This window comes from Pipistrellus hanaki (assembly GCF_964339955.1).
Source record: "Pipistrellus hanaki genome assembly, chromosome: 5".
Lineage (NCBI taxonomy): Eukaryota > Metazoa > Chordata > Mammalia > Chiroptera > Vespertilionidae > Pipistrellus > Pipistrellus hanaki.
In genome coordinates, this window is record NC_140507.1 from 4,250,521 (window position 1) to 4,320,187 (window position 69,667).

General features: G+C 60.3%; 1 protein-coding gene across 1 annotated transcript; it reads right to left on the bottom strand.

The window, feature by feature from the left end:
• Positions 1-5,713: 5,713 nt before the first annotated feature.
• NEURL1B (neuralized E3 ubiquitin protein ligase 1B) lies at positions 5,714-27,954 on the bottom strand. Its single transcript, XM_084884755.1, has 5 exons — positions 27,746-27,954; positions 11,656-12,201; positions 8,247-8,954; positions 6,665-6,790; positions 5,714-6,304 (listed from the first exon to the last, which is right to left on the bottom strand). Exons 1-5 carry the CDS (start codon positions 27,774-27,776, stop codon positions 6,060-6,062), a joined length of 1,656 nt encoding a protein of 551 aa, XP_084740881.1. The 5' UTR covers positions 27,777-27,954; the 3' UTR covers positions 5,714-6,059.
• Between the last annotated feature and the right edge of the window lie 41,713 nt (positions 27,955-69,667).

Sequence of the window (69,667 nt, forward strand, 5' to 3'; positions counted from 1 at the left end):
AGGCTTTGCTACTTTTCTGTTGGTCATCCCAGTGTCCGGGCAGGTTTGTGGGCTGCTGGCTGTTTTCTCTTCCTTCTTTCTTTTTCTTAAAAAAAAAAAAATGTTTTTTCTATTGATTTCAGAGAGAGAAAGAGAGAGAGAGAGAGAGAGAGAGAGAGAGAGAGAGAGAGAGAGAGGAACATCGATGGTGAGAATCGTTGGTTGGCTGCCTCCTGCACGCGCCACCCCCCCTCCCCCACTGAGGATTAAGCCTGCAACCGTGACCTCCTGGTTCATAGTTCGATACTCAACCACTGAGCCACACTGGCTGGGCTCTCTTCATTTCTTCTTACACCCATGAGATGGGAGTCTTTGTAGTTTCATATCTTGGTTTCCCAGCGGATTTTAACATGAAGATGCTCCTGTTATGAATGCTTGGCTGAGTGCAGGCATGTGCCTAGCAAACCCCTAGCATGACCTCAGGGATGCTCACTCCCACCCCTAAGCCCGAGTCTTACTATTCTTGCGTTGCAGATGGGGAAACTGAGGCACAAAGCGCTTACGTGTCTGGCCCCGTGTCGTGCGGAGGCCCAGCTGTGCGCCGGGGCTGTGCCTGTGCCATGGTTTCCACTCCCTTGGGGAGCCGCCGCTGCTGCCTGCCCAGCACTCCTCTTTGCTCCAGCTTCTCCCCGGGACTGTGTCCACCTCAGTGCCCTGGGGCAGCTATCGGATGGAGGTGGGCAGTGTCCTGCCTGACCAATCAGAGCCCCCATCTCCCTGGCCTCCGTGATTGGCTCAGGATGCTGTGGGTGATGCAGGTGTCCGGGCTGGTGCAGGTGGGGACTGCTGAGAGGCTGGCTGTGTGCAGGGACCCGCCTGGGAACCCCGCTCAGCAAGGCGGGCAGCGGAGAGCGGGGAGGCCAGTCCCACTGCAGCACTTCCGGTCTGGGTCCAGCTGTCCTAAGGGTTCTCGGGTTCCGGTTCAGGACTTCTCATTACCTGAGCTTTCTGATCCCCTAAGCCAGTGTTTCCCAAACTTCTCTCACGATGAGAATCACCTGGTGGAGTTGTTAAACTACAGATTCCTGAATCCCAACTAAGAAGTGCTAAACTAGAATTTTTGAGAACATTTAGGTAAAATTGTATACTTAACTAGTGCTCTAAGCTTAGAGCACTAGTTAAGTATACAATTTTACCTATAGATGAGAATCCATCAGGCATTAAGTTTACAATTTTACCTATGTGTTCCCAAAAATTCTAGTTTAGCACTTCTTAGTTGGGATTCAGGAATCTGTAGTTTAACAACTCCACCAGGTGATTCTCATCATGAGAGAAGTTTGGGAACATATAGGTAAAATTGTATACTTAACTAGTGCTCTAACTAGAAAAATTCTTAGTTGGGATGCAGGAATCTGTATTTTAACAATTCCACCAGGTGATTCTCATCGTGAGAGAAGTTTGGGAAACACTGCGGGCCTAAGCCATTGAGAGTTGTGTTTCTGACACTTGTGACCAAGAGTTTTGATGGTTGGACATTAGGGTTGCTCTAGTTTCTTTTCTGTCATTATAAACCAGAGGCCCAGTGCATGGAATTGGTGCACTCAGCGGGGGGATAGGGGTGGGGGGCGCATAGGGAGGTGGGGAGGGAAGGTGTCTCTCAGTCCAGCCTGCGCCCTCTCACAGTCCAGGAGCCCTCGGGGGATGTATCACTGCCGCAGAGGCTTGTGGCTGACCACCAGGGGGCAGTTCCTGCAATGAGCATCTGCCCCCTGGTGGTCAGTGCACATCATAGCGACTGGTCGATTTGCACATTAGCCTTTTATTATATAGGACAATGCTGCCATGAACACCTTTACATTTAGAGCTTACTCTCCAATTGGAACGGTTTCCTGGCGGTATTTTGCAGGAGGTACTTGGCCAAAGGGCCCCGGAGACATGCTGCGAGTTGCTTCCTCGAGGTGAGCAATGATTGGAGCCCGCACCTCACTCCCCGCAGCGCACACCCGTGACTGACAAATGAGTCTGCAGAGGTTTCTTTTGTAACAAGCCAGAGTTGTATTTGTTTTTTAACAGAAAACTTATGTCAATATAAAACAGATAAAAACAGACAAAAAAATCAAAACACACAACACACAAAAGCATAACACACAGGACCAGTGCAAACCCTTCCCACCCCCGCACCCCACGTTTTACAACCTTTCTTACAGTTCCCCAAAGATCAGCCTGCATCGGAGAGGTCACAGTATGGGATCAGAAAAATAAGAGAAGAGACAGCTTTAAAGGTCTGTACACAGGTAGTGGGGGCGGGCGGGCGGGCGGACACTCCACTCCGACACAATGCGGCCTGAGTGACCGTCACAGCGCCTGGGCCGTGGTGTGTGCCGGCCCTGCCCGCTGTGAGTGGCTTTAAAAAGGATAAAAAGTGCACAGACACTTCGTAAGGCACAGACAGATTGTCATACAAGTCATTCCATGAGGGACTTGGAGAGACGAGGAGACACACACCAAGCGACGCCGGGAGGGCCTGTGCCCCGGCCGCTGCCCCCCAGAAACAGGCAGAGATGGGGTCCAGAGGGAGGTCATGGCCCCTCCCAATGGGAACTGGCCGGGGTCTTCCGGGAGCTTGGGGACGATTGCAGGAACCAGACCCCAGGAGCAGAGTCTCTCCCGCATCACCCTGCAGGACCTCAGCGAGGGCCTTCGGCAGCCACGTGCGAGCTGGAGGCGCTGGTCCCGAGGGCAGAGCCGGGCACTCACCCGGGACACCCCGAGGCCGCAGCCGTCAGCAAGCCCATGAAATCTGCCCCATCGTCTCCTCACTCTGCTCTCCTCTGGCCTCACCCAGGGTGCCCTCCCAGCCGCCACCCCCGGCAGGCGGTCAGCAGGGTGCGCTGAGGGCCCCTGCGGGCGTGTGCATGTCTTATCCCCCGGAACTCAGAACCTGGTCCTCCTTCCTCTGCAGGCCTCTCCCAAGAACCCGACACACGGGGTGGAAGCAAAGCTCGGACATGCCTCCTGCTCGGGACCAGGAGCTCGCTCCCCACGCCTGTGTCCCAGGCCCAGGCCCCAGCCCGGGGCCCACACACAGCCCGCCGACCAGAGGCCGGTCCTGGGAGCGGACGGGAGAGGGAGCTTGTTTGGCTTGGAAACGGGCCGATTTCTCTAGGATTCCAAAGAACAGGCGCACGCCCACCGCACAGGGCATCCTCTGGGCCCCAACCCACTCCTGGGGGAGAACAAGGCCTTCCCCTCCCCAAAGCTGCCCCCGTGGGTGCCCTGAGGGAAGGGGCAGAGGCCCCGGGGTGGCCCCACGCTCTCCCCAGCTCAGCGTACAGAGGCAGCGGACAGATGAGCCTAAAAAGGCTGTGGGGGGCACAGGGGCCACAGCCCTGGGCTGGGCCTCCTCCGGGCACAGGGGTCAGACTCCCGGGGGAAGAGAGGGGGCCGGACAGGCGGTCACATGAGTTTAAAGGAAGAAAACCCAGGCAGTCCCCTCCTCTCTGGAGCTCGGGCCAAGCAGCAGATAGCGTGGGCCCCAGCCCTGCTCCGCCTCGCTCACTCGCAGGCCTCAGCTCTTCCCGCAGAGCGGGGACAACCCCCCATCCCATCACCTCTGGTCACAGGGTCCCTGCCCCCATTTCAACGTCTGACTGGGACGAGGGTGCGGCGGGGGCACCTGAGCATCGGAGCGTTCCCCTTAGTGTGTGACAGCCGCCATCTCAGCCCCACTCAGGACCGTACCGAGCCGGCCTCGGGGGTGAAGGTGGGGCCCGCCCTGGCCCAGTGCCGAGGCACAGAGGTCCCCGTCCTCCCGCCTGCCCCTCTCGAGACAAAGCCCGAGGAAAGGCCAGCGGGTCCTGGTGGCGCTGGAGAAACCAGTTTAGAGCGGCAAGAAGTGTCTGGTGTTTAGCAGACAGACACCCCTCTGCTCCTCTTGGATATGGAGGCGATTTATATCACCGTGAGCGTCTCGGACAGGCCCTGGCTCCCCTCCTCCCGGTAACGGGGTCCGGGAGCATGGCTGGTCCACCCCGGGCCCGGCCCCCGTCACTGCTCTCCTGGTGGCGCCTGTACCAGGCTCGGCTGGAACCCAGGGGCGGACAGGAGCTGGCTCCTCAGCCTGCTGAGACCCCCGCGTGTGCCTGTGGCTCAGGCCAGCCAGGAGGCCGGCTGCCTGGAGAACCACAGAGGGGGGGTGGGGGTGGGGGTGTGAGTCCTCTCAGTGTCCCTTACCCAGCACCTGGAGGACAGAAGGCTCCCACCGACCCACGCCAGCGGGGCCTTAAGCCCTGCCTGGGTTCTCCAACTCTGACTGTGGCAAGCACTGGGGTTTCAGCAGCGCCCCCTAACCCCCTACCAAGTTTCTGCTGCAAAATTAACATGTGGGCATGTTTCCCCATTCACTAGGAAAAAGGACCAATCGGGTTCTTGCAGGGGTGAGAGTCGTGTTTCCTCAGCTGAGATCAGAGAACTGGGGCCGCCTCCAGACAGAGGAGCAGGTGGCCAGGCCTGCAGCGGCCCCAGGGCACCCACTGCTCTCAGGACTGGCTGTGCCGGGGTGTGGCCGCCGGGCCCTCAGTCCCCCACACGCGGCGAACACCTGTTCGTGAATACCTGAGTCTGAGCTCCCTCCCCCGCCTGCCTCCCGGATGACAGGTTAGGAACTGTATGAGAGTGACACCTGCTCTCTGCAAGGCGTCTCAGGCCTTTTAGAAGGCGGGGTGGGTCCTCCCCAGAGCTCCTCAGGGGGCAGCTACCGGGGCTGAGAACCAGAGGCTCAGGGCGTGCCTCAGGGCCCGGCACCAGACAAGGCAGAGATGGGCCCAGCCCTGGGGGCAGGAAGGGAGGAGGGAGGAGGGAGGAGGGAGGAGGGCGAGGGCAGGGCAGGGCAGGCCCCAGGAAACGCCCAGCAAACAGCCCGGGAAGGGGGGCAGTGCCAACGTCAGCATCTTCAGTGACGACCTCCATCTCCCCAGGATTCTAAGGTCAATGAGTCCCAGGAATCAGCAGGGGGAGACCGAGAGTCAGAACAAAGGTTGCAAAGCCCCGGTTCCCCCTCCTGCTTGGCCAGCAGGGGGTCCCGGGGATGCCCACGGGCACGGGTGGGAGCCTGGGGAGCTGTCTGTGCCCCGCAGGGGCCCTCCAACTCCAGGCGAGCCCCTGCCTCCAGGCCGCCCCTCCCCAGGGGCAGGCAGCCTCTGACTTGTACTCGGTGAGGCCGGACAGGCCCAAAGCAGCCGGGGCCGGGGCGGGTGGGGAGGGCTTAGGACCAGGCTGCCGGGGGTGGAGGGATGAAAAGGCTTCTGGGGGCGGCCTGCCCAGAGCCCTCCGACAGCTGCAGCGCCCGCACAAGGCCACTGCAGGACCGAGTGAGAAACCAAAGCAGCAAATTGTTCTTTTATGTTCTCCGCCCACCTCACCCCCGAGGACTTGCCGCTGCTTCGGAGCTGTAAACAACGAGCTATTTTTTATGCTCCGAGGAGGTCTGCGTCCCTTTTCCACACTGTCCGAGGCAGTCTGTGCAGGTGCGGGCTTCACGCGTGCAAAACCAGTGGAGGGCACAGCCCCAGAGGCGAGCCACTTCCTGTCCTGCTAGTGTCTGGGCTCCAGTTGCACATCCCTTAGCCTCCCAGGGCCCAGATCTCTGTATAAATACCTATGCACTCTCTCTCATTCTCTCACACATGCCCTCTCCCTGCTCGGTCTCCCCCCTCCCCTCCCCCCCACACGCACGCACACATGCACACACACACCTCAACCCACCCCCAGCACAAAGCATTGCACAGAGGACGCGGCTTCCCGGCCGAGCGGTCACCGGAGGGACGGGCGGTCTGCCAGGCAGTTCCTGAGCTGGCTTCCGGGACGGCCTTCGGGGGCAAAGCACTCCTGAGCCAGAAGCCACCCTCGCCCGGGCTCAGACCCCCGGGGCCTCGTCTCCGTGGCTGTCACGCCTCGCCCACCACGGAGGGGACAGGCGAGATGGCCGCTGCCCTCGGACTCCCCGGTGGCCATGGTGGCTGCCCGCCCAGAGGGGCCGCGGAAAGGTGACCTTGCTCCGGCCAAGGCCCGTGGCGGCCAGGCTACGGCCGGTAGATCTTTATGACGTCCTTGATGGGCCGCCGGCAGATGGGGCAGCAGGCGCGGGCCTGCCTCCGGAGCCGCAGGCCGCAGCTGGTGCACAGGCACATGTGTCCGCACGTGTAGATGACCGTGTCCACCTCGCCGTCGAAGCACACCGTGCACTCGCCGTTCTTGCTGCCCGCCGGCTCCGGCGGGGGGAACCCGGGCGACACCGGGGGGCTCAGCGGGGAGCTGGGGGCTGTCACTGCAGGAGGGAAGGCCAGGCCAGACCTGAGTAAGGTGGTTCTCAGGTGGGTTCCGTTGGGGTAGCCCCAAGAAGGCAAAGCTTCTCTGGCGGAACCCACGGGGGAACCACTTTGGGGGACATCGACGTGGGCTTTTGGTCTGGGTTTTGCCCTTCCTACCCCCAAGCGTGAGGCACCGTTATCCCCCTTTGGGGTGCCACGTCTGGATGTTTCTCTTCCCTCCAGCTACATGCACAGCGGAGGAAGGAGAGGATACGGGGTGGGGGGCTGGGGAGGTTGGGTGACCACCCTGCTTAGCCCAGGGAAGGAGCCAGGCCAGCGCCTGCCCCCGCCCCCGCCCCAGGTCTGCATTGCCTTACCCAGGGAAGACTCGGATGCCGAGGAGGACTGGTTGACGCTGAGGGCCATGTCGGAATCGCTATCGTCCTGGGAGCCGCTGAGGGACCCCGACGGAGACGGGATCACAGGGCTGGACTGCAGGGTGCCTGAGACCAGAGAGACTCCATCAGAGAGGCAGGCTGCTCTGCTCGTCCCTGGCTCTCTGCGGCTTGCACCTCAGCCTCCCGGACTGTCCAACAGGAGAGCACGAGCTGCCGCACAGGGTTCTGATGGAGCCGTGCGTGCGTGCGTGGTGGACAGCCGTGATGTGCCTGCACGGCCATCGTTCCCGTTTATTTCTAGGAAACAGCGCTGGGGTGTTATTTCACACGCTCCAGGCCAGTGAGAACTTCTACCTCTTGGTCTCAGTGGCAGCTTAGGGAAAGCCATGCCACCCAGCCAAGGCCAATGAGGCCTTCCCAAGAGCTTTCCCCCAGACTGCGGGGAAGAAAGGCTCCCTGCGGCCCCGCCCGAGGGAAGCCGACACCGAGGTGGAGAGAGGGTGAAGGCCTACGGAGGACCATTCAACATCAGGACCAAACAGCAGCCGCTGTTGTCACGATCACTGCTTACTAAGCATGCGGGAGGCGACAAGCACCTGCTGAAGGCATGCACCTCTCATCATTTCATCCTCACAGCCCCAGGCTGCGGGGGTCCCTGCCCTCCTACACAGAAGGAAACGGAGGCTCCGATTCCCCCCTCTTCCCGGCTGACCAGCCATAAAACTGTGGCAGCCATTAACTCGCTCTGTGCTTCAGTTTTCTTCTCTGTAGCTGGGATCATGCGATGGGTTTCCTGCCACCTCAGGAGGAGAGACGTGAATGAGGTGGGTCATCGTTTCTGTCAGCATGGGGACTCTGCTTCCTGAACCACGAGAAGGGAGCTGCCTCCGGGAACCTTCCCACACCCCCTCTGCCCCGCAAACACCACACCCTGCAGCTCCGCACTCCGCCTCTGCGCCCGGTTCTCTGCCCGGCCCCATCCTGGAGCCCAGGGCCCGGCCCACCTGGTGGGTGCTCCGTGTCTGGGGCATGAAAACAAGAATCACCTCCACATAGGACGGTTCAAGCCTGCATTCCATTTTCTGTGGATGGCCTTGTTCTTCCTTCCTCTTCTCAGTGTAGCTGTAACTTACTGCTTCTCCTACACTCACTATGCATCGACCATGTGAAAGGTAATAAATCGTGCAACCATAACGATGGGAACAGAGCGCACTGATCACTGACCGGCTGCAAAAAGCCTGCCACACCCTGCCTCACCCTGTTGTTTGGTCCGGATGTTGAAAGGACGTCAGTAGGTCGGTGCACCTGCAACCTGGGCACCCCTGGGGCACTTGCTGGGAAGACATCCCGTCGGGGCCCAAAATGGACACTAGATGGAGGTGGGTGGTGCGGAGTGAGCTCAAGTTTGGGAACCGCGGCCTGGGCTCGGGCTCTGGCTGCAGCTCCGGCTCCGGCTCCAGCTCCAGTTCCAGCACCTGCCCCGCTGCGCCCTCTGGGTGGGGGTGGAGGGGGCAAGGGGAGGGCGTGGGGGGGGGGCGCGCACGCGCAGTCGGGGACTCACCGAGCAGGCGCAGCTGGCCGGCGGCGCCGCCGCGCACCACGAAGAAGGCCCAGAGCGCCTGCGTGGTGTCCACGCACAGCAGGCGGCCGCGCGGGCGGCCGTTGACGCCCAGGTGCACGTCGCCGCCGGGCCGCAGCGTGAAGCTGAGCGCGTCGCCGCCGCTCGGCACGGGCCCGGCGCGCGCCACCACCCAGTACTCCTTGCGGTCGAGCAGCGCGTCGGGGTCGGCGGGCAGCTCGGCGGCGCGCAGGCCGCCCGGGTCGCAGGACGTGATGCCGAAGGCCAGCGCGCCGGGCGGCGGCAGCCCCGGGCGGCCCACCTCCACGAAGAGGCTGTCGCCGGGCCGCAGCGGCCGCTCGCAGAAGACCAGCGTGCGGCCGGCGTCGGGCCGCGGCGCGCAGGCCAGCTTGCGGTCGGCGGACAGGCTCACGTCGGGGCCGCGCGTGGCGTGGAAGCGCAGGTCGGCGTCCAGCAGCGCCGGCGAGGACGCGGGCCGCGGGCGGGCGCGGGGCGCGGGCGCGGCGGGCGCGTCGGCGGCGGGCGCGCCCGGCCGGCCCAGGCCCAGGCCGCCCAGCTTGGCCACCACGCGGCTGCTCTCCAGCTCGTTGTTGTTGACGTTGGCGGCGTCCAGGCTGCCGGGCGGCGCGCAGGCGCTGAAGCGGGCCTGGCTGAGCCGCGCGGGCGGCAGCGTGTCCGCGAAGGTGCTCTCTGCGGGCGGGGGGGGGGTGGGGGGGTGGGTGGGTGAGGGAGGGGTGAGGGCGCGGCCCGGGGAGGGGGGCAGCCCCCAGCCCTCCGGCCCTCCATCCTTCCTTCCCTTCCTTCCCGCAGGCCCTGCCCGCGCCTCCGGGCCCCACCCTCTCCCCACCCCCTGCAGGTGGGGAAATATATATAAATATATTTAATCAATTATATATATAATAGATTATCTATAATATATGTATTTAAAGAGAGATGGACTCATTCTAAAAACATTCTTTCTCTGGTTCATTTGTCGTTTGGTTTAGGAATCGCGGCTGGCGTGGTTCCAGGGCTGAGCTTGGACCTGTGAACCAGGAGGTCCCGGTTGCAGGCTCCATCCCCAGAAGGGGGCGTGCAGGAGGCGGCCGGTCAATGATGCTCATCATTGACGTTTCTCTCTCCCTCCCCCTTCCTCTCAGAAGCCAATAAAGACACATTTACAAAGTAACCATCACAGATGCACAGAATTGGATTAAAAATAAGGACTCCTTCTTACCTTTATTTCTCTACCCCTCCTCCCGTTCTTCCCCCCTTTCTCTTCCTCCTGCCTCACTTTTCTCCTCGCCCCCTTCTTTCTTTTCCTTCTTTCTCCCTCCCCTCAGAGGTTTTCCTACTGGTGAAGATTTAAAGGGCACTTGAAAACCCTTTATTTCCTGCCTCCCCAACGAGAACACATGCTGCAAGGAAAAGAGGGGCCCCTCCCTGCTCTTTGAGGCCTTCCTGTGTAACAGGCGCTGTTCTAAGCTCCTTTCAGTCCTCACACACCTGTGAGGTGCGGTCTGTTATCACTCGCCATTTAGCAGAGGAAGTTGAGGCACAGAGGGGTTCAAAGGCATGACCAAGGTCACGGGGTCACTAAGCAGCAAAGCAGGACAGGAGTCCCGGCTCTTCAACACGTGCCGGCTGAAAGCGGGCAGCAGGAGCACAGAGCCTGGTGGCACCAAGCACTGGAGGAAGGAGGTTTCAATAAGAGATGGACTCATCTCCCCCGCCCTGTGGCTCAGGGGTTGAGCATTGACCTGTGAACCAGGAGGTCACAGTTCAATTCCTGGTCAAGGCATGTGTTTGGGGTTGTGGACTTGATCCCCAGTAGGAGGCATGCAGGAGGTATCCCATCAGTGATTCTCATCACTGATGTTTCTGTCTCTCCCTCTCTGAAATCAATAATACATATAAAGAGAGAGATGGACTCATTCTAAAAACAAGAAACTAAGGAGTTTTTTTTTTAAAGACAATCGTGAAATTATTTTTGAATAATTTTTAGTGATATGAAAAATCACTAATTGATACTACATATTACAGTTAAGTTAAAAAAGCAAAATAAAAGTTCTCATTCAGGTAGCAGAGGTCTTTATACTTTGGTAGATTAATGGCTGACTGGCTCCCCAGCTGGACTGTGAGTTCCTGGGGGCCAGGGGCTGTGCCAGTCTGCTCACCACCACGCACCAGGGCTTCACAGAGCGCTTAGCGGGTAGCCCTCATTATTATGTGATTTATATGAGTGAATGAATGAGGTCTCCAGTGTCGACTCATCATAACAAAGAAATTTAACAGAAAAAGTCTAACATACTTGGAAGATTTTTTTAAGTGATAAAAATATTAACCATAATTAAAGCAAGAAAAAGTGCTTCTCAAACTTTAAAACCAGGTCCCTCTGTTAAATATTACCATGTGGAATTATAGTCTATGTCATGGAATAGAGTGTTCTTCCTCTTCAGTTTTCCTAATATAAAATTAAGTCGTAATCTTGAACATGCTTCTTCCAAAAGCCTGCCCGAGCCCCCTGGTGGAGTCTGATATGTTCCTCTGCAGTCCTACCCTCCATCCAGGGCTGACTTGGCAAGCTGGCAACCCCAGTTCTGACCCTGCCTCACACACCTGTTTTGGTTGGCCTCCTGGTGTTTTTGTGTTGTTTTTTTCTTCCCCTTTTTAATTCTATTTTTTAAAAACTAACCTATACAAATAGTATAATGGATGCTGATTATCCAGATTCAACAATTCATGGCCAATCTAGTTTCACTGACACCTCCACCAACTCTCCCTCCTACATAAGTTGAAGCAGATGCTAGACGTGCCATTTCATCTGGAAAAATTTCAGCGTGTCTCTCAAGAGTTCCCACCACCAGGATGTCAGCATTAGCCGCTGCTCCTGTGAGAGCCGCGCCACACCTGTCTGCCTGCCTCCCCAGGGGACCTCCAGCCTCTTGCCAGCGGGTTGAAGGCTCCCTGCCTGACGGTGTAGACACTCGAGGATGAGGGCATACATTATAATCTGGTGAGTGGATGTGTGAATGAACAAATGAGCAGATGAATGAATACACGTGTGAATGCGTGAATAAATGAGTGAGCAAGTGGACAAAGGAGCGACGCAATGAGCACCAGAACGGATGAAAGAATCAGTGAGTGAAGGAGCAAATAACTGAATGAAGGAGTAAGCAAATAAACCTGGGCCAGACCAAGGACTCTGGACCAATCCGGCTTAGAAATTCAAGTCATGTGACCCCTCCATGCCTCAGTTTCCTCAGCTGGAGCACAGGGACCATGGGTTGTCATGAAAAGTGATTTAAAATGTGTGGATTGTGTAGGACCATGCCCCGCCTAGCGAAGTGAGCCCCCTGCGGGTGGGAAAGAATCCCCATCAGGCGCCCGGAGAGCCCCGGCCCGGACCTACCGAGCAGCTGGACCTCGTCGGTGATGCCGTACACGTCGATGAGCGCCCAGAGCGGGCCGCCCACGGCCACGCCGCAGTGGAAGAGCACGGGCTCGCCGTCGTTGACGCTGTAGAAGACGCGGCCGTGGCGGTCCACCCAGTAGGCCAGCACGGTGTCGCGCAGCGCCAGGTTCTCGGGCAGCGCCTTGGCCCAGTAGCCGGGCCGTGTGACCAGGTCGGGGCAGGCGTACTTGGGGATGTCCTGCGGGCTCATGAGCGACGGGTCGTGCACGGTGAAGCCGAAGCGCAGCGCGCCGCTCCAGCCGGGCCGCACGGCCACCAGCCGCAGCCGCACCTGCTCGTACAGCCGGATGGGCCGCTGCGTGAACGTGACGCCGTTGCAGAAGCTGTTGCGCCGCGTGGCCCGGCGCGAGTGGCCGTCCAGCCGCACGTTCTTGCCCTTGGCCTGCGCGTGGAAGCGCGGGGCCTCGCCCAGGGCCTGGCGCCGCTCGGGGCCGGGCCCGCAGCACGGCCGGGTGGCCAGGAGGCGCGCCGGGGGGCTGGAGTCTGCGGGAAGAGACAGGCAGGGAGATTAGGCCCCTCGGAACTGTGCGGCCCGATTCATCTTCTAATAAAAGTCTCCATCATAAACCCCATCTTAATGAAACCAGTACCTGGTGAACTTAAGACGGCTCCAGCCACCCCAATCAGCCCAGCACTCCCACAGCAAAGTCACTGTACCCACTTCACAGATGGGCAAGATGAGACTGTGTGTATGGGGTAGGGGTGAGCACTGTTCAAAGCGGTTTCACCCCCAGATGGACCCTAGGTGGCCTGGGATTGAGGTGAAAGCTTCATCCTTCCCACTCTCCTCCATCCCAGGGGCATTTCCGGGAGCCCCCGCAGCCTGGGGTGGCCGGGTGGGTGAGTGCTGCATGAGTCCTGGCTGCCCGTTCACGGTGAGTTCCTGGCAGGCGCTCAGTAATTGCAGGCCCTCCCGGCACACGATGGTCTGGTGGTGGGAGAATGGCTCCCCAGGGCATGGCAGGCCACTGCAGGGACCACTCCGCCCACGCCCAGCCACGGGGTCCGCTGTGCTCTGGGCACATCAGGGGGTTCATGGGAGCGAGGGCAGGAGAAAACGAGGAGGGAGAGGCGACGAGGAGGCAGGCACACCACGGCCGGTCCTCCCCAGGTCCCCGGGGGAGGCCCCAGGGAAGACTCCCCAAACAGAGGCCACCGACTGACCCAGAGAAGACACAGCACAAGGGATAAAGCCTCGGTCCCACCCAAGGGAAGGAACGTCAGGAACAAGAGCCATTCGTCCATTTGTCAATCGTCAGGGAGCACCCGGTGTGTGCCAGGCACCAAGCCAGGCACTGGAAGTACAGCCGTCACCTCGGCAGACAAGGTGCCCACTGGGTGGTGCTGCCATTCCAGACTCCCTTAGGCCTGGGCGGCCCCAGACTCGGGCAGGGACTGGGGACAGAAGGCGATGCCTCAGGGCCAGGTCTTGAGGGGGAGAGGGAATGCTCAGGCTGAGGGAACACTGGGGCGGGGGGGTGGGGTGGGAGAGTAAGTGCCACGGTAGGTGTGGCAGAAGCTGTCTGAGGTGGGGCAGCCCTGCTTCCTAGGGGCGAGGTGTGAGGCTGCCATCGGCAACACGGGCCAGACAAGAAGGCCCCACATGCCAGCCCGAGAGGCTCAGGTGGCACGGCCAGCATCGCCCGCCAGGGAGGGGCCCCGAGGCGGCGAGGACAGGGACACGGAGCCAGGCTGCGGCCAGCTCTGGACCCCCAGGGTGAGCAAGGGCCCGCGGGAGAGCGAGCTCATTCAGACAAAAATCAAACGCGTGGGAAACACCACCAGGAGGGGCAGCCCAAGGTCCCTGCGCACGCACGCCACCAGCTCCTGGCTGCAGCCTCCCCCCGCGTCCCACAGGCCGGATTCTCTCCAAGGTCCCCGGCGCCGGCACACTCTCCAGGAAACATTAACTATGACCTCAGATCAAAGCCCTCCGCAGCCCGGGGACCACAAGCCACCCTGCTCTGATTACTCCGAGCTCCCCTGACATCACCGCTGCGCTCCGGCCTTATCTCTCCATCGGGGCGGCTCTGTGCGGACGGACGGGGAATGCGGAGCAGATGTCCCTCCGAGCGGCCTCCCGAGGGAAACGCACGCGGGGCGGAGAAATATGCTTTGTTACCACCAGGCGACGTTTCCTGCAAACCCAGCCATGCGCGCGGGCGGACTGCAGCCAAGGCCCCAGCGGAGTTTACATATTTGTTTCATCTCGGTGATGCGATCCAACTTCCCTCAGGGAGTGAGGGATAAACACCATCTCCCCCCTCTCTGAGGCCAGAGCCCTGATGCGAGTTGAAGGAAACAGAGTGAAGAACGTTTCTGAGAAGATGTGTCATTGACACAAACTGAAAATGCTTAAAATAACAGCACGAGCGAGCTCCCAACGGTACGCCCACGCCCGCCTTTAGCTCAGCCCAGGGGAAGTAACCCCATGTCTGGAGACGTCCGCGGAAAACCCGAACGCTGGCCTTTACCTCACCGCAGGAACCGCTGCAGCCACACCGTGGAACGTGGAATGGACAGACAGTGCCTCCTCTCCCCCTCACACAGCCTGACCCACACGGCCGCTCACTGTCCCCGTGAGAGCTCAGACAGAGCCCGGGGGAGTCCGGCGCACAGTAGATGATCACTAAACGTCCATTGCCCCCCCCCCCACCCCCCTGGGGAACATCGGGTCTGGCCCTCGGTGAGACCCTGACTTCCATCTCTCTGCCACGTTTTTTTCTTCTTCTAAGTCTCAGCTTGAGAGGCGGTTAGAAAGAACACAGGCTTGGAGACAGACAGACAGACAGACCCGGTTTGAATTCTGGTTCTGTCACGTCTTAGCTGTGTCACCTTGAGGGACACTTAATGTCTCTGGGGGCCCTCCACCAGATCTAGAAGACTGGTGAGAGCCATCTGCACACCGCAGGATTGCTGAGAACAAGGGAGGCCTGCTTGCCAGAGAGTCAGCGTGCGGCACATAGTAGGTGGTCACTAAACACTCGGTCTCTGTTTTAAACGACCTCATTAGAGAAAAGGTTTCCTCCCGGGTCAGAGATGCCTGCTGTGGGCTGGGGAACACGCCCTGAAAGGTCCCTCCCACGGAGGCCAGTGACCTTGGGCGGGCGGGAAAGGCGCCTGGCAAACCCTGGGGTGGCTTTCCCTTGATGTCCAAGGACGCAGGCCTATTTTAAGCCGACCCAGCAGTGTCCCACATGTGCCCTGGGCCACCTCCCGACCGGATCCCACTCCGGCTCCCGCCCCGCCCGGCCCGGCCTTTCTTTGCTCCAAAGGAGCCGGAGATGGCGTTTACCGCCAGAGCGTGGCCGGCGGGAAGCCACCGCGCCTGCTCCTCTGGCCGCCGGGATGGCAGTGTCCAGCGCGCTGGCACTCGAGCAGATGGCACTCGGCTGAAATTCTCAGCAGATTCCACTGCGCAGGGGGAGAGGACCGCCAGCAGGAGCCCGGTCTATTCTCACCCCCCGCACCCAGCCTGGGAAGAGCCCTCGTCACACCGGGCGCGGGCCTGTGTGTTGGGCGCAGCCTTCAGGACAACCCTCCCGGCTGGGTGTACCCCTTCGGTTCCCAGACGAAGACACTGAGGCTGAGAAAGCAGCACCGGGCAGGTGCGGCCCTTCTCCCGGGCAGCCCTGTGGGGGCCGGTCACAGGCCCCGGAAGCTGTGCGGGCCTCTTTCCCCGACACACACCCACAGTCCACGCACATCATCTGACACGGAGCTCCGGGACCTGCCTGACGCCTGCGAGCCTCAGACTGTGGAGCTCACGGGAGAAGTCTGTGATCCAAGCGACGTGTGCCCACGTCTGCAATGCAAACCAAAGCGTGGGCAGCAGGAAGCCACATGGTGTGTGTGCATGTGCGTGTGTGCACGCGTGTGTGCCTGTGCTTGCGTGTGCGCCTGTGCAAGTGTGCGCGCGCGCGTGTGCCTGTGTGTGTGTGTGTGTGTGTGTGTGTGTGTGTGTGATGGCATGTGCATTGGAGAGTAAAGGCAGGAAGGCTGGTCCTGGGCAGGGCTCCCCACCCCTGAGCAGGCGAGGATGTGGGTCTCCGTGGGCCCAGCGCGCCCCCCGCTGGCGGGTGTGAACGGGGCCGGGACAGGAATAACCGGAGCTCCTCACGCCGCCAAATGGGGCAGCGGCATCGCCCAGGGGACCGCTGCCAGCTCAATGGGACTTTGTTCTCTGCCTCGGAGGCCTGGTCAGCCAGCACCCCGAGTGGAAAGGGGCCAGCCCGCCCTGGGGACCGCTGCCCGCTCCCCTCCCTTCCCCTTCCCTCCCCTTCGCAAACAAAGCCCTCTGCGGTCACCTCAGTGCACCAGCAACACTCCTGTCCGCGCCGCAGGGAGCCGGCGGGAGGCGGGCGGGAGGCCAGAGGTCGCGCCATGCGGCTGCCGGGAGAAGCGGCCCCTTCAGGCCAGGCCGCAGCCTCTTTGCTAAGTGGGCTGGGCGCGGAGTTCCCGGGGCCTGAGGTCATCCCACACCCTCAGAGTGCTCAGTGGCACGGGATTCCCAAGCCCCCGGGCCCCCTCCGGGCCTCCTGATAACCCGGCCCAGGAAGCTCCGACCTCAGAGGCGCCGGCTCCCAGGGCCGGGGGAGGGGGCCACCAGGGGTGCAGGGAGGGGGCTGGGAGCGTGCCCTCATTCCTGCTCGAGGACATCACTTCCTCCTGCAGCTGACAGAACGGAACAGCCACTCGGGGCTGGGCCTGTGCCAGCCGCAGGCACAGAGGTCCCGCCGAGCCACACACAGTCCTGTCCCGCACGGCAGGGGGACAGCACGGACACAGGCCGCACAGGGGGGTCAGCACGGGGGGCCGGGCCCGGGGATGCTCCTCAGAGAAGCTCCTCTGCAGACAGCGGGAGGGGCTGGGACCAGGATAAGAGATGGGGAAGCGTGTTCCGGGCAGAGGGAACAGCACTGACAAAGGCCTGGAGGCGAGGACACGCTGAGGGCCTGTGGGGAACCGCAAGGACCTCTGGGCAGGAGGGAAAGGGGAGAGTGGACAGGGCGTCGGGGGGTGCATCACAAAAGATCTTAGAGGCAATGCAGCGGAGGGGAGGGTCCTCCAGAAGGCTCTCGGGGCCTCTGACGTGTCTGGAGCAGGAGGAATGAGATGAATGAGATGAAGCCCCGCACCTCCCCACAGAGACTGCTCCTGCCTGCTCCCCCGTCAGAAGGACCAGCTCAGCGGGAGACACGCACTCCAGGTTTAACGGCCGGCCCCGCCCCGCCCCCCAGCACCCCAGGATCCCAGCACGGCTTCTCCGGGCAGCGGGGCAGCGGCCTGCGGAGCCAGCCGGCTCTCCCCTCCTCTTGCCTGGAGGGGAGCCACTCCCCGGCCTGGGTGGTGCCCAGAGGCCTGGCTGCTCACTAGCCTCGGCCCCCGGGGAGCACCCGCAGGCCCTGTCCCCATTCTGGGACGACAGAGCCGCGGCCCTGCTTCCAGGGTCAGAGCAGCCGGCGCGGAGAGAGCTCCCGGACAGCCCTGCCCGCCCTCCGGGGCCCAGGAAGTGTCCCCGGCCCCACCGCTGGGCGGTGTCTGCCGGCCCCGAGGGCGGGAGCCCACCTCTGGGGCACTGCCAGCCTGTGCCAGGTGCTGGCGCGCAGCCCACGCCCTGTCGCCACTCCTGCCGGGGTGGGGGGGGGGGCCTTCCAGCGAGGAGCCCTGAGAGGCTGATGTCCTGGTGAGGCCGCCCAGCCCGCGGAGCCAGGGCCTGTGTCCGCCTGGTTCCGTGGGGTCCCCAAGGCTGCATCCTTCCTTTTTCAACCCCCCACTGCCCCCCAGGCCCCTCCCTCACCCCCTGACCCGCAAAGAAAAAAGCAAGACTCTCTCCAAGCGGCCTAAGCTGCCTGCTGGGGAAGGGGGTAGCTGGGCCTCAGGGAGGGGCCGGGCGGGGCGGGGATCATCCATCAGCCTGTTTGGAGCTGCTCAGAGGCCTTGGTTCAGGGGAACTCAGGAGAACAACAAGCAGGGCGTCTAGAAAAGGGAAGCGGAGACTGATTAGGAGGCCGGGGACCGGGGTCCCAGCGCCTCCATCCGAGGTCTGAAAAGGGATCGGGTGGGGCCCGGGCTGGGAGGCAGACCTCCAGGAGGGCAATGCAGAGACGGAAACCAGCTCTCCAGCCACAGACCTCCAAGGACCCTCCTGAAGACCCGCTGCTGGTGAGGAGGAGGCTCAGAGAGGGAGGGAGAGCTGCCCAAGGTCACACAGCCAGGAAGCGGTGAGTTGGCATTGGAACCCGTACCAGCCTGGCTCCAGGGCCAGGAAGAAGGGTCTTCAGGTGCTTCGGGCAAAGTGAGGAAGTCCTCCCTGCAGGGAAGACAGAGCGCCCAGGCCTGGCACACAGTCAGGCCTCCGCTAATGCCCGCTCCTTCCCTCCACGTTTGTCTCCGAGGCCCACAGAGAAGGGACTCTGTGCCTCTTCCACGCACTCCCTTCTTGGGAGACCCAGCTCTCTCTCTCTTCTCGTCCCCCCTGTGTCCCGCTGGCCTGCCTCCGGCCTCCCTCCGTTGCCTGCGGGCTCCTGGGAGCATGAGGGTGTGGACCGAGGAGGCGAGCAGGGAGTCTGCGCGGGCCTCGGCCCCTTCCCTGAGAAGCCAAGGGTGTGTGCTAGCGATGCAGACTCTGAACCACAGTAGGAACCTCCATCCACACATCCTAAGCTCTGATGATCTGAGAGGAGCGGCTCCCTGGCGTTCCTCTCTGGCCGATGGACCCACTGCACAGATGCGGACATTAAGCCCAGAGGGGGAGGGTCTGGTCCAAGGTCACAGTTCAAGTCAACATCTAGATCAGGATTCAGCTCAGATCTGAATCCAACGCCCAGGGGAGCTGCTGGCCATCACAGGCACCCCTCAGGCCTCCGGCAGGGTCAGGTCCAGGTCACCGCAGCAAAGTGGAGGGCGAGGAACCGAGGGGTGCCTGGACGCAGGACTGCCTCCCTAGGCAGCCGGCGGGCACGTCAGTCATCCACCCTAGGGCCGGAGAGGGCCACAGACACAGCAAGAAGGCCCGGTCTGCTCGGCCCCCTCCCCCATCAATTTCAGGAGCTCCGCTGACCTGCCTTCGGTGGCCACTTTGGACTGTGCGGGCTCAGACTTCTCCCCGAGCCTCCCACTGACTCCTCCCTGAGCCTCCCACTGACTCCTCCCCGCAGCTCCGTGAGGGAGGGGCTGTCGTTATGCCCATCCTACAGACGAGGAGATGGAGGCTCAGAGACAGGGAGTGACTGGCCCAGGGTCACACAGCTTCCACACAGACCTGAGACTGGAAGTGCTCATTTTCTAGCCACGTCTCTTGGCGTTCCAGCCACAGAGCACATCTGCGATCGTGTGACCCTGCACAGAGCCCCCACACCCCCCTCAATGGGAGGCGGGGTGCGGCGATTCCGAGCGCTCACGGTGACCTGTGTGCGGGGACAACGGTCTGCACCACCTCCAGGGGCAGGGAAGGCCACGGCCCCGCCTCCTGCCCCAGACGCTCCTGGACCTCGGACGCTCGGAGGCTGTTAGTGAGTGGAAAGTTACCCCGTCGACCGGCGACCGGCGTGGGAGACACAGGGCATGAGTGTGCCCACCCATCTCATAAATCCCTCATCCCTGGGCGAAAGGGAAGAAGACATGTGCCCGAGGGGTGTAATTATGTTGTGAACAACGTGTAATGTGGAGGATGTAAACAAAACACACTTGTTAATAGCGATGGGCGCTCTGCCAGTTCTGCCAGCCAGAGCCCCCCCCCCCATCTCCCCCAAATGGCTTACTCATTAGAGAACCCTCCCCGTCGGTCGCCCAGAGGTGGGGCTGAGCTGCCCGAGTCTGGTTATGAGGATGAAGAGAGAAGGGGTGAGGGTGAGCCGGGGCTGACATCCAAGGTCGGCTGTCCTAAACCCCACTCAGAAATACCCGTCACCGAGTCTGCAAAAACGCTGAGGCTGGGAGGGAACAGACCGGGGCAGGGCACGTGACCTCATCTCTCTGCGCCCCCGTTTCCTGTTCTATAAAATGGGGCTAAAACCTCCCAGCGTGAGGATTGTAGACGTGAGAGCTCGTGGGGGGCCCTGTGGGTGTCCAGCAGGTGAGCACCGGACAGCACTCCCCATCCGGCCTCAGGGTCAAAGGCGCCTGCGGACGACCATCCCAGACCCACCCGATGCTCCAGTTGCCACTGCAGCATCCACCCCGAGCCCCCGCTAAACGCCAATGCCACTCCGGCAAAGGGCGCCCCCTCCCCTCCCCTCTCCTCCCTCTGCACGCCCAGGCGGCCTCCATGTGAGAAACCTCTTCCTTCGGCGAAGCTGAAATGTGCCTCCGTGGGAGGCCCCTCGCCGGTCACCTCTGCGTCCGGTCCCCCTCCCGTCCGCCTGCGGGCCTCACGGGTCTGCGGACAGCTCCAGGGCTGCAGGCCCAGGCCATGCTGCCGGGGGTCCGTCGCCCCCTTAGGGGTGCCATGGCCCTCGCTCTGCTGTCCAGAGAGACTGCCGGACATCAGTCGTCCCCCGATCTGCTCTGAAAGGCAGGCAGGGATCTACACCTCAGACATTGGGGGACAGCAGCCGGGGTCCCCACCGGGAACCACAAGCCACGGAGACCGCCCCCTGCCACGCCGAGAGGCAGGGCGTGAGACAAACAAGAAAAAACGTAGGTGAGCAAGCCAGCCAGGACGTCTGAATGCTTACAGGTTCCTGCCAACACTGTGGGGGCTTCCAGCTCGAGTCCCCGCCCCAACCTGGCAGTTATCCATCCCACACCACACCCCTCCTCTAGCCTGACCCCCGAGCTGGGTGCCCTGGGAGGTTCCTGTCCCCCTCTGGGCCCCTCTCTGCTCTCTCAGCCGTCCCCCGGGACTGACCATGCAGCCATCTCTCAGGGCTTGTCCCGGGGTCCCTGCAGGCACCTGCTGGCACAGTGTCCGGCACAGACCGGCTGCGCCATACAACTTGGCGGCTGTTACTGTTCTTCTGTGTGTGTCTACCTGGGGGCACAGGGCTCAGAGGAGCAGGGGCTCTGTGCCCAGGGGACCGGTCCTCAAGGGCGGCCCATGTGGCCGTGGACTGTCTGTGGGCGCCGTGCATGCCTGGGCGGTCACATCACCACCCCTTCCTGCAGGAAAGGGGATGGAGCTTAGAGGGGTCAGGCTGCTTATCTGGCTGATGGAGGGGCAGGGCCAGGACCCGATGGGAGGGGGCGGGGGACTCAGCCTGTGCCCATACCAGCTCCGCTGACGGGACAGTGTGCCTCACCTGCAGGACAGCCTGTGTGCAGGACGACACGGGTCTCCCCGGCTGGCGCCTTGCTCACTGACTGGTGGGTGCTGCCTGGAGCTCTGGGTGGCAGGGTGCACTGGGCCCCCTGGCAGGGGCCAGTGTGGGTGGCTGGCCACAGGTCAGTTTTTACCAGTAGAACCCTCAGAAGCCTGAGCCCCCATTGGGCGGGAGGAAGGGGTTCGCCCCTCCTCCAGGGCGGGCTTCCCAGAGGCCACGCCCCCTTCCGAGCTGCAGCTTAAGGGTGAGGCCTGAGGGGACAGACCCCTTCCCCAGGGTCAGCATCATCCTGGACGGACCTTCCCAGGACGGACAGGATGAGGGCCTGTGGGAGGCCCTGGAGGGGCGCAGGGCTCAGGAGGAGGGCGGGGGGCAGTGCCCCCTGGCCACGGAGGGGAAGGGGCTGTGGAGCCGGGCAGGCCCGTGGTCAGATTCCGCTCTGCCACCTCCTGGCCGCCTGACCCAAGGCAGAGATCTCACCCCCGGGAGCTCAGTCTCCTCATCTGTGAAATGGGGCACTCCGTGTGGACGGCTGGCCCTGCTGCTTTGACTGGGACAAAGCAGGTAAAGGTCTGGCGTGAGGCAAGCAGGCCGCAGCCCTGACCACTCTGCCCCCCGGCCCCTCTCCCTCCCTGCTGTAAATGCCAGGACACGCCTGGCTTCGGGCTTCTATTTCCAGCCGGCGCAGAGCACCACCAAGTACGGAAAGCCTTCGTTCGGTCCAGAAGAGGGCGGAGCGGACTCTGTCCGTGGGGCAGATTACAGTCTGTCCTGAGCGCTCCTTGTAGCCGCCCCACAAACGCTCCGTCCGTCCGTCCGTCCCTGCTGGCGAGCACGGCTCATCCCCTAAGCCTCCGGGCGGTGCTGGCCTGGCCTTCGACTCCACGTGCCACCCCGCTGGCCCCGGGACCCCCAGGACGCCACAGCTCCCCACATGCGGCCTGCTCCCCCTCCCCTCGGGCCTTGGCACATCTGGCCCTCTGCCTCCACAGCCTTTCTGGGTTCCTCCTCTTGGCTGCCTCCTCTGCTTTCCGGGCTCGGCGGGCAGCACCTCCTCCAGGAAGCCTTCCTGCACTCTCTGACCTCTCAGCCCCTGGGCTCCCCCGCTCCCAGCTACTGCTGCGACTGCCTGTGCCTGAGCTCTCTCCCCGAGGCCTCGAGCGCCAAGCCCAGGCTGGGACCCCAGGCCAGCTCACAGCCCCGCCTGGGAGTCTGGTGGACGAACGAAAACTGGGCCCTGTGACCTGCCAAGAAGGTTCTCCTCGTCAGGGTCCTGGAAAGCTCAACCCCCCACGGCACTGCCGTCAGCACGCAGGAAAGGGATGCCCCCGGGCCAGCCCTCGGTTCGAGGCCATGGTCTCCTGGGCTTGGAAGGCAGGAAACGAGGGCTCCCGTCCGCCGGCCCCGCCGGGCGCCCCAGGCCAGGCCCCAGGCCCCTCCTCCCCACGGGGGTGGACGGCAAACGCCCTGGGCATGTGCTCCAGGCCGCTGCTCCGTTCCAGTTCACTCTCACCCCCACCCACGGGGGGCCCCCACCCGCCCCATGTCACCGCGAGGACACTGAGGCAGGGCCCTCCGCTGAGAGGCGGCGGCGCCGAGATCGGAACCCAGGCCGCCTGACCCACGTCCAGACCGGGACACCAGCCGTCCCTCCGGCTGCTGCTGGCCCGTGAGCGGGCTTAGCGTGACCTCAGTCACTGCGGCCCGTGGGGAGAAACGCACTTCACACTGTGACACACGCACACATACACACACGTGTGTACATACACACACACGTGTGTACACGCACACCTGAAGCAAACAGCTAGGAAGCAAAAGTACTCCAATTGCATAAATGCGCTCGGTGTTTATCTCCATCCTATGCCGCCTCATTGCAGATGTGTTTCAAGCTGGGTGCACAGCACCCACAGTGGAACACGCACTTGGTCTGGCGGCCAGGCCTTGCTTGGGGCAGTGGACACGGACCCCTCCCTCTCGTAGGCACCCGAGCCCTCGGGTAACCTAATCAAAGCTGCCCCGTTCTTCTAGAACATTCTATTCCTCCTCCGCCAGCGGCCAGCCCCAGGAGCACCACCAGTGGCTGGCTATCCCGTTCACCACTGAACCTCCAGTGCCTGGCACACCACAGGTGCCCACGGTGTCGGGAAAATGAATGGGGGGCACACAGGGCCCAGCCTGAGCACGCGGCACAGGTGGAGATCAGGACGGCCTCAGGGTGACAGCCTCAGGGAGACCTACAGGCAGACCGGAGGAGATGACGCTTGAGGGTGGAGGCAGACATCTAGAACTTTCCTTCCGAAGTCCCCTCCTCCAGGCAGCCTTCCCCACTCTCACAGCCCCAGAGGAGAGAGGGAAGGGAGCAGAGGTGGAGCAGGAAGAGGGCAGACACGGAGGACGGGCCTCGTTCCTCCAGGCACCTTCTCCAGGTGTCCTACACGCCGGACAGAACCAGTGCCTCTTCCTCACGTGCACCCCTGGACCAGCCCACACCACCCCCGGCCCCGCCCCAGCCTCGGCATCCTCCTGGGCCGTCACCCAGGGGCCTCGCCCCATCAGGCCCCGGCTACATGTCCACAGCCTCTGGGCTTCAGAGGCTCAGCCCAGGCCTCCTGCTCCCCCGGGTGGGAGGGGGGCGGGCGGGCGGGCGGGAGAGGGCAGGCAGGCCTGGCCTAACCACGCGGGGCTGGGTGACGGCGGAGGAGAGGTGCGGAGAGCAGCGGGCAGAGAGCCATCCACACACCCACTGCGATGGCAGTAAGGGGTGACCAAGCCTGTCTTCCCAGGGCTGAGAGAGTCCAGATCCAGGGACAGGAGAGGCTGCCGGCCCTCAGGGCAGCATCGCCACTGCAGGGAGCGGACTGACCCCCGAGGGCCCGTGCCCACGCTCTCCTCCAGCAGCTCTGCGGGCAAGGGACGCATCCCAGGGCCCGGCGAGGGGCAGGGCTTCCCGCCGGCCAGCATTCGCAGGGCCCGGTGAGGTGAGGAAGACTGGCCCTTCCTCACCCCAGAGCGAGGCCTCTGTCCAATGCCTCTCCGAGCCTCCACTCGCCGGCCTGTAAAGCGGGGACAGGCACGGCCCCTCCAAAGGGTCCGGAGGGTTTAAAACAGGCAGCCAGAGCTTGGCATAAGCCAGGACACCGGCAACAGAGCCAGCGCTGTAAAGGGGGCAGACCTGCTCACACGTGGACAGACTCAGTGATTAACCGGCCCACGGACAGTTTAAGTCCAGCCTCTCCCCCAAACAGAGCCACGCCGACCCTGAGGCCCCCCGAGGGAGGGGCGGAATGTACGAAGGCAGGGAAGAGCTCCTCCTCCTCCTCCTCAACCTCCCCTCCTCCCGCCAGGAATCCTGCTCCCCCCCACCTCCCCGGGCCCTGCATGTTTACACTTTCCCCCTTACAAACCCCAGAAGAAGGCTGGCGGAGCCCGGGGGAAAGGCCCACGTGGTATCAGCCGTAAGACAGACCCGGGTCTCCTGAGCTCAGCCTTGCCACTGCCTAACCGTGCGAGTCGGGGCACGTGTCTTAGCCTCTCTGTGCCTCAGTCTCCTGGTCTGTGAAATGGGGCCCCTTCCCTTGCAGGGTTGCCGCTAGAGAGGAACGGGTGGTGCCCGCAGCAGGAGTCCAGCAAATGCGCGTTCCCACGCCCAGCCCGGCCCACCTCTGCGGGCTGCCTGCCCGGCTGCCAGGGACGGGCCCGCCATCGATCACACAGCACATTCCTCCCCCCGGTGTTCCTTCCGCTTCCTTATTGCACCCGGTGGCATGCCGGGTGGGGGCTGAGGGTGCCCGTGAGCGCCCATGGGTGGGGAGGGACCACGTGTTGGAGGAAGAATGCAGGACTTTGAAGCTACATAAACCTGGATGCCAGCCCTCGTCTGCCAACGGGAGGAGCCGTGTGCGCCGCGGTCCCTTCCCTGTGAGGTGGCGATGAGAGCCCGACCTGGCAGGGCACTCATTCACTCAGCAAGTGTTTGCCGGGCGTCCACGGCCTGCGAGCCGCTGGTCCAGGCGCCGACCGCAGAGCAGAGAAAACATAGACAGAACCCTCCCCCGTCAGAGAACAGACAGCCGGCTGCACACACAGCTGGCACGTGGGACCCAGGTTAGGGAGAGATGGGAAGCAGGGAGGAGGGAGAGGCGAGGGGAGCACAGACCAGGAGTAAGCAAAGGGGGGGGCATGGGGAGCCTGGGGGAAGACGGTTCCAGGCAGAGGGCTCAGCAAGGGCAGGAGCCTCCAGGAGCCATGTGCCCGGCGTGTGAACGCAGCCACACACGCAGGAAGCCTGGCACAGAACCCAGGTGCTCGGCAAATGCCAACTCTCTATTTCAAGACCCGTGGAAGGCACCCCACGCATGTCCTTTTCCCGAGAACGAGACGAGGTTTCTGCAGGGCGGGACGGAGACAAGCGTTCGCTCAGCCCAGAGGCCGGCGGCACAGCTCCACAGCCGGCTCCTGAGCCCCGCCCGGCGCCAGGGTCTGAGCGGGGCAACGAGATGCAAGACGGCCCAGACCCGGTCTCCGTCCGCACCCACCCCGAGGTGGACCGTGGACATGGGTGACCACCACGGGACGTGGTCAGAGGTGCCGGCAGAGCCCTGAGAAGGGAGCCGGTAGCGGACCGAAGGGTGGGATCGGGTGGGGTGGTCAGGAAAGGCTTCCTGGAGGAGGTGGCAACTAAGCTGGATTTAAAAAAATTTTTTTTTTTAATTGATTTCAGAGAGGAAGGGAGAGAGAGCTAGAAGCATCAATGATGAGAATCATTGATCGGCTGCCTCTTGCACGCCCCCCACTGGGGACTGAGCCCACAATCTGGGCACGTGCCCTTGACCAGAATCGAACCCGGGACCCTTCAGTCTACAGGCCTATGCTCTATCCACTGAACCACACCAGCGGGGGCCAAGCAGGGTTTTGAAAGTTGAGCAAGGCGAGAAAGGACAGTCCAGGTGTGGGAGCACGGCGGACTGAGACGGCATAGTGTGTGTGACCTTAACCGCAGGCGACCTCCTGGTGGCTCAGCAACCCCAGTCCTGTCCCCTTTCTCAGTCTCAGTGCCAGCGTCCGCCCCAGGGGACATCTGAACGGCCCACACTGAGCTCCTGCCGTGGGTGAGCCGTCCGACCCACCGCTCCCCGCCCAGCGTGGCCCGGCCGGGGATGGGACCACAGAGCCTCCGGCTATAGTTAGCTCACCTCCGGCTCCGTGCCTCCGCTCACCCCAACCTGACCCACAGGTGGCAGCGTGAACGTGTCTTCACCAAGAAATCCTTAAAAGGGGCCCGGGCCGCCCCGCCGTGCCTTCCGGCTGGGAGATGCTGCCGGATGTGCGGCACCCGGGCACCTCCTGATTGGGTGGTGGATTCTCCCCGCGGGCAGCAGCCCTGTCAGTAAGCGGGGACCTGGGTTCAAGTCCCAAACCCGCCACGGACGCCCTGGCGACCTCGCCTCCCTGGGGTGTGGAGGTGTGAGTGCGGTGGCCCTGAGGCTGCCCAGAGGCTGGAAAAGCAGGAGTCGGCTCCTCCTCTACCAGCCGGCCACGGGAACCCAGCTCAGCCCGTCCACGCAGCCCCTCCGGGGGAACAGTGATGGAGGACACCTAGCAGGGAGGGCTACCTGGGAGGGTTAGGGCAGAGGCGGGCTATGGTCCCTCTCCCCCTGAAACCCCACCCCACCGTTACCCACGGCTTCCCCACTGAGCTGTGCTACTGTATTGTGTGTATGTGTGTGTGTATGTGTGTGTGTGCACCTTTGTACTTTCAAAACGCACACCACACACACACACACACACACACACCACACACCTGTCACCTTCTGCACAAAGGATGCTACAGATGCCCAGGCTTCCACCAAAATACTTATTCTACAGACATGGGGGCTGGGAGAAGGGCTGGCCGGCAGATGGGGTCCCCACCCAGACCCTCCCCCTGCCGGTGGAGTGACCTTGGGCGAGTCGTATCCCCTCCTCTCAGCCCAGTTTCTTCCCTTGTGAAACCGTAGCACACGCCCTTCCCGGGAAGGCTCTTTGCATACCCTCTGTGCAAGGCGAGGGCATGCCAGGCGGCGGGCATGCAAAGTGCCCGCACAGCCTCCTGCGCTGCCCTGTCCCCCGGTTCCCTGGTACCCCCACCCGCACCCCTGACCCCCACCTGCCCCACGTGGTGCTGGGCTGGTTTAGCCGCAGGGGAACGCGCTCTGCAGCGGCGGCTCCGAGGGGCTCGAGTCCCCGGTGGAACGGACACCGCAGGGGGGCGCAGCCGGGGGTGCGCGTGGGAACCCGGCCAAACCGAGGCGGCTCGTGCCGCGGGGGCGCTGGGCAGCTGAAAGCTGAGGTACCCCTGAGAGCACCCCCACTCTCAGGAGCTGCAGCCTCCACACCACGGTGGCTCCGGCCGTCGGAAGCCCCGGGGAGCCCGGCTCCAGTCTCCGCCCCCCGCCCCCGGGGCGCCCCACGCGCCCTCAGCAGCGCCCCCAGGCCGGAACAAAGGCGGGGGGCGCACGGCATCGCCCCGGAGGCCCCCTCGCTCCTCTGGCCACAGCCGGGAGCACGGGGACGGGGTCCCCACGGTAACCGGAACGCGGCGCCCGCCCGCCCTCCCGGAGCGCAGAGCCGCCCTCCCTCCGGGCGCGCGGGTGTGGGTGCTGGAGGCACCGGAGACCCCACCCGCTGGACGCCGGGGGTCCCGGGGGGAGGCTCCCCGGAAGTCCCCCAGCGGGTCCCCCGGAGAGGAGCGCCGGCGCCGCCTCCCTCCCGCAGGGCGCGGGTACCTGGCAGCGTCCGGTGCACCGTGTTGCCCATCGCGGCTCCGGGCGCGGCGCGGGCGGCGGCTCCGGGCGCGCGGACCTAACGGCGCGGCGGGCGGCCGGGCAGCCGGGCCGGGGCCGGGCCGCGGGGCATCGCGCTGCACGGGCGGGCGGGCGAGCCGGCGGCGGCGGCTGGGGACCGAGCGCCGGGAGGAGGCGGCGGGAGGAGGAGGCGGAGCACCGGCCGGGCCCGCCGGCCCCGCCCTCGCCGCCCGCCGCCTCCAACCGCGCCGGGGGGCGGGGCCGCGGCGCCGCGTCTTTTGAAAGTTTGCACCGGGCAGCGGGCGGCGGGTGGCGGGAGCCGAGCCCCGGATCCCGCCCTCTGTTCCCGCGCGCCCGGGGCGGGAGGACGCGCCAGGCAGCTGGGTGCCCGCTGGGTGCCCGCTGGGCACCGGGCCTGTCAGCCTGCTGACCTGTCACCCATCCGGTCCAGGGTTCCGGGAGGCCCCTCTGTGTGCCAGGCCTCCTTGCAGGCGCCAGGCCGCAGGGGACCGAGACCGAGCCCCCCAAGGAGGGCAGATGCGGGGTTCGGGGCGGGGAAAGGGCGCACCAGGCAGAAGGTCACCGCGGGCAATGTCCGAGAGGGCGGGGGCAGGCCAGGCCGGCCGGTGACCGGGCAGGGGGAGCGCGTTCCTACAATTAGAAGGAGCTTCGGCAGAGTCCAAAGGCTGGCAGGAGGGACCCCACATTCATGAATCCATTCACTCATTAAAATACATATTTTTAAAAATATATTTTTTATTGATTTCAGAGAGGAAGGGAGAAGAGGAGAGATGGAAACATCAACGATGAGAGAGAATCCTTGATAGGCTGCGTCCTGCACACCATGGATCGAGTCCGCAACCGTGACCTCCTGGTTCATAGGTCGATGCTCAACCACTGAGCCGCACCTGCCGGGCTCTCTGTACAATATTTATCGAGCCTTGGCCAGTTTGGTTTAGTGGATAGAGCATTGGCCCGCGAACTGAAGGGTCCTGGCTTTGATTCTGGTCAAGGGCACATGCCTGGGTTGCGGGCTCAATCTCCAGGTGGGGGCATGCAGGAGGCAGCTGATCAATGATTCTCATCGTTGATGTTTCTATCTCTCTATTTCTCTCTCCTTCCTCTCTGAAATCAATTTTTAAAAAATTGAGCGCATCTTATGTTCCATGCTCTGTACTGGGCACTGCATATCCAAACAAAAAATGCTTAGTGGTGAAGACAGAAATAGCAAGCAATTAAGGTCACAATGTAATGATCGTAGCCAGAAAGAAAAACACACACAAACACACACAGGAGCGATGGGGTGACTCTGGGTGACTCGGGGCGAACCTGGGGCGTGTCAGCTCCCGCGGATGGACAGTGAGGAAGGGGAACTGGAAGGGGAACTGGAGGGGCCAGGGGCGGTGCGGAGGGAGCACCACACTCCCCCTCCACTCCTTCGCCCACAGGTGTTGTGTGCGCACCTCTACCGCACTGGGAGGGGAGTAGGGAGGGCTGCTCGCTCCGGCCCTCGCCGGCTCCGTGCTGCAGATGGGAACACGGGGAGGCCCAATTCCAAACCAGGCCCTCCCCCCCCCATCACTTCCCATGCCCTTGTGGCCCTTAAGACCTTATGAAATGCCATCACCCCACTTCCCAGAGAGGCAGCGAGGCTCACAGAGCGGAAAACGGGTGCCCCAGACTCCGCGGCTGGTACGGGGCACGGCTGGCCTGGAGCTGTGTGAATGAGGGGGGGGTATCGGGAGAGACACACACCCCCCCCCTCCCTCAGCTCAGTCTGTCCAGTGTCTTCTGCCAGAAGTGCCTGAGCCAGCCCAGAAGGTCTCCTTTCCAAGATCCACTCAAAGCCTCCTCCTCCAGGAAGCCCTCGGTAGTCCTCACCGAGTCCGGACTCATCCTATATGTCTGATAGATGAGCGATGGCGTAATACGTGGGCATATACATTAGTTGCTTCCCCCCTGAGGTCCCAGGGGACCACGGGACAGGTGCTGCAGCTGTCACCCCTCTGTGCTCTCCACTGGCACATGGAGACCCCTGAGGGGAGGTCCCAGGCTGCTTTCTCCCTCTTTAAAAATTTATATTTTTATTTATTTTAGAGAGGAAGGGAGAGAAGGGGAGAGAGAGAGAGAGAGATGGAAGCATCAATGATGAGACTGAATCATTGATCGGCTGCCTCCTGCACACCCCCCACTGGGAATCGAGCTCACAACTCCGGCCATGTGCCCTTGACCGGAATTGAACCTGGGACCCTTTAGTCCGCAGGCTGACGCTTTATCCACGGAGCCAACCCAGCTAGGGTCCAGACCAAGACCGACAGACACAGGGACTCGGGACACATTTGAATAAACTGACTACAGAGATGAGGTGCGCTGAACTGGGCGGAAAGGGAAGGAGGGAGGGAGGCGGGGGGGAGGAGAAGAGAGTGGAAGAAGGCGTTGAAAGGAATGAGTTTCCGTTGAGAGCCGCCTGGGACTCCGGTATGGCCAATGGTGACGTGTGCCGGGCGAAAGCAAGCAACCAAACAGGACACTTAACACACATACAATCTTTGGAGCCAAGGTGCAGGCGGCTGTGGGAGACAGGGGCACCCTGTGACGGGAGGTGTGCCGATGGAGGCAGGGGCACCGTGGGCCCCGGGCAGCGGCTTCAGCGATAACCTCTCCCAGTGTGAATGCCACCCCCCACCCTAACCACACCGAGCATTGCCCAGACTGTGCCACCCTTCCTTGGCACCAGGACTCGTGCTTGGATTGCAGGGGCCCCTGGGTGGGGCTGGCTCTTGATTGTGTAGTGTTGGCACAGCCTCCTGTGGCAGTGGGCAGAGGGAAGGGCCCTGGCAGGCCGCCCTGGCACTGTGCTCTCAGGGCATGCCGTGGCAGGCCCTGCCCCTGCGATACAAGCCGGTCAGGTGCACCTTGGAAAAAGGGTGCCCGCTGAGCGGAGGGGTCTGGGCACAGCTGGCACCTGGAGAAAAGACCCTTCCCAGGACAGGGATTATCAACCCTTTCCATCTCATGGCACACATAAATTAATTTCTAAAATCTGCGGCGCTCCAAAAAAATATATTATCTGCCCGGCTGGCGTGGCTCAGTGGTTGAGTGTTGACCTATGAACCAGGAGGTCACGGTCAATTCCCAGTCAGGGCACCTGCCGGGGTTGCAGGCTCCATTCCCAGTAGGGGGCGTGCAGGAGGCAGCCAATCGATAATTCCATCTCATCAATGATGTTTCTATTTCTTTCCCTCTCCCTTCCTCTCTGAAATCAATAAAAATATATTAAATTTATAAATATTATCTTTTTTTTTTTTTTTTCCAATCTGACAAAAGTTAGGTATCTTTGATTCATGCATACAGGACAGCTGTTATTGTGTTGGGTATTATCCTTCTTTCGTGCGATAATCCAAGGGAAAAGGTCAGTGCCCCTGACTAAATGGTCAGGTATTGCCTGTTTTAAAAGTTCTTGCAGCGCCAGGGTGCCCGCCAGGACACACGGGGTGCCTGCCGGGACACACGGGGTGCCTGCCGGAGCCCACGGTGCCTGCCGGGACCCATGGGGTGCCTGCCAGGGCCCACGGTGCCTGCCGGGGCCCACGGTGCCTGCCGGGACCCACGGGGTGCCTGCCGGGGCCCACGGTGCCTGCCGGGACACACCGGTTGAAAACGCCACACCAGGGAATCCAAAGGCGTTTGCTCATCTCCTCCCTGTAACTCGAGAACCGAGAATCCAGGCTGCAGTCAGACCACAGAGCTCAGTCTTAAAATTGCTACAGGAGGGCTCTTCTTTCCAGCAAACCCTGCCTAGCAAACCCTCGATCTCCAAACCCAGCGGGTCTGCCCCCGGAAAAGCAGCAGTGTTCGGTTCCTGGTTCCAAGGCGCCGGCCACAGTGATCTTCCTCTCGGTCCAGCAGCGTGTGATCAGCGCAGTTCCCGTTCTGCAGGGGAGGAAACGGAAGCGCAGAGAGAGGCAGGAGCTGCCAGGTTCCCAGGAGAAGGCCGTTTATGCCCCGATCCCAGGTGTAAAGATACGTGTCCTCTTCTTTCTCCCTGCCCCCCACCCCCACCGTTCCTGGCCCCCACTCGCTCTGCCATCACTGATCGCTTAACTGGGTGAGATCTCAGCAGGGCTCTGTAAACGCCATCCCAGGACCGGTGCCGGCATTCACTCTGCAGGCCCGGGGACAGCGGACCAGCAGCCTCTCTTGTTGAATCACCAGCAAGCAGTCCCCATCACACCCCAGCCAACGGAGAGCATCAGCCAGGCCCGGTGAGGTGGAGAGAGCTGGGGTCCTGGGCCAGCCAGGGGCCGGTGCCTGGGAGGAGCACCCCCCCTCCCCCATTCCACCCTCCCCCAGGCCCAGGAGCTCCTGCAGATGGACCGTCTATGGAAACTCACCACCTGGGAGTGCTTTCTGGTTCAGAGACATTTCCCTTCCATGGCCTCTTTTCGTCTCTGTGGGACCCTCTTTGTCCGTTTCACCGGTGAAGCACCTCAAGCTCAGAGAGGGGAGGATTTCCTCATGCTCACACAGCTGGATGCCGTGGACTCAGGCCTATCCTGGGGACCCCACAGCTGGGACCCCCATCTCTCTAACCCTCCCCCGCAGGCAGCAAAGGCCCCTCAGGCCCAGAGGGAGTCCATGACAGGAGGCGCTGCCGGGGTTCTTGTTCCGGCATTAAGACGGGTTCAGCAGTCTGGAGAAAGGTTGTGTGTAACTTAGGAGTCCAAAGACGAAAGATAATTTTGAAAGGCATTGGGGTCTGGCTGAAGAAACCAAGTTCTTTTTGTCTCAGGACCCCTTGCTTTAAAAAAAAATTATATATATATATGTTTATTATTGATTTTTTATAGAGAGGAAGAGGGATAAATAGTTAGAAACATCCATCAGCTGCCTCTTGCACACCCTCTCTGGGGATGTGCCTGCAACCAAGGTACATGCCCTTGACTGGAATGGAACCTGGGACCTTTCAGTCTACAGGCCGACGCTCTATCCACTGAGCCAAACTGGTTTTGGCAGCTCCCCTTGCTTTTTATTAACACAACTTGTCCTAAGGCAAGATGGAGATATGCACTTCAAAGGGTAGGGTTAGATACAGAGTCCATTGTCAGATTGGAGAATAGCCCGCGGCTGTTCAGGTGTTTGGCCTACAGGAGGCAACAACATGTAGACTGAGATGCCCTGAGTTGTCTGGCAGCAAACAATCAATTTAATGCATCCTTTTCGGGTTTGGGGAAATGCCTTTTGCCGTCCCAACAGGTTATAACATACTGTAAGTGACTCAGCCCTTTTTGAGTCCCCAAGTTCCATCAAAACCTTGCAATTATGACATCCTGGAACTGGCTTCCGGCAAGGCACGGGTGTCTCAAAGAGCCACCAGTATCCTCCACCCTCCTGGGGTGGTTAAGAGGGAGAGGCCTGGAGGCAGAGTGCTTGGGTTCGAATCCCAGCTTGGACACTCGCTGCCTCTGACCGTGGGCTGAGAGGGTTGTGAGGGCTGAAAGAGCTGATAGTCCTCAAGTGTTTATACACTTCTCTGGCGATGGTTCTCAAGCAACACAGGCCCCATGAATAGCCGTGGCTGCAGGTTCTAACTCCTGCTTCTCAAGGCCTTAGAAGCTTCTGTTCACTTTCCTGGAGCCTGGGATCCACTTCTAAGAACCTCTCCTGAGGACGGAATCCCAGCCGAGCAGGGACTAGGCTAATCAATGCCCAGAGATGCTGGTTACATACTAGGACGACGTCGTGAAGTCACACGCGCCTCCCACCACAGGGAAATGTTTGGCGAACAGGTGTCCCTCCACAGAACCTCACGGAGTTCTTGGGCTGCTGCTTCCAAAGACGTTAGCGTAACAGGAGAGAAGGCTTTTGTTTCAGTGTTAGGTGAGAAAGGCCAAACAGAGAACTCTAAACTCAGAACGAGGTCAGGCTCATAAAAACAAAGCAAGCAAATACAAAATGTGTCCGGAAACAAGACGGAAGAAAATGCATGGGCTGGGGCCATTCGTGATCACTAAGGAAGAGGAATATGGGTGTGTATTCCCCCTTTTCTATCCGTTGGCAGTTTCTAAATGCTCTATAATGAGCAGGTCTGAAACTTTTCTAATGGGAAAGAGCTCAATAAGCTACTTTAAAAAAAAAATAAAAAAATAGCTTTATCTGGAAGCTGACAGGATGTCTGATCTGTCCTTAGCATGTTGGCATGGATGGGGTTGTCAATTTTGTAGCAAGGAGTTGAATGCTGTGGGATGGGAGTATTAACTTCGTCACTATCTACGAGGTCCCAGCTCTGACCAGCTTCTGCGTGTGCAGGGGAAGTGGGTATGGAGGGAGGGCGAGGCACAGGCGGAGCGAGAAGTCCCTTTGGTACCACGCTGGCCAGCTGAGGGTAAAGAAACAGTCTGGGGACATAGCTGCCATCATGGTTTGGCCATCTCCAAAATGTTTCCTGTACTATCACTCACTTAAAAAATGGCTTTACCTAAAAAACGACTCAGGAAATGATAAAATGTGATTGAGAGGAATCCAGAGCCTAAATGGAAGAATATTCCATGTTCATGGATTGGAAGATTGAATATTTTCAAGAAATAATTTCCCTGCAAACTGACTTATAGATTTAATGCATACAACCCTAATCAAAACCCTAACAGGCATGGAAGTATTTCCTCTACTGGGTATAAATACTTGTTGTAAAGTTCAGTAAGCAAGATTGTGGCATTGCTACAAGGATGGACACGTAGACCAATGGGGTAGGAGAGAGAGGCAGACGCAGGCGGATACGTGTTTCAGGACAAATGTGGCACTCTCAATCTTTTCAATGACTGGTGCTGACCACGTGGACAGCTCTATAGAAAAAGAAAGGAAGAAATTGATCCCTGCTTAATAACATTTGCAACATCAGTTTCAGGGGGGGTTGCTGGTCTAAACGTTAAAACAGTAAAAATTTTAGGAAGTAACATCTTCATGACCTTGGAGTGGTCAAAAGATTCTTTAACAGGACATAGAAAGAGTTGACCATAAAAAGGATTGATAAAATCGACTTCATTAATACTCAACATTCTTTTTTGTCAAAGATATTGATAAGAAAATGAAAAGACAATTTACAGAGTGAAAAGAAGATACATCAGAAACATAACCAACCAAGGACTTACTCGTTTCCATCACTACAACCCGATAGAAAAAAGACTAACGACTCAATATAAAAATGGGCAAAAAAACAATAGCATTTCACAACAAGAATATTCCAAAGGTCAATAAATATATATTAATGGTGCTAAGTCTCATCCATAATAAGGGAAATGAAAATTTAAAGTCACAACGCGATAACCACGCAGACAGGAGGCAGGGAGAGTGCTGGCTGGCAGAAGGCGCCGGGAAGGCGGCCTTCTCCCCTGGAGTGCCAGACTCCGCGGGCCTTCCTCTCACTCCGCCTCCCAGGCAGATGCGCCCATCTGTGAAATGGGCCCACGGTGGGTTCTGCGGGCAGGCTGGCGCGGATCTTGCCTGTGGCCAAAGGCAGGCTCTGAGAGCCCCTGGCGCACCCCCTCCTGCCCCCCCTGAACACACCCGAGGAAAGCCGGGGTGAGGGGCTCCGCTCAAACGCAGACCCCAGCCCGGAGTGTGCCTCCGTCCAGCTCCGACAGCTCTCACCGCGGGCGGCACTGCCCGTCTCCACGGGCAGAAGCAGCCACTTGGACCTGGCATCCCTGCACCAGCTGGCACAGGGAAGCCAGAGCCAGAACCAAGCCCGGATCTGGGCACCAGAGTCCCTGGGTGTGCATGCCCCCCAGGGCCACAGACCCTTTCCCGGCAAAGCTCCTCTGCGGCCGGGTCTCTGTGAATCCGCTCCGGCCCTCAGCCCGAGGTGGGGGTGGGGAAGGCAGGGGCTGAGGTTCCCCCTGTTTTTAGCAGCTGAGCTGCGTGTACCTGTGCCCCCCACACGGGGAGCAGAGCTCGGGCACCCGTCCACTCACGTCTTAAATGGAGCAGCTGCCTCCTGGCCTCCCCTGAGCCCAAATGCTGTGCTCCTCAGGGTTCATTGTTACGTGCAGGTCGCATCCTCACCCAGCGCCTCCACCACGGACTGCCTTATCCGGGAGTCACCGTTTGGCGAGTCAGGCGGGCTCAGTGGGTGTGCGGGGTCCCCGGGTGCAGTCCCGGTGCTCTCCCGAGGGATCGGTAATAAATGGAACTCCATCTCTCTAAGCATGGCTTGGCTCTTCTCTGGTTTTCTGTAACCACAGGAGCCCAGTTGCTCTGTGGAGAACAGCTCAGGCACCGGGACTGTCCCGAGGAATTCTCAAAGGAGAGCGTCTGTGTCCCTTCAGCCTTGGCATTGTGGGTATTTCACAGTCTTTGGAAGAAAGCTAACCCTTGAAGATCAATATCCCCTAACCACGTGTGCTCCTGACCTTCCCACGTGGTGCGTGCCATCAGAGCGAGGCAGGCAGTTCATTCTGAACTCCTTCGCGTTCTTTTTAAAATTACTTTTTAATTAAAAAAAGCAAGTGGAAATGTATATTTTGATGAACTAGGGCAGTGGTCGGCAAACTCATTCGTCAACAGAGCCAAATATCAACAGTGCGACGATTGACTTTTCTTTTGAGAGCCGAAAACCGACTTCTGCGCCCGGGCCGCGAAGTTTCAATCGCACTGTACGTGCGTGTCTGCACGGGGTGTTCTGTGGAAGAGCCACACTCAAGGGGCCAAAGAGCTGTATGTGGCTCGCGAGCTGCAGTTTGCCAACCACGGCATAGGGTATGGTATTATTTTTTAAATAAATATTTTTATTGATTTCAGGAAAAAAGGGGGAGAGAGAAACATCAGTGATGAGAGAGAATCAGTGATCAGCTGCCTCCTGCCCGCCCTCCATTGGGGATCAAGCTCCCAACCCCTGCATGAGCCCTGATCGGGAATGGAACCCTGACCTCCTGGTTGATAGGTCGATGCTCAACCACTGGGCCACACCGGCCGGGCGGGTGTTATTTTCTGACAGTCAGCAGAAGGATGATTAGCTAGCATAGCAAAGGCTGCTACATGCACCGAACCCCTAGAGCAGTGGTTCTCAGCCTTCCTAACGCCACGACCCTTTAACACAGCTCCTCATGTGGTGGTGACCCCCGGCCATAACATTATTTTCGGTGCTGCTTCATAACTGTAATGTTGCTGCTGTTATGAATCGCAATGTAAATATCTGTGTTTTCAGAGAGCGCCGAAACCGGCTTGGCTCAGTGGTAAATATCTGTGTTTTCCGATGGTCTTAGGCTCTACAGCAGCGGTTCTCAACCTGTGGTCGGTCCCCTGTGATTTTTCGTTACTTTTTTCCCCCTGTGTGGGCTGTTTTAGCAGACTTGGGATTTGGTTGTTTGGAGGAGTGAACCTCATTATTTCACTCTGGAGGGGGCGTTCTGGATGGTATTTGCCCCGGGAACAAGGCAGGCGAGCTTCCCGCTCTCGGGAATCGAACCAGCCAGGCTCCCAGCTCCTTCCAGGGGCCACCGGTTCCACAGGGCACCGGTGTGTTCACACTTCAGCGAGGTTGACATCCGAGTGCGTTTACTACCGACGGCACCTGAGGTCTGGTGCCGTGGCCTCCCACGGCCACCGGGAGGGTCTGATGGGAGACTGAGGGGAGCACCCAGGGGAGCAGCCCGGCAGAGCCGCGGACCTGAATGGCACCATCGTCTCCCTGGGTGGGCTCTGTCCAGTCCCCTGTGGGCTATGATCTGAGGCCTGTCCCCAGCCTGGCACCTGCACTGGTTCACCAGGCGAGCTGTGCTCAGCCTCTCACGCATGGCCTCCAGGTTATTCCCGGGGGAGCGAGAGAGGGTTGTGCTCTGTGCCAGGGTCCCAGACCCAGGCCCACGGAGGAGCCTCTGGGGGCCGGGAAGGATCCCCACGGACAGGCTATGGTATGACCTTGGGCTGGTCACTTCTTTGGGTCTGCTCCTTCATCGGAAACAGGAAGAGCAGCAGCAGCATTGCTGAGGGCCGTGGTGAGAAATCAGTCATTGGCTTAACGGGGATTTACCGAGCACCGGCTGCAGCTCACCGAGGACGCAGCCGGAACAAGGCCACGAGCTTCCCGCTCTGGGGCTGCTGACCTTCCCGTGGGACAGACCACCAACGAGCCACCCTGCCAACGTGTTCACAGACGTTCTTTTTTCCACCCTCATCTATAAGTTGAATCAAAGCATTGCTAATTCATTTGTTTTGTTTTAACTTTCAGATAAGCACCACATTTTAATCACCTAAGTCAATGCTGGTGACCACAGCCCTCATCTGCGTGGGGAAGGATGAGGTTAGCGGTGGGGGCAGAGCGCAGGCCCTGCACCTGGCGCACAGCGTGTGCCCCCTGCGTGCTGATTCCCTGGTCTCTGCAAACCAGCATGCGATTCCGTTCCTCAGGAGAGCATGGCTCTCACCGGGGTTTGTCTCTGTGTCAGCGCCTGGGCTGTAAAACCACACTAGCACCATGTTTTTAAAAGCCGCGCTCGGGAGGAGCGCGGGAGGGAAGGCATTGCTCTGTGAGGTTGATCCGGTGGGAAACGATGTTTAGGAGAGGAACATTCTTGTTCGGGGTCCAATCCCATGAACGGCGGGAGAGGCATGATGGGAACGGGCGTGGACCGGAGCCAGCTCCGGCAGCTCACAGCACAGATGCCCGTGGGGCGCCCCAGGCACCTACAGGCCCCCCACTAGGGCCCCCTCTTTGCATTTACTGCGCCTTCCAGAAGCCTCTGTGAGGAGAAATCTCCGAGGTCATAATGGGCCCCAGGGGAGTGAGGCGAGGTGGGGAGACCCTGTGTGTCTGTGTGAGTGCACGCGTGTGTGCACGTGCGTGTGTGTGTCTGCGTGTGTGTGTGAGTGTGAGTGTGTGTGTGTGTGTGTATGTGTGAGTGTGTCTGCTGTGTGTGCGTGTGTGTGTGTCTGTTGTGTGTGTGTGTGTCTGTATGTGTGTGTGTCTGCTGTGTGTGTCTGTTGTGAGTGTGTGTGTGTCTGCCTGTGTGTACACGTGTGTGCGTGTGTGCGTGTGTGTGTGCATGTGTGTGTGTGTGAGTGTGTCTGCTGTGTGTGTGTGTCTGTATGTGTGTGTGTCTGCTGTGTGTGTCTGTTGTGAGTGTGTGTGTGTCTGCCTGTGTGTACACGTGTGTGTGTGTGTGTGCGTGTGTGCGTGTGCGTGTGTGTGTGTGTGTGTGTGAGTGTGTGAGTGTGTCTGCTGTGTGTGCGGCGTGGGGATTTCGTGTTATACCTGTCCAGTGGAGGGGCGGGGGCGGGGCCGCCCCACAGAGAACAAGCCCGGGTCTGTTTTCCCAGCGCCTGGGCGAGGCCCAGCTCCGCGGGCGGGCCGGGAGGGGGCCGCTCCAGCGGGAGACGCTCACATCGGCCCACGGCTCTCTCAGGGAGGCTCCTGGGCCGGCTCTCGGGAGCTGCCAGGCACCCTCCGGTCCCTCCCCGCCCCACGGCTCCACAGGAAGTGCCCACCCCCGGCCTCGCCGCTCATGCAGTTAAACAGGGATCGCTGCCCCCTGCTGCTCCTGTGAGTGGCGTTCCGCGGTGCCTGGTGTCTCATGGAATCCTCATTGCAGCCCCGAGCGGCGGGGGACAGGACACTAGGGCTCAGAGAGGCCACGCCAGTGGCCTGGGGCAGCACAGGGGTCAGTGGGGAGACCTCTGGGGCCCTTACACACTCTCTCTGGACCCTTTGACTGTTGCAGCAAAAGCCCTGAGAATGTGTCTCCACTTTTATTTATTTAAAAAAAAATACATTTTATTGATTTTTTACAGAGAGAAAGGGAGAGGGATAGAGAGTTAGAAACATTGATGAGAGAGAATCATCCATCAGCTACCTCCGGCACACCCCCTGCTGGGGATGTGCCCACAACCAAGGTACATACCCTTGGCCGGAATCGAACCTGGGACCTTCCAGTCCGCAGGCCGACGCTCCATCCACGGAGCCATACCGGTTTCGGCTGTGTCTCCACTTTTAGAAACAGGAACAGGAGCTCAGCGTGTCCTGGGCGCATTCTTAATAAGGGTACGAAGTTAGGAGCCGCCTCTCGCCCGCAGGGAATTCGTTAAGTAAACTCCCGCGGTGGAATACTACGCAGCCGCTAAAAATAAGGCTCGGACACTGTTTACTGGCGGTGAGAACATCTGAGGGCGGAGCCAAGTCCCACTCGGTCTGCGAAGTCCCCGAATTCCAGCCGTGGCTCAGCCCCTCGTCCTCTGCGTGACCTTGGGCCTTGGGCCTATCTCCAGGCCTGTTTCTTTAAAGCGGAGACGCATCCATAATGACAGGGCTTTGGCGAGAAACCCGTCGATGAGCTCCTACGTGTAAGCACTTAGGACGGCACCCAGCACAGCAGACAGCTGGCAGGCGCTGTTGGATTGGGGGTGGTGGTGGTGGAAATCTGGGGCCATTATTTCTGCAGAGATTTCTTTCTGTCCTCCACTCTTCTGCAGACATGCACAGGAAGCCACCCGGAGCTGGCCCACGGCTCACTGATGCTGTTTTTAAAGTTCTCTCTTGTGTTTTGTTTCTGAGAGTTTCTCTTGCCAGGCCCAAGTTCACGGTGCTCTGCCACGAGTCCCAGTGCGAGCCGTTTCTCACGCACCGTCCTATCCGTCTTTCGATGCCTGCCATGTCTCCGTGCAACTTCCTCAACGTACGGACAGCTGTTTCCACGGCCTTGTCTGCTCATCCTAACGCTCGTGTCCGTTCTGGGTCAGCTTCCACGGCCTGACTCTCCTCCTTATTATGGCTCCCATTTTCCTGCCTCTTCGCCTGCCTGGACCTTTCTGGTCGGGTGCCAGGCACTGTGACTTTGACCTCGTGGGGAACTGGATATTTTTTGTCGTCCTGTTTTCTAGGATGACATTAAACGACTTAGGAACTGCTTGCTTCTTTGAGTCTTGCTTCTCGAAGTGCTCAGTAATTCACTCCTGAGGCCGGACCCTCTGGTATCTCCTTGACGCCGAGTCATGGGGTGGGGTGGGGACACGGGGGGGGGGGGGGAGGGAAGGGGGGGGAGATCTGCCTCGAGAACACACTAACCCCAGCCCCACGGAGCCCCAGGAGCCGCTCCATCTAACCCTTCTGTGAGGTTCTTCCCCGGCTGAGACGGTTTACCGCACGCCTGCACTGGTCAACACACAGCTGAGTGCTTAAGGGGACCCCCCCCCCCGAGTTACCCTGGAGCTCTCTCTGCTCGGCTCGCTCATGTCCAACAGTCTGTTCTGGAAACGTAGCCTCTGGGGCCTCGCTGGCCTCTCCGCTCCATCCCTTTAACTCAGACCACCAGGACCTGCCTGGCTCCCTCCCCTCCCCCCGCCGCGGGCTGTGGCCTGGGCACTCCCTCAAGGCGGGCAAGCCCGGCCTCCTTCGCTTCCTGACCCTCAGGATCCCTGTTCTTCCTCGGCTCCGCCCAGCGTCTCGGAAACCGTTCCTTTGTGCATTGTGTCCCGCCTGGGGTTGTCTCAGGCAAGAGGGTGAACCCAGGTGCCAGCACTCCGTGGTGGTCAGAAGCAGAAGTCCCTGCGTTCCCAGAGTCATGGCTGTCACTACCCCCTGCTCTACCCCGTCCCCAGGGCCCAAGATCTTAGGGAAGGTGAGACACAGTCAAGTGCCTGCCCAGGTTACACAGCCAGGAAGCGGTAGCGTTAGCGGAAAGGGGACCAGCCCCCAGCGGGCCTGCTGGGGCCCTGGGGTGTGTGAGTTCTTTTTTTCTTTAAAAAAAAATTATCAATTTTTTACAGAGAGGCAGGGAGAGAGAGAGAGTTAGAAACATCGATCAGCTGCCACCTGCACACCCCCTCCTGTGGATGTTCCCACAACCAAGGTACATGCCCTTGACTGGAATCGAACCTGGGACCCTTCAGTCTGCAGGCTGATGCTCTATTCACTGAGCCAACCCGGTTAGGGCAAGGGTTCTTGACTCTGTGCAGGAAAGGTTCCCAGCAAGAGTCCAGGAGGTTTTTAGAGGACGTTTACTGAAGGTGGGACAGGGAAACTAGGAAGAGCCTGGGACAGAGGAAGCGGCAGGAGAGAGCCTAGGCGGGGCGGCTTTGTCTCTAAAATGTAATAGGAACGAAAGAAATGAGCCCAGGCGGCTGCTCTGGCTCAGTGAGAAGTCAGAGAAAAGGGGGCCCTGGAGACAGGGTCGGGGGGTGAGTGCCACTGCCCAGTGCTCCCCTGGTTGCAAGCCTCCTGGGGCCTCGCAGAGTCTTGGAGATTTGGAAATTTGGGGGAAGGACAGGGGGAGAGAAAGGCACGGTGGGTCTCAGGGAGGAGGGTGCACGCTGGGCTGTTGGTTTGAGGGTTTTTAAAGGCTGGGAGTTCACGGGAAGAAGTCAATAGAAGACTCAGCAGCTTGTCTGCTCAGGGTCATGGTCCCCACTGATTGGTCGGCGTCAGGGTGGGGGCCATTCATTAGTCACTGCACCTGGCCCTGCATTGCCTGTGACCTTGACCTTGTGGGGAACTGGATATTTTTTTGTCATCCTGTGCCTACCTGCTCTGGCTGCTGAGGCCGAGGTGTTGTCTCTGGGGAGGGGCCTTCTGTCCCCGCTGTAAGTTGCTCGGCCAGTTTGCTCAGCTCTCTGCCTCAGTTTCCCCACTCCATCTGTCCCAGCCTCTCAGTAGAGCCAGGGTCAACACCAGGCTTGGCCGATACAAAGTCCCTTCTCTCCATTGGCTCCAGACATGGAGCTGGCCTGGACCAGGAGCAGCCAAGAACCAGGGGGGCAAAGGGCCAGGCCTGTGCTTCCAGCCCCAAAACTCACACTCACCAGCATCGGGCTGGGCTGGGACTGCAGGCTGAACTGTGGTGTGGGGCCCTCGGGGCCTCAGCAGGTGGGCAATGCGGTGACAGGCAGGGGTGAGGGCAGTGCGAGGGGCTGTGGGACAGCTACCCTGCCTCCCCCTTGCCCTCCCCCTTCCGGGCCTGCTTGGCTGAGGATGAGGAGGAGGGAGGCCCTTTCTCCCTGGGCCTCAGCGTTCATCTGGGCATCGGTGGGGCCGTGGACCGATCTAGAAGGCCCTTTGGTGCCTGTGCTGTGGTCTCGTTGAAGTCAGACCTTCCCTTCCCCCTGAACGCCACTACGGCCGCTACCCAGGAGAGAATTTGCAAAGACTGAAGGTTCTCACTTCGCCATGACCCCCAGGCAGGAGGCCCCGAGTCTAAAAGGAAGGCACAGCCTCTCACTGGAGATCCTCACAGAGAACCGGCCTCTGCAGACACACCTCAGCCAGGGACCCCAGCCCCTGGACCCAGTTTCCCCAGCTGCGAACCGGGGTTTGTTCCTAGGACGGTTGCAGTAATGAGGCCACGTTTCCGCGGGGTATTCTTCACACCCGGCTGCCTAGAGGCTCCTGGGACGTGGAATCCGGGAACGGGCACAGCGTACCCCGAGGGTGATATCTGGGCCCTCATTCTTTCCCAGGAAAACTTCCCCCAAGTGGCTTGGCTGCTACAAGGTATGCACGAGGCTTTGATGAGCAATTGGTTCCAAACTGCCTTTCGGAAAGATGTTATCAATCCATGCTCCCGCCTGCTTATCTCACCCACCCCGCCAGCCAAGGCTGGGATCGCGCCTTTTAATCTCGCCTGTCTAACTGCGGGACAATAGCAAGCTCATTGTGGCTTCCATTTGCATTGCTTTTGGCGAATAACTTATTAAAAAACTGATAAGTCAACTGGAGTTGTAGTTGGCCAACATTCTGGAGACTTTGCGAGGCCGCTGGGGATTACAGGTGTCCCAGGATGAATGTGGGGACTCTTAGCTTTGGTGACGGCATTGCTGAGCCATGGAACCAAGTAGGAGATCCGTTCACCCACTAAACAGCACCACAGCTTTCCCCAGGAGGCACCTTGCTGTGTTGCTCAACCCCACCTTGTCCCAATCACCCCACTCCCTGCACCCCACCCCCTCCTACCTTTGTCTTAGGCAAATACACCCGGTGATGTCAGAGCATCCACTTAGCATGCTGTGGGAACTGACACCATCACCTGGGCTTGAGGAAGGCCGAGTCGGCAGTGGGGAGTATCTGAGGGGCTTCCCACAGAAAGGGGGTGTCCTGGGGAAGAAGCTGGATGGCCCTGAGTGAATCATTTCACCCCTCTGAGCCTCAGTGCCCTCGTCTGCAAAATGGGGGTGGGGTTTGGAGTGGTGACAGTATAGCCCAGGTCAGATTATGGTAGAATTAAATAAGCAAAGGCATTTTAAGTGCCTAGCACAGGGCCTGGCACATAGAAGGTGTGCAACTAGTGACAATGGTCATCATCATGATCATCACTGTTATCACACCTTCAGAGCGCTTTGTAAACCACAGTGCTCTATTCCAGGGTGTATTAATGTGTCCTCCATCTCCTCTGCCATGATCAGGACGGTCACCATGGACCTCACAGGTCCAGCTCCAAAGCCAGGCTTCCCGGGAGTGGACTGTGCCCCTTTGAGCCCAGTGGCTCCATTTGACCAAACCCGATGACTTCTCTCAGAACAGAGCTGAAGTCTTCTCCAAGTTCTCCACCTGTTCCCTTCCAGCTTTGTTTGGCTGGAAACAGTGTCATGATGGAGCTCCAGCCTACTGTCTCTCCCATAGCCAATTTTCTCTGTCCAAGATGATTTATGAATCTTCTAGGACACAGCCTTTCACCCATCCATCCATCATCCATCCATCCATCCGTCATCCATCCATCCATCCATCCGTCATCCATCCATCCATCATCCATCATCCATGCATTCACCCAACATATTGATTGCTTCGGTCCATTCTCAGCTACCGCCCAGAAATCATGCACTTGCCAAGGAGTCAAATTTCAAGCAAATTTAAAAAAAGCTGCCCTCCTCACCCTGACTTTCAGAATCTGGCCTGCTCACCTCTCTGATTTCATGTTGCCCCTCCCCATCTCACCTACCACGTATGCACAACTCGGTCAGCTTGTGGTTTTCCTCGCGAACTACTGCAAGCTGTTCCCCCCTCAGGACCTTGGCCATGCGATTCCTTGGACCTTGAGGGCTGCCTTTCTCCCCTTTGCCTGGCCAGCTCCCTCCTTTTCGTCATTTCCCCCCCAGATTAAATGGTCTTTCCTCCAGGGGAACTTGCATTGCCCCACCCAGACCCAAACGATGCCCCTTCATTAGGCTTCCTTCATAGGTTCCACATAGCACACGAAGGCGTGTTTCCTTTGTGTGTTGACTCATGTGATGTTTGTAGTTCCTGAGGGTGGGATCCGTTCTGCTGTGTTCATGGTGCTGGGCCGGCGGGAGAGTCGGGCCTGGTGGCCCGCACACTCGGTGCGTGTGTTGAGTGAACGGGGCGATACTTAGCCAGAGCTCAGGGAGTGAAGCAGCTCTGAGTAAGGCTGCTTCAAGGACAGATTGCTCACCTGCCTCTCCAGATATTCCCGCTGGAGGTGGCAGGGTGGCAGCCGGTGGGATGAAGACTCACCTAGGAGCTGGGGCTGCAGCCCCGAAAGGCGTGTTGGCAGGAAAGCAGACGGGGGGGGGGGGGGGGTTGGGCGCAGGCATGAGACCTCTCCTGTGTCCACCGCAGGGTTGCTGGTTCCTACCCAGAGTCCACACCTGGGAGGACAGGTGGGAGGGACTCTTACTTAGCGCCGTGGGGTGGAGTGGAGCTGAGGCATTGAATTTCGAAGGTCTGCACCCCAATCCTTGTTCCACCAGGCGTGTGACCATGGCGGGTCGTGAGCTTTTCCTCTCTCAGTCACCGGGGAGGCCAATATGAGTGCCTCCCAGGGTTGGTGTCTAAGTGAACACCAATGGGTGCTGTTCTAATTCTCCTGGGGGACTTATTTGTCCGAAGGGCAGGATCCTGGTGATTTGGGGAACTGACCAACTTTCCCTTTCCACACTGACTGCTCGGAAGCTCGGCATCCATCTTGTGACCCAACCATAGCAAATGTCTAGGCCAGGGGTCGGCAAACTCATTGGTCCACAGAGCCTAATATCAACAGTACAACGGTTTAAATTTCTTTGGAGAGCCACATTTTTTAAACTTAAACTTATTCTATCACCACTTCTTCAACATAGACTCACCCAGGCCGTGGTATTTTGTGGGAGAGCCACACCCCAGGGGCCGAAGAGCAAGTGGCTCGAGAGCCACAGTTTGCCAACCAAAGATCTGGCACAAAAATTCAAGGCTGGTGTGATCCTGGTTTCTGGAGCTTCCCAGTAGCTGTTTAAACATTAACTTGTGGAAGCATGCGTATAATACGATTCTGTGTTTAAGAAAAAGGCCATACACAAGTTTGCTTGTGTGTGCATTAAACATCTCTCTGGAAAGATGTTGCCAACACACTGTCCTACATGCTTTAAGGCAGTGGTTCTCAACCTTCCTAATGCTGTGACCCTTTAATACAGTTCCTCATGTTGTTACTTCCTAACTAATTTTGCTACTGTTATGAATCATAATGTAAATATCTGTGTTTTCTGACCGTCTTAGGCAACCCTGCTAGCGGTTCTCAACCTGTAGAGCCTAAAACCATTGAAAAACACAGATATTTACATGACGAGGGATTCGTGGGGTTCGAGCCTACTCAACTACATGCACCTGAACTCTATCAAACCCACATCCCTCAGGTACGTGGGACCACGTGCTCGGACCGTAGGGTCAAGCCCACAGCCATAACCTTTGGCTATGATTGTGCTGGGAGGGCTTTGCATTTTTCTAGCGGGCCCTGGGCTATCTCTGTCCACAAGGACGGGTCCAGGAGTCCTTCTCCCTGGGCCGGAAACCGATTTCCTGTTCAAAAGCGAGCAAAGCGATTCTTTCTGGCTTCCTGGCCTATCCGAGGCGGGTCTGAGAGCTGACTGGGGTGCCACACCCGGGCTCCTGGGGTAACCCCTCTCTCCCCGTCCCCCTCCCCCCACCATCATCAGAGAAGCTCCCGCCCCCACTCCGAGCAGCCACTGCCCGGCCCAGGGAGCGGGACTCCAGGGGGCTCCTCTTGGAAGCTCAGAAGCAGCACTGGTCTGTACCCCAAGGGCTAGGGTCCCAGAGCAAGTGAGTCTGACGCCATATTCTCCCAGCAGCCCAGTCTAGCAGGGGGTGTTGACATCACCTTACAGATGGGGAAACTGAGGCTCAGAAACGGAAGTGACCCCCACAGACCCCCACCTGGAGCTAGGTCTCAATCTCAGGTCTCTGCCTGACCCTCCCAGACCACACCTGTCACTCAGAGCACAGATACTCAATTCAAGCCGGTGCAGACCAGCGGGCCCCACAGAGCCCCGCCCAGCGGGGTGGGGGTGGGGGGCTGGGGGAGATCAGGACAGATGAACTTTCCTGCCTCCTACTGGCTCCACGGAGAAGGCTTGAAACAGGAGGGGACAGCAGGGCGGGGGGGTGGTAAGAGGGGGACAGGCAGGCTCTGGCCCAGCAGCCTGGGGGTCCAGCCAGGCCGGGTTTCTGAGCAATTCGCCGCGTTCCCGAAAATAACCACAGTGTGTATCTTGTGGGCCTCGCACTGCACATGCTTAGAATAAACCCTCATAAATCTCTGTCCAGGGCCCGTTAGAAAAATGCTGAAAATCAGAGGAACGTGGCGATGGCCACAAACTGACAGCTTCTCTCTCTCTCTCTCTCTCTCCCTCCCTCCCTTCCCTCTACCTCTGTTTCTCTGTGTCCACGTCTCCCCAGAGTACACGGTCTGTGCTGTTTCTGAGTGTCCCCTTGTCTGTCTGTCCCTCTCACCACTCCCCCACCAGCTCTCCCCCGTTATTAAGCAGAGAGAGGCCCAGCCTGCCGCCCGCCCACGGAGCACACATTCTACCGCGGCTTCCAGTCTTCTTCCCAGAAAACAGATGCAGTGTCTATGACACTCTTCCTGCTCGGGGAACAGCGATTAGAGCGGTGGGGGTGGCGGGGGGCGGGGAGGGGAGTGGGGGAAGGGGAGGGGAGGGGCGCTGGGAGGGGCTCGGAGAGAGGAGACAGAGGCCTCCTGTCGGAATGCTCCTCGCACCAAAGGCAGCGGCGGTGCAGGGGGCATGTGTGACCGGCCAGCGCTGTGACATCTCTGGACGTCGGCTTGGGGAGGGGGGCCTGATGATGGCGGCTCCATGGCAAAGGTGGCCTGGGAGAGGCTGTCAGGGGACAGCAGGCGACCCAGCGGCCGGGCCAGACAGATCCCACAGGAGCACAGGGCCCGAGCCCGGCATTCAAATCCGAGGCCTGCTACGCGAGCCGGTGTGAACTCAGGCCATTCCCTCATCCGACTCTTCCCTCCTCCCCCAGTCACGTTCCTGTGGAGAGCGAGCGGCTACAGCATTTGGACAGGTTTGAGCCTCGGACCGATGAGAGGGCACAGTCCTCTCATGGCAAGGCCCTCCCAGCACAATCCTAGCCAAAGATTATGGTTGTAAGTTTGAACCAATGGTCCGAGCATGTGGTCCCACGTGCCTGAGTGATGTGGGCTCGATAGAGTTCAGGTGCATGTAGTTGAGTAGGCTCGAACCCCACCAGGATGTTGTAAACATCCTGACCATGCACTTACTTTCCCCCGTGGAATCTGGCTGTAAAATAAAGACACGGCCTGCAGGCTGTGGCGCTGTCACTAGCTCTCCATCGAGAGGACAGCATCCCACCCAGATCCAGCTTTCTTGTCTCTTTTCTCAGTCCTTCGCCGCCCCCTCAGACTCCCCGAACCTGGCTGAGCTGGCTCGGCTCATACGGCGTCCAATATGGGGCTGAGCATGCCCTGGCCACGCCGGCTCCCCACGCTTTCCAAGGCAGGTGGGCGTGGAGTCTTGAACCCATTGTACAGAGAGGGAAGCAGAGGCCTGGAGAAGTGAGGTGGCCATTCCATGTGGTGGGCCAGGGGTGGGCCAGGGGTGGGAATCCAGGCCTGAGCCCTGAAATCAGCAGGTGTTTCCTGGCGACTGAGCTTCATGATCTTGTGTCCCAGCCTGCTCGCTGCAGGGGACAGGCGTGCAGGCAGCCATTCTAAACACGTGACAGTGAGGGCAGCCGGGCAGCCGGGCAGCCCTGCCCCGGGAGGTGGGGGGGTGGAGGGACACAGCCAGCTGAGGCCGGGGAGCAATGCACCAGGGGCCTTTGAAAGGAACTTGAAAGGAGGACCTGGTTTATAAATGGAAAGCATCCCCGAGTCAAGCAATCGCCCGCTTTCCTTTGCTGTGGGTGTTGGCGATTCCCAAAAGCAAGCTGCGGGGGCCGCGCCCAGCTGTGGAGGCTCCTCCTCTGCCCCTTCCTGGCCGGGGCCTGGACCCGGCTTCTCCTTACCCTCAGCCTCAGAGGGCAGAGACCCCTGTGCCCGGGGTAGGTTCTGCCGAGGGATCCTGAGCTGCCCGCTCTGGGGTCTCCCCTGGGTACGCTGAGTGAACGGATGGTGGGACGTAAGGACGGAGGGACAGGTTTCCCACGAGCCGCCTTCCCAGGGGGACTTCCCTGGTCACCCCAGTGGAATTGCCGCACCTCCCCCATCTCTGCTCTTTCCTCCCCACACCGTCCACACCCCGCGGGACTCTCAGACTTCTCTCCGTCACAGCCTTCCTCCCCCATCAGCGCCCAGGCGCCCTGAGGGCAGCGAGCTCAGATACTTCATTCCCCCTGGGTCCAGCACAAGCCCGGCCCAGGTGGGCACGATGGCGACTGAGGGAGCCGGCTGCGGCTCCCGGCAGGCACCCCACAGGCTGCCACCCATTTCCCAGCCACCTGCCCCCCCCAGAGCTCATCCCCACGCCCTCGCAGGGGGCAGGAAACAGCTGCCCCCTCCTGGCCTTCCCCCTCCTCCCTCCTTCCCGCTGGCCTCCCCGCTGGTCCCCCTCCCCCCCACCGGCCTCAGCATCCTCTGAGCCCCCAGGGCTCCTCTGAAGACCCCAGCCCGCCCCTGTCCGGCGCTGGAGGAAACACTCCCAGCCTGGAAGGAGCGCGGGTTCCTTTGCGTCTTTGCAAACACTTTGCGGCCTGGCCCTCCGACCTCTGCAGCTGTCCCCCGAGCCGGCCGGCTCTGCGTCCACCCCAGCCCCGCGCCCGTCCCGTCTCGCCACGGAGCCTTAGCCACGCCGCCCCCTTCCCGGCGTCCGACCCCCCTCAGCCCCAGGTCCACACACTCCGCCCAGCAGGCCTTTCTCAGCCCCTGGCTCAGTGACCCCCCAGACGGTGACAGTGTGCCCACCTCCCTGTGGTCGCTGTGATCGGGGGGGAGGGGGGGGGCCCAGGGGCGCCTCTCTGCCTCTTTCAGAAGCCGCTGAACCAGCACAAGCCTGGCGCTCAGAGAGGCCCAGGTCACGGCTATTGATCTGAACGCAGATACAATACATTGAACGGAGCCCACCGAGCCAGTCTAAGTGATTGGCCCCAGGAGGAAGCAACAGATGGCAGTTTTTAATCCTCGTTTTGGATCCTCACAGCATCCAAGCCCCTTCGTTTACAGATGGGGAAACTGAGGCCCAGAGACATTCAATATCCGAGTTCAGACTTCATCCTAGGACCTGTTTCTCCCAGTCCACGACTCTTCTTTCTCTCTTTTCTTCCTCCTTCCTTTCTTTCTGACTGTGGCTGCAAGGACCGGCTGCCCCACCAAGCCGCCTGGCCTTGAGAAGACCCTGAGGCAGCATGGGGCAGGAAACACAGCCCCGAGAAGTGGAGTGACCTGCCTGGTACCATACCACACACACACACACACACACACACACACACACACATACCAACGCCAGGGCCCTGCCAGGGGCTGTGCCATGCAGCTCAGACCAAGGAGAGGAGGTGGCCCTAAAATAGCCTTTTCCCTGGATGCTGCCTCCAGTCTGTGCTTCCTCCCCAGTCCCAGCCACAGGCAGGGCTGGCTCGTGGCATGGCAGGCTGACCACCTGCGGGCCCAGCGGCCAGGTCCTGCGGCCTCAAAGCGGGGCCCGAGCCCCGGCAGAAGCCCCGGGTGTGCACGCGGCCGTGGTGTTTGTCTGATGCCCCCGCCAGGCTCGCTGGGGGCAGAGATGCCTTTTTCTTTTTTTAAACCAGCCAGAAATGGATACAGAGCTCTGTGAGACAACCCAGCCGGAAATGGAGCAAAGAGCACAAACAGGGAAGCCACAGACGAGACACACCAACGGCCGATCCCAGCGTGAGGATGGCTCCGCGGCATGGAGACTGAGCGGCGGTTCATTACCTTTCCAAGCAGCTGTCATTTCAAACCCATCGAATCGGCAGCGATTAAAGCCAGAGTGTGCAAACTCAGAGCCCGCGGAGGCCAGGTGGGACTCTCAAACCGGGGGAGGGCAGGGGGCTGGGGAGGACCCAGCTGCCAGAGGCAGCGGCCCACACAGCTGGCAGCTGGCATCGGCTCCGGGAGCGGGCCGGGCAGCCAGATCGCCCCACTTGTCAATCACAGCCAGAAGCGGGTTTTCCTCATGCTTGGCAGCTGCTTCAGAATCAGAGCTGGTACATTTCACTCCGGGAACGAGGCGGGTGAAGGCACAAAGACGCGGGTGTGAGGGTGTTCACAGCAGCACGGACGGTAATCATGCAAGACCAGAAAGCAGCACAGGCCAAGCAACGAGGCAACTGTTCAGTCACACGGAATGCATCCCCACGACGGGACCCCAGGCGCCCCTATAAAGGCGGATGTGCCCCCCTCCCCAGGTTAGTGCCAATGCCACCCGCCTCCGTGGCGGATAAGGAAGAGAAGTTGCAGCGTTAGTAACCAGAAGCTTTAGACTTCTCCAAACCGGACCAGGCCCCATTCACAGAAAGCAGTTACAAAGTAAAACCAGGCAGGCCGCACCATATAACGAAGACAGGCCTTCCGCAGTAGCCATTAACACGCGCACTCCAGATGAAGCGTTCAGAACAGTCGCAGAGGTGACATGCACTAGTAATAAGGTGATGAGAAAATGATGAAGGTTGTAAAAAAAAAAAAAAATCTAAATGAATAGCCAGGGGGAATGATGGGGACACTTTCTTTCTTTTTCTTTTTTTTAACACTATGGATTCTTTCCATGAACATGGGGTGTCTTTCTATTGATCTGTATCTTCCTTCATCAACACTTTATCCTTTCCAGTGTACACGTAACTCATCTCTTCGGTTAACTTTATTCCTAAGTGTTTTATTCTTTTAGTTCCTATTGTGAAGGGGTTTGTTTTTTTGTTTGTTTGTTTTTTCCTTTCCTCTTTGAATAAGTTGATTGGATGCAGAAGATTTCTGTCTGTTGATTTTTGCATTCTGAAAATTTACAAATTTTTTCCAGTTGAGTCTTCAGGACTTCCTGCATGTACGATCATGTCATCGGCAAACAGAGGTAATGGCGCTTCTCTTCCTGTTTGGATGCCTTTTATTTCCTTCTTCTCTCTGACTCCTCTGGCTGGAACTGCCAGGACTGTGTTGCATAGAAGTGGCGAGAAGGGAGCCTCTGGCTTGTGCTGGGTCTTAGGGCGAAAGCCTTTCATGTTCCCTCCTGAGTTACTGTATCAGCTGTGGCTTTAACCGTGTTCCTTCGAGCCCTATTCTGTGGAGAGTTTTTGTGTGGATTTTTGTGTTTTTTTTTTAATGGCGAATGGTTGTTGCATTTTATCACATTCATTTCCCACATCTATTGAGATGAACATGTGGTTTTCCCCTTTCATCCTGTTAGAAGCACTGTTATCAAAAGGACAAAGATAACAAGCACTGGCAAGGATGTTGAGAGGAAGCTGTGCTCGTTGGCGGGAATGTGAGCTGGTTCAGCTATTACGGACCGCGGCATGGAGGTTCCTAAAGCATTAAAAATAGAAGTGCCTTTTGGTGTAGCAATCCCACTTCTGGGTGTTTATCTGAAGGAAATGAAACCGGGATCTTAAAGGGATATCGACCTACATGCCCATGCTGCTGGCAGCATTACTGACAAGAGCCAACACAGGGAAACAACCTCCGAGTCCACCGGGGGATGAACGGGCGGACACAATACGGTGCCCATTTATACAACGGGATGCTATTCAGGTTACCCAGATCATTTTCAAAGGAGGGGATCTTGCCATTTGCAACAGGGAGGATCCTGGAGGATGGAATGCTAAGTGGCATGGACCAGACACAGAAGGACAAACGCCGCCCGATCTCCCTCCCATGCAAGATCTCTAACCGCCGACTCAGAGAAGCGGAGAGTGGAGTGGTGGCTGCCAGGGGCTGGGAGGAGGGGAACGGGGAGATGCCGGGTAAGGGGCACCGTGTTTCAAGCACAGGTGTGCACGGTGAGTAAGCTCTGGAGCGCTACCGAGAGCGTGGGGACTCAGCTAGCCATGTGGAGACGCGAGATGTCCCGAGTGGATCGTAAGCATTCCCACCACACCAGTAAAGAGGAGCGTGTGAGGGGCTGAGCTGGTCATTCGCTGGATGGAGGTGGTGATTGCTTCGAGGTATTTGTCTATCAAAAGGATGGCATGGGGCTCAAAAGGACCACACCCTCACATCTCCAGGAGATGCACACAGCACAGGCAGGGAATACAGCCTTAGAGAGCTTGGCTCAGTGGGTAGAGCGCTGGCCCGCGAACTGAAGGGCCCTGGATCCTATTCCCATCAAGGGCCGTACATTGGTTGCAGGCTCACTCCCGGGCCCAGGTCGGGGTGCGTGTGGGAGGCAAACAATGTGCGTGTCTCTCTCACATCGATGTTTCTCTCTGTCCCTCCCCGTTCCTCCCACTCTCTCTAGAAATCAATAGGAAAAATATCCTCAGGTGAGGATTAACAAGACAACAACACACAACAACATAGAAACAGCCGTGGGAGGCAGTCACCTCTTTATTCGCAGCGGTCTGGTGTGATGCTGCCATCGCCCTGCGCACATCCTGAATGAGCATGGACTGACGCCTCTGGGAAATACAGGGTCAGGGTCCTGCGAGCGGCTGGTCGCCCATCATATCACGTGTTTAAAGACACCTCGTTTAGGTGGTGTCAATCATTAACAATGAACAGCCCGCGGCCCGGAATGAAGCTCAGGAACACGTGTGTTCATGCCTTCAGGCCCAGCCCAGCCTCCCGAGCTTAGAGTCCTTCGCCGGCATTTCAGGATGAGGGTGGGGCCATTTCAAGCAGCAAGATCACTAAAGCGCAAACATGTGGAATCCATGGCACGAAACAGGCCACCAAACGGATGCTTGCTCACAGCACGAGAGCCAGCCCGGGAGGCAGAGCACCGCCTGGTTCACCCTTGGCCAGACGGTGTGAGCGCACAGGTGCCTCCCGTTTGGGCTGCTCTGTGGATGTGCAAGAACCAGCGTGGCACACAGTAGGCCCTCAACCAATGGCAGCTTATGGGGTTTCCACTGGGGGTGAGGCACAGTTCTGGCACCGGATGGGGGGTGGTTGCACGACACCATGTACGTACTTTCTGCCACTGAGCCACACACTCTGAAAGGGTTCGAGGGCCCAGTCTGTGTGCGTGTTACCGCCACCAGTAGTCTGTGGGGCTCCCTCCCAGCTGCCGCTCGGTCTTTCTCTGCGGCCTTCCAGCTCCAATCTTCGGGCGCCTCTGCCTCCTCTTCTCCAGCTGCTCCTGAGGAAACCGCCCTGACCTTGGAGCTGACTGAGACAACTTGTTTTTTCCTCTTCCTGAGAGGCCCTCCCCCCGGCCCTGACCTTCCACTGGGCGGGAAGGAGCGGAGGAGGCACGCTGACCCGCCGCCGAACTTCACGTCCTGTGACCACCCCGGGCAGCGGGGAAGGGAGGACCCACTCGGCCCAGGAGGGTAAAGGAACCCTTCATCTCTCAGGGTGGAGGGAGGGTCGGCAGCCTGGGGTCCTTCTCAGGGTCCGAGCTAAGCCTGGCATTGGAACCGCCCTACGCCGGCCCGGGCCCAGACTCTCCTCCGTCCAGGCATTCAAGGCAGCCTGCCTGCTAAGCCAAGTTCATCTCCCACCCGCTGCCTCTTCCTTTTCCCCGGGGTTTCTGCACCCAGGAGTGGCCCTGTCCCTTCAGCTGTCCACGTCAGACACCCAGAGGCCACAGGGCTCCTGATGGCCTCAGTCCAAATCCAGGATCCAGAACTCTCTGCCCGCATGTCCGGGGCGATGGCCCGAGTCCATCCTCCCGCGGCGGGCTGGACCACCGGCCTGTGTGCAGCCCGAGGCCCGAGGGGTGGACATGGCTTAGCACTGGGAAGTGCAGGCTGGTCATGACATGGGGGTGCAAAGAGGAGAGGGGCAGCAGCCGCCCTGGGAGAGGGGGTGGCCCGCCTCCACCCTTCCCGGCCGCCCAGCCTTCGCGAGCAGGAGGCAGGGCTGGACCCCAGTTCCTGGCCCCTGAAGGGCGGCTTCCCGTCAGCTCCCAAGTGTTTACTCCTGCGTGTTCAGAACGTTCATCACACCACTTATCTGTGCCTTCCCGTGGCCAGGAGCCAGGCTTCCCACCGGGAGGTCTCCTGCCAAGAAGAAGAACGGATGGCAGGAGATGCCCCGGGCAGCTGTCAGCTGGGCTGACAGGGCCACCCAAGGGACAGCTCACACGCCAGCCTCCTGCACGGACTGAGGGAGCAACTACGGGTCCTGCTGTCCGGACTCTGCCTTCTCGTACAGCTGGTCGACCTGCCCCTTTCCTCCCTGGAGTCTCTGCCCCAGCCAGCCTCCCCGGCCCATCATCCTCCGCCCGCAGCCGGAGCCAGCTTTCCAAAGCGCCGGCCCGCTCCCCGCTGACACACCTTCAGGGGCTCCTGCTGCTCTTTGGACATGCCTGGGTCTCCCGCCAGCCGGCCGCGGCCCCAGCTGACCCCTCCCGGCCACTGCCTGCCCCACCCGCTCACCAACACCCATCAGCACGTGTGCCCTCCCCGGAGAGCCAGCGTGCTCGCCCGCCCTGGCATCTATCACAGCCTTCACCTGCTTCTCCTCTTGGAAGGTCCTCCTTCCTGCGCCTCCAGTGAACCCCGCCAGGTGGATCTCAGCAGCACCGCTGACGTGGGCGTGCGTGTGCCCCGCTGAAGGAGGCAGCTGCGAGTGTGATCTGCTCTCAGAGGGGCCTCGGTGCAAAGCCCACTGGTTATGGGCTGTGTGACCTAAGGCAAGGTCCTTAACCTCTCTGAATCTGCTCCTTCATCTACCAAGTGAAGCCAGTGACAGTGACTCACACGAGTGGTCATGAAATTTGCATTGACCTGATCCATGCATGGACTTGACCTCCATGGCAATGGCCCCCCAAGCTGGAAAGCCGCAGCTCTGACCACATCGGTGTTATTTTCTGCTTTCCTGCAGCTCTGACCACATCGGTGTTATTTTCTGGATTCCTCTGCGTCACAGGGCGTGAAAGACGGTGATGAGAGCAGGCACTGTTTTCACATCAGGTGAAATCAATAAATCCCAATGCTGTGTTCAGAACAACAGAATTTTCCAAGAAATAATAACATATTTTTTATTGAGAGATAGAGAGAGAGAAACATCAATCAGCTGCTTCCTGCACGCCCCCTACTAGGAATTGAGCCTGCAACCAGGCATGTGTCTTGACCAGGAATCAAACTGGTGAATTCTTGGTTCATGGGTCAGTGTTCGACCACTGAGCCACACCCGCCAAGCTACAATAACCTATTTTTTTAATATATATTTTTATTTTGGAGAGGAAGGGAGAGAGAGATAGAAACGTCAATGATGAAAAATAATCATTGATCGGCTGCCTCTTGCATGCCCCTCACTGGGGATCCAGCCTGCAACCCCAAGCATGTGCTCTTGACCAGAATCAAACCCAGAATCAAGCCAGTTTCTGGCTTATCCCCTGGTCTCACACCCAGTGAGCCCTGCAGCCCACTCCCACACACCCCCACACACCCCCGCACACCCCCGTACACCCCTGCACACACCCCCCCGCACACACACCCCCGCACACACCCCTCCGCACACCCCCCCCCCCCCCCCCCCCCCGCACACTCCCGCACGGCCACGCCTCTGTGCAGGCGGGCCGCAGCCCAGCCTATGAGCCTCAGGTGACCAGCAGGGGCCCTGGAGGGGAGTCTTGCTCGGCTCTCCTTCAGGACCAGGGGACGGAGGGGGCTTTTCTGGGACTCGTCCGGGCTCCTGGGCCGATGGGGACTGTCTCCAGCGGGGGAGCAGCATCCCTGTCTTCTGCTCCTCGGGGTGACCCCACAACCTGGAAGAATCACAGGAAGCAGCTCCGGATCCGCTAATTAGCTTTGGGCGTCTTCCCTCAGGCCTGGCGGGGACTGGCGCCCCCGGGTCCCCCTTGGATAGACACCCGGGCCCTTCTCTGCCTTCCAGTGCCTCCTCCCTTCCTCCTCCAGGAGGGGGGCTCGGGCTGCAGGCCCGGGTAGCGGGGAAGGAGGGAGGGGGTGCTGGCAAAGGAGCCCCATTTGCTCCTCTTTGGGGTTTGCTCCTCCGTTTGTCCAATTGGGTCATATTTTTTAAATAATATATTTTTATTGATTTCAGAGAGGAAGGGAGAGGGAGAGAGAGAGAAACATCAATGATGAGATAGAATCATTGATCGGCTGCCTCCTGCACGCTCCTCACTGGGGACCGAGCCCACAACCCAGGCACGTTCCCTGGCTGGGATGGAACCGTGACCTCCTGGTTCATAGGTCGATGCTCGGCCGCTGAGCCACGCCAGTCGGGCGAGGGGTCACCGTGTTGAGCAGGGTTTTCAGGACCCTCAGCTGGGTCAGGAATGGCTTGCTTCTCAGGCGTAGAAAGCTCAGTGGAGATCATGAAAACTAGTGGGAAGGTGGGGAGCAGGAGGGACCTGGCCCAGACAAAGGTGCTATCCGGCCGGCCGGCCCGCCCTCCCAGCCCACTAGCCCTGTTTCTCTGACGTGCTAGCTGTGGGGATCTCCTCTCTCTGCCCCTCAGGACCCCACGCAGCCTCTGTGCTCGAACCTCACCCAGCCCCCGGCCCAGGCTCCTCATCCCTGGGAGCCAGAGTGACCACCAATAGCACACACATGCACCTATGGGCGAAGGTCTTTACGTGGGCGTTCTCCTTTAATTCCCAAAATAACCCTACCCTGGGGGTGTTTGCTGTGCTCATCACTGACGGGAATGGGAGCTCTGAGTGATTATGGGTGGTCCAATGGGCAGCGCTGGCAGGGTGCAGGAGCGTGAGCTCGGGGATGGTTGCCTTGGTTCTCTTTGGGCTGAAGGTCACACCCCCTCCTGCTGGCCCTCTGCACACAACCTCTGAGCTCCGCTCCGGTGCCCCCTCCCCTTGGCCGGAAGGCTCAGACCCCCCCTGTGGAGCCAGCATCTTGCCCGCACCATTGCAAACAGGGACTGGGTTCACCCCTCTTTGGAGACCCCGTTCTTTGTTCCATCTGTTTCCTAGGCCTGCGCTGATAGGGCCACTCAGCTGTCCCCTCCTGCCCATCCTCTTCCTCTCCCCTCCTCTCCCCTCCCCGCCCCTCCAGGGAGGGACCTGCCGACTTGGGAGAAAGGGGGAGAGAGGAGACCCAGGGGATCTGTGCGCCATGGAGGAGACAGGGAACAGAGGAAGGAGGCTTTGGAGAACTCCTCAGAATTACCCACGAGGAAAGCCCTTCAGGGGGTTTGAGAAACACGAGTCGAGAAGCTCAGCTGCTCCAAGCGTCCTGTCTGGTGCTTGTGTGGGCACAGCCCCGGCTCCAGACCCAGGGCACAGTGTGCCTGCGGAGCGGCTGAGCCTCTGAGCCCGGCATCTGATACCTGCTGCTGCCAGAACGGAACCCCCTCTCGCTACACGTGACCCTACAGGGGGCCTGGGCCTCGCGTGTCACCTCCACAGACGGGGCAGTTCTCAGAGGTCACGGGAAAGCTCCCAGCACTGCACCCTGCCAGGCCCGGCCTCGGCCACGCACCCGCTCACTCATTCCCACCGCGATGAGCACTGAGGCTGGGTTTGAACTCCCGTCTGCCTGACTCTCCAGTCTGTCCCCTTGGCCACGTGCTTTGCAGCAGACAAGGCTGCCCGGGCAGAGACCCAGGAGCTGCCATGGGCAGGGACACAGCGGGTCCGGCACATGGGTCCTGGGCGAGCCCCCATCAGGAGAGAGAGGCTGGGAAGGACCTGGGGGCCGAGGCTGGACAGGACCGGAGCGGCCCGTGGTCCACAGAGGGGTGCAGGCCCGGCCTGGGCGAGGGCTGGGGCGCAGAAGAGGGAGCAGAGGCCCCGGCTCAGCGCTCACCCTCTCTGTCTGTCTGCCTGCCCTCTCTCCCCTTATCGCTCTCTTCCTGCCTTTATTTCCTCCCGCCCCACCTCCTTCTTGGAGGCTCCCCAGAGCCCAGATCCCCTCCAGGGAGGACCCCAAAGCCCCGGAGGACGGCCACCGGAGAGCTGCTCCCAGGCCACCTTTGGTGGGTGGTTTTTTTGGGGGGAGGGGGGTGGCGAGGCCCCAGGGACCCCTCCCAGGGGCTCTGCACGGCCACAGAGGCCTCCCTCCAGCGGGGCCGGGAAAAGCAGGGCTCCCAGTCCCCCACAGTCCAAACCTAGCAACCGTCAGGGTTCCCATGGCAACCCCCGGTTTATTTTTAGTCCCACTTTAACATTAACACGGTGCGAGGGGATCTGAGGCGTACATTACTCTCTTTTAAACAGCGCCCAAAAAAAGGAACGAGCGAAGAAAGCGGCTCTTTGTCAGGCGGTGTGAACCCGGGTGGGGGGGGGGGGGGCAGGGCGGGACAGTGGGGGCCGGTGACCGCCCGGCAGCCTCTGCAGAGGTTCGTCTCGGGGAAAGTCAGTGCTGGGGTGCCAGCAGGTCAGCCTAACCCGACGGAAACAGCTGCAGCTCCCCCCTCACTGGGGCTTCGTGGCCAGAGTGGGGCACAGCACACACAGCGCCCCGTCCCTCTGGGAAGGGCCTCAGCCTCCAGCTTCCCCGACGAGCGGAAAAAAGAAAACACGTCACCAGGCAGGCGAAGTAACCATGTGACCTGGGATGCCAGCCCCTCGAGGCTTCCAGGCAGATCCTCGGGTCGCAGGAGGAAGGAAGGGCTGGACGGGCAGTCTGCCCCGATCCCGACCCCGACCCCGATCCCGACCCCGACCCTGATCCCCATCCCGAGGACACAGCGCTCAGACGTCCCCAAGGAGAAGGCGGGGCGGGGGTGGGCGGAGAAAGGGGTGGGTTTGGAGGGAGGCCATGGAGGGGACACAGGATGCTGGCTGTGGAGACGGGTTCAGATGCGGCCCCATGTCCAGCCCCAGGCCTGGCATCAGGGCCATGGTGATGCAGAGTCCGGTGCTGCCTCTGGGATCTCGGAGGAGGGGCAGGCTCGATGTGGAAGGTGCTGTCCGTGGCAAGGGGTGCACAGACATAGAAGGACACCTGGGCTGGGTATAGAAGGGAGCATTGGAGATGACTAGCTGCAAACAGCAGGGAAGGCTTTACCAGGTGTCCAGCCGAATAGCTTGGGCACCTCTCTCATAAAATTACCCTTATTGGTTGCTTTTTTCCTGTCCAGGGAGGGCTCCTTATTCTTCTGATCATACTCAGTACCGCTATGGCCATCGATCTTGCCATTTAAAATACTCTACCCCAAGCCAGGACCGGTTTGGCTCAGTGGATAGAGCGTCGGCTTGGGGACTGAAGGGTCCCAGGTTCGATTCCGGTCAAGGGCATGTACCTTGGTTGCGGGCATATCCCTGGTGGGGGGGTGTGCAAGAGGCAGCTGATCGATGACTCTCATCAATGTTTCTAACTCTCTATCTCTCTCCTTTCCTCTCTGTACAAAATCAATAAAAAATATATTTAAAATAAATAAATAAATAAATAAATAAATAAATAAATAAAATACTCTACCCCAAGCCAGTGTGATTGGCCAAGGAATGGGCACCTGACCCAAGCACGGCCAATCAGAGCCCTCCCCTGGGGCTGAGCTACAGTCACCAGGGAGAAAATGGCTTTCCCTCCCCAGGTGGCTGAGCAGGGGCTTCTGAGGCCCTCGGTCCTGGCCTCTGGGAGATGCCGCAGCAGCTGGGCCGTTGGCATTGGCCTCCTCCGTGTGAGGACGGGCTAGCTGAGCTGGCTTCTATCTCTGATGATCAAGCCCCCCTGACTGACCCATCTGGTTACTGTGATTTCGCTGACCACGGGGGACAAAGCACCTGGTGGAGGGAGAAAGGCAGGAGTGATGTTACTTGTGCTTCTGACGGATCAGGCATCGCAACTGGTGATGTTTTTGAGCTTGCCACCGCCTTGGAAACGAAACATTAGCGTTGCCTGTACGGAGCCTGGGCACAGAGACACTGAGCAGTGGCCCAAGGCCGCCCCGCCAGCCGGTGCCACCACGGGACTGGCACCAGGTCTATCTGACTCCAGATTGAGCTGCACCTTCTTTCTCCCTCGCCCCTGACCAGGTCCCCGGGGCAGGTGCCTGAATATAGCCTGTGACTTCCACCGTGTGAGCGATGGACATCCCACTGGGAGCACCTGGTGCGGACTCGAAACTGACTCCAGTGCTCTGAGTCCCAGACTTCCTGAAGCAGAAGCCAGGCTCTCCAGCATCGCTCTGTCCCCCTGACCCCCACACCCCCACACCCCACACTCCCACACCCCCACATACCCCCACACCCCACACCCCACACCCCTAGCCCCACCCACACCCCCACTCCCCACCCACACCCCACCCACACCCCTAGCCCCACCCATACCACCACTCCCCACCCACACCCCCCCACACCCCCCCACACTCCACACTCCACCCCTAGCCCCACCCATACCACCACTCCCCACCCACACCCCACCCACACCCCCACATACCCCCCCACCCCCCACCCCACACCCCTAGCCCAACCCACACCCCCACTCCCACCCCCACACCCCACACTCCCACCCCCCCCACATACCCCCCACACCCCACCCACATCCCTAGCCCCACCCACACCCCCACACCCCCATTCCACACTCCCCCCACCCCCCCATTCCACACTCCACCCATACCCCTAGCCCCACCCACACCCCCACATCCCGCCCACACTCCACACCCCCTAACCCCACCCACACCCCTAACCCCACCCATACCTCCACACCCCACCCACACCCCCTAACCCCACCCACATTCCCTAACTCCACCCACACCCCATAACCCCACCCACACCCCTAACCCCACCCATACCTCCACACCCCACCCACACCCCTGCAGCCAGTTCCCCAAATACACTCTCTGGTCCCGTGCCTCTACTATGCAGTTCCTTCTGCTTGGAGGGCCCTCCCCTCTTTGTCCACCGATTCACTGGCCCCTCACCTCTCTCACCCAGTTTTCTGTCCTCCCAGCATGCCCCCCCCTCCCCCCCAATACACACAGGCCTGGTCCCTGGCCCGGCCGAATCCCCGGCTCCTGGCTCTGGTCAAGGATGTGGACTCTCGAGGGCCTTATAGGGCTAGGCGGTGACTGCACACACACACACACACACACACACACACACACACACACACACACATACACACACACACCCGCCCCGGCACACACCCCGAGCCTCGGCGTCCCCACGCTGCCCAGGCGCCGGGCCACGGTGAGCGCCGATCGGACACGGCCAGGCAGCTTTGCCTTTAAAGGAAATGCCTGGAACGGGCTTTCTGATGGGGCGGCTGGTGGGGTTTGGGCCCTGGAGGTGGATGTCTCCAGGTCAGGGTGCCTCTGAGGAGTCTCCCCATCCCTATCCCCCGTGAGAGCCCAGCCTGGCAGGGACCCGCCGGCCGCCCAGCCCCGGAGCAGGAGGCCTGGCTGCAGCTGTGGGAGCTGGACGGTGGGAGGGGGCCGGGCGGGGAGCGGGAGAGAAAGCAGATCTCTGGCCCTGGGGGAGCGTTCCCGGCGAGGGGCCTGGGCTGCGGTGTCTGCCTCCCCCAGCTCCAGGAACGGGGACTTTTCCATCTGGACAACGTCAGGCTCTCGTCTGGTTCAGGCCCGGCGTGGAGGAGGTGGGTTGGGAGTGGGAGCCCGAGGATGCATGGGAGCTAGGGGAGGGCTCGTCTCAGCCCCTGCTCCGCCCCTGCACCCCGAGCAGCAGGCCCCACGCTGAGCCTCCAGGCCCCTCCGTGAAGCGAGCCCGGGACCACATCCTCCCTCAGGAAGATCTCCCAGAGCTGCCCGTTAGCCTGCCCGTGGGGTGAGGAGGGCGGCCTCACGGTGCGAGGCGGGCAGAGAGGGGGGCAGAGAGGCGGGCAGAGAGGCGGGCAGAGAGGCGGGCAGAGAGGCGGGCAGAGAGGGGGGCAGAGAGGCGGGCAGAGAGGGGGGCAGAGAGGCGGGCAGAGAGGCGGGCAGAGAGGCGGGCAGAGAGGGGGGCAGAGAGGCGGGCAGAGGGGGGGGCAGAGAGGCGGGCAGAGAGGGGGGCAGAGAAGGGGGCTGTCAGTCAATTCCAGACCCCGGGGACCCAGGCACCTGGGGCCTCAACGAAGGCCTCAATGAAGACTGAAACATGGCCAAGCCCATGTGGCTCAGTGGGTGAGTGTCAACCTATGAACCAGGAGGTCAGGGTTTGATTCCTGGTCAGGGCACTTGCCCGGGTTGGGGGCCTGCAGGAGGCAGCGGATCACGGATTCTCTCTCATCATGGATGTGTCTAACTCCCTCTCCCTTCCTCTCAGAAATCAATAAAGAATATGTTTTTTTTTTAAAGACTGGGACATGGAGGTCTGATAAGCCCCTTGGAGAAAGCTACCCACCGGCAATCAAGGACTTGGGGGGCAGGTGGTCCTGTGTTCACATCCCAGCCCAGCACCCCAACTCCATATGACTTCGGGCGGCTCAGGGCTGAGCCTCCGTGTTCGTTTTCCTCCCGCAGCTGGCCTGTGCCCTGCTGGTCCCGGCCACACCGTGACTGTCCTCATGACCCTTTACTCCACAAACATGTATTCAAAAACGGATCTATTGCCGAAACCGGTTTGGCTCAATGGATGGAGCTTCGGCCTGCGGACTGAAGGGTCCCGGATTCGATTCTGCTCAAAGGCATGTACTTTGGTTGCAGGCCCATCCCCAGTGGGGGTGGTGCAAGAGGCAGCTGATTGATGACTCTCTCTCATCGATGTTTCTGGCTCTCTGTCCCTCTCTCTTCCTCTCTGTGGAAAGTCAATAAAATATATACACACACACACACACACACACACACACACACATATATATATATATATATATATATTTTTTTTTTTTTTAAATGTATCTATGGCCTCAGTGGTATAACGATGAACAGACGCAGAGTGGGTGATCTGTAGACGATTCTATAAGAACTGAGAATACCTTCTGTGGGCCCCGGCAGGTCCGGTGGCCCCAGGCGCTGTCCCTGCCTGTCTAGGAGGCCAGCCCTGGGTCCCGTGACGTTTCTAACACGCAGTTGCAAGACGTCAAGTCCGCTATGGAGTCGAGCTTCACACACCTGAGAGAACCCCCTTCCCTGTTTCTGGGGGAGCCCTCTGGGTGCCAGCATTGCCCGCAGCTGGGCAGCATGGGAAGGGGGCTGGATGGAGTCGGGCGAGGCAGGGGCTGCCCACGTCCAGCCCCCTTGGACCCCGAAGCCAGGCAGCGTGTGCTCTCGAGACCCACGCACCTGGCTCAGGCTCACGCGGAGAGGGCTGGGCCCGGGGCGGGGCCCTGCACGTGCCCGGTGACGCCAGCTCCCGTTCGTCAGCAGCCTTCCCTGGGCCAGGTCTGGGCCACCCCGAGCGCCTCCCATGCGTGATCTCATTCTGTGATTGCTATCGCCGCTTCCCGATGAGAAACGAAGGCTCAGAACACGCTTACCCGTCCACCGTCAGCCCTGGCTTCTCTTTTAGTCCAACAGGTCCTGACGCTTCCCGGCAGTCGCACCTCTGGGTGTCGCACATGCCAGGAATTCCCCTTCCATCCACTGCTTTCGGGCCACCGTCAAGTCCCACCTCCTCCAGGAAGCCCTCCCTGACTGCTTTGGCTCCCTCTGATCACCCTTTCGTTTGAACTCCCTGGACCCTTGGCATCTGCACACTCACTGAATCCGGCAACGAGTTGACCACCATCCACTCTGGGCCAAGCCCTGTGCTGAGCTCACGGTGACTCGGTCCTGGGCTGGACTGGGCGGTCCTGGGCTGGACTGAGTGGGGGCTCTCATCCTGTCCCCTGGGGAGGCAGGCATCTCATCTGCAGAATGTGATGGCGCAGAACCAGGGCTCAAGGGTCAGGGACCCAGATGCTCGGAGGCTGAGAGGAGAGAGCCCCCGGCTCTCAGGGTCACAACATTGTCCAGGTGTGACCTGGGTAAGGGAGGCTTGTCATTCGCCGCCGGGAAGAGAGGAAAGGTGAGGGGACACCCGAGGCAAAGGCCCAGGCCAGGGAGCGACCCCGCTCTCTGTGGAGGTCGCACTGACCTCTGTTCTGTTCCTCAGACTCACTGAGCTCACCCTGCCTCAGCATCTCAGCATCATCCTTCTCCCGCCTGGATGAGCCCCCATGGCCCATGCTTCTCATCGTCCGGCCTGCGTCCCTGCTCAGAGAGGCCTCCCCTGCCCCCGCTACAGCCCTCTCCGCACTCTCCCGGAAACCATATTTACGTATTGCAGGGTTCCAGTCCACCCCCCCCCCCTAATGCAAACTGAACGGGGAGCAGAGGCCTCGTCTCTTCTCTGCTGGGTCTGTGCTGCCTGAGCACACAGTAGGTGCTCAATAAGTGTTTGTTAAAGAGGGATGGGGAGGAGGGGAGGTAGGAGAGGAAGGAAGGGGAGGGAGAGGGAGGAGGGCGGGGAAAGGGAAGGAGGGAGGGAATGGGAGTGAAGGTGGTGTACCAGGAAAGACCCAGAAGGGAACCTAAGATCCACTCGCGCTGGTGACTGAGGATGTTTGCAATGGCGTGGGCCGGTGCAGGAGTCAGCTGGCCTGGCCCTGGCCGGAGGGGCGGCCGCCGGGCTGGAGGGGTGAGGGGACGCTGGGAGGGAGGAGACGATGCCTGGGAGGGAGCGCTATACCGGACCCTGCAGGCTCCTGTGGGCTGGGCCCTGCGGGAAGCCCCCGTGGAGGGGCCGCTGGTGGCGTCCACGCAGGGGGCCTCCCGGGGCCAGCTCCGGGCGGGGCGGGGAGAGGGGACCAGAGGGGCCACGGGAGGAGCACGGAGCAAGGCGGGGAGCCGGGAGCCCCCAGGCCCCCTCCGCAGGCCCTGCTCCCATTTCCAGCCGGAGCCCAGCTCAGGCCACGCAGGGTCAGGAACCCACCTTCCCGCCCATCAATCCTCGGATCCTTGGGAGGAAAGGGTGGTTTCGCCGGGCCCTGTCTCGTTCCAGCGTTGTTAAGGTGTCACTGCGTGTCGTCCGAAAATAGAAGCCTGCCATGGAGACGCTCGCCTCCCCGGTGCCGTGCAGGCCGCCCGCCTCCGAGCGCCAGGAAAGAGCAGGTGGTTTCTGGGGAGCGCCTGCGGGCCAGGTACCGCGGTCAGCTCCTCACGGAGGTGCTCACCGTCTCGTTCTCGCACCGACTCTAGGGGGCGCCCTCTCCTTCTCCCATCTTATAGATGGGACGCTGAGGGTCAGGGTGGTCATGACTTGCTCAGCGTTGGAAAGGAGGGATGATTCTTACCTCCATTTCATCAGACATGGCCTGAGGTTCAGAGAGGTTAAGCCACTTGCCCAAAGCCACACAGCAACAGAGAGGTAGGACCAGGGCGTGAAGGCCGGAGCGCCTCACGCTCACAGCCAGGCCCTGTGCCGGGGGGACTTGGCCAGCGTCTGGGGCCTGCCTCCCAGGGGCTCCTGGGGAGCATGTGGAGGCCTTCTTTCTGGAAGGTTCCAGAAAGCTCAGGCGTAACCACCCCTTCCCAGACACTTCCAGGCTGCAGAGCCGGATGCTCAGAGGCGGAGGGTACGGGCCTGCTTGTCCCATGGCGCTCGCTGGACGGGCAGCTCCTCGGACCTCTCCGAGGGCCCGTCCCTGCAGTCCAGGGGGACACGGGTGCTGTGGCGATGGTGCCGGAGGGAGGTGCCCAGCAGGGGTGAGGTGCCCAGCAGGGCTGAGGGTTCCTGTCCTGGCAGATGGTAGAGGCTGGCTCTGTCCCTTTCCTCCCTTCAGCCCGGAAGGCTGAAACTGTGTCCCTTCAAAACGCATTTGTGGGGGTCCTCACCCCCACTACCTCACACGTGACCTCCTTTGGAGAAAGGTCTTTGCAGAGGAAACCGAGTTAAAGTGAGGGCGTTAGGGTGAGCCTATCCCAGTGGGACCGGCATCCTTACAGAAAGGGGGCCTTTGGACACAGATCAGGCACTTGCAGAGGAAGCACACATGCATGCACACTCACACACGTACACACACCGGGAAGACGCCCCGTGGAGGTGCAGGCAGAGGCTGGGTGAGACCCCCAAGCAGAGGAACCCCGAGATCGCCAGCCAACCACCAAGACCGAGAGGGGAGGCCTGGGTCAGACTCTCCCTCAGAGTCCTCACGGGCCGGCCCGGCTACATATCCGTCCCGGACTTCACCGGGGGGGACAGCAGCCCCAGCAAACCACTCGGCCCCCTCCCCTGCCAGCACGGCCCTGCCTGCCTGCAGCCTGGGCCTCCCCCCAACCCCCGCACGGGGAGAGGTGCTGCCAGCCGGCCCCTTCGTTACCAGTTACCCTGTTTATGCTCAGTGCCCACCCAGGGGGCAAAGACGATGGAGAAGGACATGATCAGACACCGGGCCCGAAGCCAGCCAGCTCCGGGTGACTCCGGACAAGCCCCAGCGCCCCGAGCCGGTGTCCTCCGTAGGGCGTGGGTAGAAACCCTCGACGGGGAGGAGGCACCGCGGGGGACGTGTACGAAGCTGCCGTGCTGGCTGGGATGAGTAAACAAAGAGCGGGCCCCGCTGCCAAGCTGCTCCCCAGCGTCCACGGAGCAGCGTATCAAAGGGAACAATGGGTGAGGGCCGCACCTGGCAGGCGCTCGGACCGCCGGAACCTGAACAGACAGGCCGCGCCTTCGCTGTGTCGGTGTCTGCACGTGCCCGCGGGCACCCAGGTGACGCCATCCTGGGGCCCAGCCCCTGTGGAGTCACCCGCCACTGCAGCAAGTGCCGTGTTGGCTGCGGGGAGAGATTGGGAAAGGGATCCCGCTTATCTCTCAGGCGTGGCGTGGCCCCTCCCGGGCCCCGTCTGCCAGCAGCAGCCCCAAAACAAGCCTCACAGGGACCCGCCGGCCCACCTTGGACGGGTAAGTCACCGCAGCGCCATCGGCGGAGCCGGGACCGGATCGGCAGCCCGGCCCAGCCCCATGGCCGGCTGGTGAGAGAGGGGAGAGACGAGATTGTGGTTTGAAGCCCCGGAGTTGTTTGTTAGGCGGCATGATCGCGGCCGTAGATAGCTGATACCACACCTGGCGGCTCCTACCCGCCCCCCAACCCGGGAATCTGCCCTCAGAGGCCTCACCAGCCACCCAAGGGGCAAGGACAGGACGGGCTTCGTTCCGCTGTTTGGAGCAGCGGGACAGCGCGCAGGCAGACTGAAACGCCCAGCAGCAAGGAAACGGACTCAAACCACCACGCGTCCTGACGGTGGGATTCCAGGCAGCGAAGGGGAACAGGGCGGTACCCGCGGTGCCATCTCACGGCCTCTAAGCTTTGCGGCTGGAAAACGCGAGCTGAGAAGGGGGGGTAGAGCATGGTACCCTTCATGGGAGCACAGATAAACATAAACGCCGGCTCCGTCCGGTGGGGGCCTGTCTGCAGACACAGAGGCTGGCCTCAGAGCAGGGTCCGGGGCGGAGGGAGAGGCCGTGGTGCCGTCGAGGGGGCCTGAGGTCTGACACAGAGCGTATCGCTGTTCCTATCATGTGGGTTCCTCGTGTGGAGGACAGTCCACGGTTAAAGCGTTAGGCTGGGAGGCGTCAGGGTGATGGGCACGGTCCCCCAGCCCCTCCCCACGTTCCCGCGTCTCCGTGGAGACGGCAAAGGGCCTGATTCAGGACTCCCCTGCTTCCTTTCCAAAACCCCACGGAAGATGTACGCCCGTGAGCAGGTGCCTCGCGTTCTTTTTTTAAAATGTTTGTTTAGCCCTAACCGGTTTGGCTCAGTGGATAGAGTGTCGGCCTGCGGACTGAAAGGTCCCAGGTTCGATTCCGGTCAAGGGCATGTACCTTGGTTGCGGGCACATCCCCAGTAGGAGGTGTGCAGGAGGCAGCTGATCGATGTTTCTAGCTCTCTATCCCTCTCCCTTCCTCTCTGTAAGAAATCAATAAAATATAAAATAAATAAATAAATAAATAAATAAATAAATAAGCTTGGGGCCATGTCTCTGCTCCTTCAGGGGCCCGTGTGGGATTCTGTAAATCTTCAGATTCCTGGATGCCCGGGCGGCCCCTGAGTCAGAAAGGCTCAGGCCCAGAAACCGCACATTTAACACTTTTGCCAGCGGATGCCGAGGCTCCCCAAGCTCTGAGAGCCGCACTCTAAGGGGAGCTCAGCATCCCCCCTGAGCCGAGGCCGCCTCCCACGGAGCCCGCTCTCCCCATGGGCATCTGCCGGCCGCACGCACAGGCCAGCTGGAGGCCGTCCAGGGAACAGCGAGAGAGATCACCAAGGAGGAGGAGGATGACTTATTAGGGAAGATGGAAGGCACGGGGGGCAGCGTGTGTGAGGGAAAGCAGGAGCCGCTCATAAATCCCGGGGGACGGCCGCCGCCCGGCTGGGAGGCCTCATACGTCCGGGCGCGGGCATTAGGGGCCTAACGGGGCAGGGATTACCCGCGGGCAGCGCCAGGGAGACAGTTATAATGGACGGCCGCCGCGGCTCGCCCATTAGGGCTCTGCTGCAAGATCCATCCTCTCGGGGCCGGGTGGCCCGGGAGAACGAGGCCCTCGTTCGCTTGTGCTGAGCTTTTAAGGCGTTCGTTAAAGTGCCGGATTCCCTGTGCAGAGGAGATGGCAGTGTTATCCCTGTCTGTGAGACAAACGAAAATAAAGGCGCTCAGGATGGTGCTCCCAGGAGCACCCACAGAGCCCCAGGGCAGAACCACGGAGCTGGGCCACGATTGCACAAGGAGGGACCCAGGCTCGAAGCTCTCGTGTGGCTGT

Excerpts from the sequence above, each read along its gene's own strand:
- NEURL1B (XM_084884755.1), bottom strand. The coding sequence starts at position 27,776 with ATGGGCAACACGGTGCACCGGACGCTGCCAG. Across the intron at positions 8,955-11,655 it reads CGACGAGGTCCAGCTGCTCG|AGAGCACCTTCGCGGACACG; the intron begins GTAGGTCCGGGC and ends CCCCGCCCGCAG. Across the intron at positions 6,791-8,246 it reads CGGCCAGCTGCGCCTGCTCG|GCACCCTGCAGTCCAGCCCT; the intron begins GTGAGTCCCCGA and ends CTCTGGTCTCAG.